General features: G+C 31.4%; 3 protein-coding genes across 7 annotated transcripts; 1 reads left to right on the top strand and 2 right to left on the bottom strand.

The window, feature by feature from the left end:
- Positions 1-25,425: 25,425 nt before the first annotated feature.
- LOC137808747 (protein ALP1-like) lies at positions 25,426-28,329 on the bottom strand. The gene is made up of 5 exons (XM_068610018.1): positions 28,291-28,329; positions 28,046-28,153; positions 27,058-27,178; positions 25,859-25,975; positions 25,426-25,775 (listed from the first exon to the last, which is right to left on the bottom strand). The coding sequence occupies exons 1-5, from the start codon at positions 28,327-28,329 to the stop codon at positions 25,426-25,428; spliced, it is 735 nt and encodes a 244-aa protein (XP_068466119.1).
- Positions 28,330-43,164: 14,835 nt separating this feature from the next.
- Positions 43,165-50,273, bottom strand: LOC137830037 (uncharacterized). Its single transcript, XM_068637133.1, has 7 exons — positions 49,922-50,273; positions 47,435-47,518; positions 45,756-45,896; positions 45,129-45,194; positions 44,746-44,913; positions 43,644-43,976; positions 43,165-43,518 (listed from the first exon to the last, which is right to left on the bottom strand). The coding sequence occupies exons 1-7, from the start codon at positions 50,204-50,206 to the stop codon at positions 43,420-43,422; spliced, it is 1,176 nt and encodes a 391-aa protein (XP_068493234.1). The 5' UTR covers positions 50,207-50,273; the 3' UTR covers positions 43,165-43,419.
- A 4,863-nt stretch (positions 50,274-55,136) lies between these two features.
- On the top strand, positions 55,137-65,754 carry LOC137813513 (protein yippee-like At5g53940). 5 transcript variants are annotated; one of them, XM_068615930.1, is made up of 6 exons: positions 55,137-55,258; positions 55,350-55,489; positions 58,869-58,912; positions 65,041-65,149; positions 65,316-65,371; positions 65,459-65,754. In XM_068615930.1, exons 2-6 carry the CDS (start codon positions 55,394-55,396, stop codon positions 65,544-65,546), a joined length of 393 nt encoding a protein of 130 aa, XP_068472031.1. In that variant the 5' UTR covers positions 55,137-55,258; positions 55,350-55,393; the 3' UTR covers positions 65,547-65,754. The 5 variants fall into 5 exon arrangements, with proteins under 5 accessions (XP_068472031.1, XP_068472249.1, XP_068472176.1 ...); XM_068616148.1 differs by having other exon boundaries at positions 55,139-55,258; positions 65,462-65,754; XM_068616075.1 differs by having other exon boundaries at positions 55,160-55,258; positions 55,333-55,489; positions 65,462-65,754.
- Positions 65,755-72,089: the final 6,335 nt, after the last annotated feature.

Raw genomic sequence — 72,089 nt, 5'->3', positions numbered from 1 at the left:
GTCCTCCTAGGAGGTGTGGTGACCTTTAAGGTGCATGAAGAGTGTGGAAATGGGGAGGTTTGGCCAGCCCCTTTGAAGGTGGTGAAATGAAGATTAAAACCTAGAAGCTAGGCAAAGAGTAATGTATGGCACTAAATTGGCAGCATAACAATACTTTATTCAATCTTGCAAATACATGAGCCAAACCCTATTATTTATAGTGTTTAGACGGCTGGACATTTAAAAGAAAGTGGAGGGAGATTCAAATGAGAAGCATTTGAATTTGTAGCCAATTTCTAGTCACAAGGGAAGTGTGACTTGGTATCTTTTTCTGGCACCTCCTAAATCTACACCTACACCTTCTTTTTATGTCACATGGAAGGTGTGACTTAACTTTATACATTTGCACCTCTTATATCTATATCTACACCTCCCTTTATGTTCTACTAAAAATACTCAAAAGTAATTACAAAAATAGACATCCAATGATGCTTAGTTGGCTCATATCTTCTATTTGTTGGGCTTGAGCTGAAGCTTGAACTTGTATTTGGGCTTGGGCTTGGGCTTTTTCTATCATGGGCTTGGGCCTCTTCCATCATCCCTTCCCTCTTGAAAAGGATTTGTCCTCAAATCCAATGCTTCTTCTTCATCATCATTATGTGGATGTGTGTGGCTGGATGGTTTCCATCAATTTCTCTCCAGCATGTCCCAACCTCATATGTCACAACTTCGTTGCCTCGTCATCCTTCTTAGTGCCAGAAGTTGATGTCGCTACTATCCCCACCACTGTACTACCTTGATAGTAATACAAATTGTTCTTCCTCACGCCTTTCAACATCACCAGTGCTCCTAAAGTTGCTTTAAGAATTCCATCTTGCATCGTCACAACTAGGCCTTAAGATTCTAAAGCCCCCAATGAGATGAGATTCTTCTTCAACTTTGGCACGTACCATACATCCCGCAAAATTCTGGTGAATCCATCATGATTCCGCAGCTTGATTGAACCTATCCCAGTTGTCTTACATGGATTATCATTTCCCATGTAAACAACCCCGCCATCAAGTTCTTGAAATTCAAAGAACCATTCCCGAATGGGACACATATGATAGGTACAACCTGAATCCAATATCCACTCAACTGGATACGATGATGCTGAAAGCGAGACAATTAAAGAGATATCTGGTTCCACATCACTTTTGCATTCTGCAACATTTGCATCTTGCGAAGCCTTCCCTTTCTTCTGCAAGTTTGGACAGTCTTTCTTCTAGTGTCCTTTCTCATGACAAAAAGCACACTCATCTTTGGCAACGACTCGACCTTTAGACTTAGACCTCCCTCTTCTCCTGATGGAGATCAAGCTCAAGAGGACATGGAGGCCAATCAACTAGATCAAGAAGAGGTAGAGGCTCAAATGGAGGACGCCCATGAAGGTCAAAGCCCACCTCAAAGGCTTATAAGAAGCATGTTCAAAGCTTTAGGAGCTAGGGGACGTTTATTCACTCTTTTTGTAATTTCTTTGGTTAAAGGTGCTTAGAGGGAAACATTAGAAACCTCTATTGTTAAAGCATCTTTTAGGTTTTAGTTAGGAGCTTTAGGAGGGGGGGTGCGTTAGTAGATAGGTGTAGGAGTAGAAAAGGAGGTGCCAAAGTGAAGGAAGAGGTCACACCTTCCTCATGCATGGTTTTAGGCGCCGGTTCTAAATAGGTTTAGGAGGGAATTTTGAATTCTCTTAGCTTTGTTTTCAGCACCTTAGGCTATAGATAGAGGTGCTCCCTTTGTATTTTTCAGATTTGGAATTTTGAAGTAAGAAAACTCTACTCAAATTGAGAGAGCATTGGAGAGCTTTTGAGCCTTCTTCTCTAGTCTTATCTTGATGGATCCATGGTTTCCTCAAGTGGCGGCTTGCACACTCATCTAGGAGCAACCATCCTTCTAGTGGCGTGATCATTCAACCTTGCATCCATCTCCATGAGCTTTCTCTACTCCTTCCTTCCTTCTCTTTCAATTGTTCATGTTTAGCTTGTTGTTCTTGAAATTCTGTTCGGCAGTTTTCAATTCCTATGTGTTTTGGTTCGGATCTTGTGTTTCTTGGTTGTTCATTGTTGTTCTTCTTCATTTCTAGCCTTTATATTCGGTTCATTTCAGTTCCTTGCAATTATGTTCGGTGTATTTGCTTTTCTTCCTCTTTAATTGGTTCAATTTGACAATAATTGGAACTTCCATATGAGTTTGGATTTGGTGCTAGTTTTGGGGAGTTCTTGACTTAGAACATTGATCCAATTCTAAGAAAAAGTGCCTAACTATTGTCCAACTCAAGTTGATTCCTAAGAATGTCAAGAATCATTCTCTAGGTGGCTAGTGGAATCACATCATGTGGTATCTAGAGTTTAGGTGTGTTCTTGTTTAATTTTTGAGTTGTGTAGCACTTTAATTTCAAGAGCTCTTTATTTTCTTGCAATTTAAGTTTCTGTTTTAGGCTTAATTGAGTTTTCTTGCTGTTTTATTTCTTTTGCCTATCATATGTTTGAGTATTTTCCTTTTTGAATCCATACAAGTTTTGTCTTAGTCTTGTTTTTCCATAATTGTCATCACTTCTTGTAATACTTTTATTGATTTTGTTGTTTCTTGCTTTAATGTCATATAATTTTTCCTGAGTTTGCTATTGATCCTTTGTGCATTTTCTATTTTAGTTTGAGTTCATGCTTGTATTCTAGACCTATACAAGTTCCTATAGATCATTTTCTATTATATCTTTACTAGTTCATAATTTTGTTTTTCATTCCTATTAGGATTCCTCTGTTTTTCTGAAAAGTGCTTACTGTTTTTCCTTATTGCATTTGATTTACTCACTGGAAAATTCTTAAATTCTGGATTTGTGTTATTCAAAGTGTTATAAAAGCATAGAAAAAAGAAGCACTCAAAAATTTAAAGTACACAAAAAATGATAAATAAAATAAAAAAAAGTGTACAATTCTGCCGAAAAGAATACGATAATCTGACAGCGATTTTGAAAAATTTATCTCAATTAATTGGCTTACTGTTTTTAAGTAATTCCAGTGCCATTATTTAGTTAACATCTTGAAGTTTCTGTGGTTAAAATTTCATAATCCAGTTCGCTCTATATCATTCCAGTTAAATCAGTGAACATCAAGCACAATTTGCATTAAATTTTTTTTTCCAGTAGCTAATTTTTGTTTTCTTCATCTACTCTAGTGCTTTTCTTTAAGTATTCTTTTGTGTGCCTACTTTCTCATTGAGTTCTTTAATTTTCTTGCTTGTCTTTTGTTCATTAATCTTTGAGTTTGTCAAACATCTAGTATTCCTTTTGTTCTAGCCTTTCTTTGCTTATACCTTTTCTTGTTTGTCTTTATTGCTTCATTGGTTTTGTTGTGGTTGCCTTTGAGATTGGTGTGCTTGCTTTGACATCTTTCATTTGAGGATTCCAAGGCCTCAAGATCAGATTGGTGCAAGGACATTATTTTCTTTGAGAGTGACCTATTTTTCTGCCTCAATTCACTTCGGCAGTTTCATTGCCTAGCTCACTGTTTTTGGCTAATTTTGTTTCTTAACCTGTTTGCTGTTTTTGTGTTTGCTGTTTTTAATTTCAAATGGCTGGATTTTCAAGTGATGCATCACACAAGCAGAATTCTCCTTCCAAAGCTTCAATCCTTGGGGAATTACATGAAGCACAAAGAACTATTAGACGCTTGGAAGAGAAAATGCAAAAGATGGAGGTGCAACAAGCTAGACCATCTCCTTCAATCCATGATGAGCATCATTCAAATAGACCTTCAACAAGAGCCTCTTCAAATGAATTTGGTTGTGAAGAAGAGCATAGGAGAAGGAGAACTCCACCCCAATTTCATGGACAAAGACATCATCATCAAGGGGAAAGACATGACTACGGCAATGGCTTCTATCAAGATGCAAAGTCTAGGCTTCCTTCGGTCAAGCTTCCTTGTTTTAATGGTTCTAGTGATTCAAATGTATATTTAGATTGGGAGGCTAAGTGTGAACAAATATTTGAGATCCATGAGATCCAAGATGAGCATAAGCTTAAGCTAGCCACCTTAGAGTTTAGTGATTATGCCATGAAATGGTGGCATGGAATTGTAAAGGACATTATCTATCACAAGGATCCTCCCGTGGACTCTTGGAACTCTTTAAAGAATCATATGCGCGCTAGGTTTGTGCCCCCACATTTTAGGAAAGACCTCATGTTGAGACTTCAACGGTTTCAACAAGGCACGCTAAATGTGGATGAATATTACAAGGAGCTTGAGACGCTTGTGCTTAAAATTGAATTAGAAGAAAGTGAAGAAGCTATGATTTCTAGGTTTGTGAGTGGTCTTAGGAAGGATATACAAGACATTGTTGAGTTACAAGAGTATTCATCATTGGGCTCTTTAGTTCATCTTGCAATGAAGGTGGAAGCCCAACTTGCTAAGAAAAATTCTTTCAAGAAAATTTCCAATGATGGATACTACAACAAGTCTTGGAGCAACAAAAAGTCTTTTTCTAAATTTCCTTCCAAAGATTCTTCTTTCAAACCCAAGGAAACTAAGTCATCTACTTCTAGGCCTAAATCACCCACTAGAACGTCTAATACTAAACGTTTTAAATGTATGGGTTATGGTCATATAGCTGCTAATTGTCCTTCCAAGCGAAGTATGTACATGCATGAAGGCATTGTAGTAAGTGAGCATGATTCAGATTCTCCCAAGCATTCATTGCATTCCAGTGCATCTAGTGAGGAAGAGAGTGAATGTCCACTTGAAGGGGATTTGTTAGTTGTGAGAAGACTTCTTGGCCAAGTTTCACAACCTTTTGATGAAAGTCAAAGGGAAAATATTTTTCACACAAGATGTCTTATTCAAAACAACATTTGCTCTTTGATTGTGGATGGGAGTAGTTGTGCAAATGTGGCTAGTACAAGAGTGGTAGACAAACTTGGATTGCCTACTATCTCTCATACAAAGCCCTACAAATTACAATGGCTTAGTGAGGTAGGAGAAATAGTTGTCAATAAACAAGTCCTCATCCATTTCTCCATTGGAAAATACAAAGATGAGGTCTTATGTGATGTTGTGCCCATGGAAGCTACTCATGTTCTTTTGGGAAGGCCTTGGCAATTTGATAGAAAAGTTTTACATGATGGCTTTACCAACAAACTTTCTTTTGAATTCCATGGACACAAGGTTACTTTAAAATCTCTCTCTCCTAGAGAAGTCCATGAGGACCAAGTAATAATGAAGAAAAAGAGGGAGAGTGAAAAAGATAAGAGTTCTAAGCCTACACTCTTTGTGTCTAGGCATGAAATTGAAAGGGAAATAGTGGCTCATCATCCTCTTTTCTTAGCCATCCCTAGAACTCTTAGAGTAGATTCACTTGTTGATAGTTCTCATTGCTTGGGAAACTTGGTAGAAGAGTTTCAAGATGTGTTTCAAGATCCTCCAAAAGGACTTCCACCTTTGAGAGGGATTGAACACCAAATTGATTTGATACCGGGCTCTTCTTTACCAATCGTCCAGCATATAGAACCAATCCAAGTGAAACAAAGGAAATTTTCCAACAAGTTGAGGCTTTGATTGAGAAAGGGTGGGTGCAAGATAGCATGAGTCCTTGTGCTATGCCTATCATCTTAGTGCCAAAAAAGGATGGCACATGGCGAATGTGTTCGGATTGTAGGGCCATCAATAACATAACAATTAAGTATAGGCATCCCATTCCTAGACTAGACGACTTGTTGGATGAATTACATGGTTCCAAAATCTTTTCAAAGATTGATCTTAAAAGCGGCTACAATCAAATCCGTATAAAACCGGGTGATGAATGGAAGACGGCTTTTAAGATCAACTTTGGTTTGTATGAGTGGTTAGTTATGCCCTTTGGTTTAACTAATGCACCAAGTACCTTCATGCGCCTCATGCATCATGTTCTTAGACCATTCATTGGTAAGTTTGTTGTTGTTTACTTTGATGACATTCTCATTTATAGCTTATCTTTGGATGACCATAGGTTGCATGTTAGGAAAGTTTTAGAAACCCTTAGGAAGGAATCTTTGTATGCTAATATTGATAAATGTATGTTTGCTCTAGATCATATAGAATTCCTAGGGTTTGTTGTAAGTTGCAAAGGGGTCCATGTGGACAAAACAAAGGTGATGGCCATTCAAAATTGGCCTACACCAAAATCTTTGAATGAGGTCCGAAGTTTTCATGGACTTGCTTCTTTCTATAGAAGATTTGTCCCAAAATTTGGTATCATTGCCGCACCACTCAATGACATAGTGAAAAAGGATGTGGTCTTTCAATGGGGAGAAGCACAACAAAAAGCTTTTGACACTTTGAAAGAAAAATTGACTAATGCTCCCATCTTGGCCCTTCCTAATTTCACTAAGACATTTGAGATTGAGTGTGATGCTTCAAGCACAGGTATTGGGGTTGTTCTCCTTCAAGAGGGCCACCCCATAGCCTATTTTAGTGAGAAATTGAAGGGAAGTCATCTCAATTATTCCACTTATGATAAAGAATTATATGCACTTGTTAGGGCTTTGTTTACTTGGCAACACTATCTTTTTCCCAAAGAGTTTGTGATACATAGTAATGATCATGAATCTCTTAAGTATTTGAAAAGCCAAAACAAACTTAACAAGAGGCATGCTAAGTGGGTAGAATTTATTGAGCAATTTCCTTATGTGATCAAATACAAGCAAGGCAAAGTAAACATTGTGGCGGATGCTCTTTCTAGAAGATACACTTTCCTAAATCTTTTAAGCTCTCAATATCTTGGTTTTGATCACATTAAGGAACTTTATCATGATGACCTTGATTTTTCTCTCATCTTTCAAGAGTGTCTTAAGGGAGGACACAGATTTTTTTATACAAGATGGCTTTCTTTTTAAAGGAAAACGTCTTTGTGTCCCTCAAAGCTCTAGTAGATTATCTCTTGTTAGAGAAGCTCATGAGGGGGGTTTAATGGGACATTTTGGGGTTGCTAAAACTTTGGATGTGTTGCATGAACATTTCTTTTGGCCTCATATGCATAAACATGTTCATAGTTTGTGTGATAAATGCATAGCTTGCCGCAAAGCTAAGTCTAAGATGCATCCTCATGGTTTATATACTCCTCTTCCTATCCCTTCAATGCCTTGGGTAGATATATCAATGGATTTCATCTTAGGATTACCCAAGACATCAAAGGGAAAGGACTCCATTTTTGTGGTAGTGGATCGTTTTTCAAAGATGGCTCACTTTATTCCTTTCCACAAAGTGGATGATGCATGCCACATTGCAAACCTCTTTTTCCAAGAAGTGGTTCGTTTGCATGGGATCCCAAGAACTATAGTGTCCGATAGAGATCCCAAGTTCTTGAGTCACTTTTGGAAGACCTTGTGGGGCAAGCTTGGAACTAAGCTTTTATTTTTTACCACTTGCCACCCACAAACTGATGGTCAAACCGAAGTGGTGAATAGAACCTTGGGACAACTATTGAGATGTTTTATTTCGGGGAATCCTAGAGTGTAGGAGAATTTACTACCCCATGTTGAGTTTGCATATAATCGTGTAGTAAATTCCACCACCTCACATTCTCCTTTTGAGGTTGTTTATGGGTTTAACCCCTTAACACCTCTTGATCTTCTTCCTATTCCCCTTCTTGGAGATGTCTTGTGCAAAGATGGGGATGAAAAGGCTTCATTTGTGAAAACTTTGCATAAAGACATCAAGAAGAGAATTGAGAAAAAGGTTGGCAAGTATGCTGAACTTGCCAATAAAAGGAGAAAAGCATTGTTGTTTGATGAGGGAGATTGGGTTTGGCTTCACTTGAGAAATGATCGTTTTCCTACTCAAAGGAAGTCTAAACTTATGCCTCGAGGGGATGGACCTTTCCAAATCCTCAAGAGGATTAATAACAATGCTTATGAGTTAGATATGCCTGATACATTCTTAGGTAGTCATACTTTTAATGTCAGCGATCTAACTCCTTTTTCTGTAGGTCTCCAGAATTCGTGGTCGAATTCTCTCCAACTCGGGGAGTATGATGGAGATCAAGTTCAAGAGGACATGGAGGCCAATCAACGAGATCAAGAAGAGGTAGAGGCTCAAATGGAGGACGCCCATGGAGGTCAAAGCCCACCTCAAAGGCTTACAAGAAGCATGTTCAAAGCTTTAGGAGCTAGGGGACGTTTATTCACTCTTTTTGTAATTTCTTTGGTTGAAGGTGCTTAGAGGGAAACATTAGAAACCTCTATTGTTAAAGCATCTTTTAGGTTTTAGTTAGGAGCTTTAGGAGGGGGGTGCGTTAGTAGATAGGTGTAGGAGTAGAAAAGGAGGTGCCAAAGTGAAGGAAAAGGTCACACCTTCCTCATGCATGGTTTTAGGCGCCGGTTCTAAATAGGTTTAGGAGGGAATTTTGAATTCTCTTAGCTTTGTTTTTCAGCACCTTAGGCTATAAATAGAGGTGCTCCCTTTGTATTTTTCAGATTTGGAATTTGAAGTAAGAAAACTCTACTCAAATTGAGAGAGCATTGGAGAGCTTTTGAGCCTTCTTCTCTAGTCTTATCTTGATGGATCCATGGTTTCCTCAAGTGGCGGCTTGCACACTCATCTAGGAGCAACCATCCTTCTAGTGGCGTGATCATTCAACCTTGCATCCATCTCCATGAGCTTTCTCTACTCCTTCCTTCCTTCTCTTTCAATTGTTCATGTTTAGCTTGTTGTTCTTGAAATTCTGTTCGGCAGTTTTCAATTCCTATGTGTTTTGGTTCGGATCTTGTGTTTCTTGGTTGTTCATTGTTGTTCTTCTTCATTTCTAGCCTTTATATTCGGTTCATTTCAGTTCCTTGCAATTATGTTCGGTGTATTTGCTTTTCTTCCTCTTTAATTGGTTCAATTTGACAATAATTGGAACTTCCATATGAGTTTGGATTTGGTGCTAGTTTTGGGGAGTTCTTGACTTAGAACATTGATCCAATTCTAAGAAAAAGTGCCTAACTATTGTCCAACTCAAGTTGATTCCTAAGAATGTCAAGAATCATTCTCTATGTGGCTAGTGGAATCACATCATCTCCCCTTTGTCTTGCTTTGCTGACGACCTCTGCCACCAATGCTTCTTCTGATGTCGTTGATTTGGTTTTCATCTTATCCTGCTTTCTCAATTCATGACTATATAAAGCATAACAAACAACATCTAACGACACATTCTCCTTCCCGTGAAGGAGCATAGTCTCCAAATGTTCAAATTCATCAGGAAGAGATGATAACAACATCAAAGCCAAATCCTCATCCTCAAACTTCACATCTAAATTCAACAGGTCTGCTACTAATTGATTAAACATAATGATGTGTGCATTCATAGTAGTACCTTGTTGGTAGTCAAATCGGAACAACCTTTTCTTCATCAGGAGTTTATTCTTCAGAAACTTGTCCTCCAATGCCTTCCACAGTTTGTATGCAGAACTCTCATTTTTTACAGCATACTTCTGCTCTCTGGACAGGTAGGATCGAATAGTTCCGCATGCCAACCGGTTGATGATGCTCCAGTCTTTCTCCTCTACCTCTTCTGGTTTCTCTCCTTCAATAGCAATATCAAGACCCTGCTGAAAAAGAGAGTCCAAGACCTCTCCTTGCCATATGCCAAAATGTCCAGTGCCATCAAATATTTCCACCACCAATTTCAAAGTGGACACTGGGAACCTCGACCATGATGGCGAGGAGCTCGATACTTTGGATACATCCTTCGCTTCTTCTTCTTGATTTGCCATTACAAACTCAAAATATAGTATTCAATATTACAAATAATTTCAAACAACCCAAGGGCGAACCTTCGGCTCTTGATACCACTTGTTGGGAAAAACAGATAATTTTCCCACTAAAACAGAACCCTAACAGAGCTACCCGAAAAATAATATTGAATAAACAGAGCGGAATAATAAAAGAGATAAAGAGGAAAAAAACACACCAGAAAATTGTTAACGGAGTTCGGCCAATTTAACCTAATCTCCGAGCACAGCTGAAATAACCCACTTTTATTATTATGGGAGAAGATATTACAAATTGGGATATATAACAGTGAAGGAGGAGAGGTTAATTTGGAACCCTCAAACCTCCTTTCCAAACAATGAACCCACCGATGTGGGACTTGCGATTAAGCCAATATCAACAATGATATGTCCCTTTTTGCGGCTGCAACATAAACATGTGACAAAGGCTTTCTGGGAGGGGAACGAAAGACTAATAAGGCCTAGATGACATTCCATATGGGTTTTCAAACATTCTGAAAGACTTGATGATCGAATCCGAAATTTAATTCAACATGCTGGGTTCAGACAAATATTAACATTGAACAACGTTGACATAAATCATCATCTACTTATAGCATCAGTCGAAAGGTGGAGAACTGAAACACACATCTTTCATATGCCACTTGAAGAGACGATAATCACTTTAAAAGATATCGTCGTTCAACTTTGGCTCCCAATTGATGAGAAACTTGTTATGGGCATTAATAGTGATGATTTAGTATCTCTTTGTGAGAGATTGTTGGGATTCGTGCCACCGGAAAATCAAGGAAACACAATCAAGATATCTTGGTTGAATACTTTGCCACACAATGCAACGAATATTATTATTGTGCAACATGCACAAGCGTACATACTTACATTAATTGGAAGTTTATTGATGCCCGACACATCAGGCAGTCAAGTTCACTTGATGTATCTATTGTTATTGGCTGTCTTGAATAATGTATCAGACTTTAGTTGGGGTCAACTTTGTTGGCGTGTTTGTATTGTACATTGGACCACAGTATTAATTATAATCAAGAAAATATCGGAGGGTGCATGTTTCTATTACAGTGTTGGGTGTGGGACCGAATGACATGTTTTACACCAAACATTGAGCCTAACATGATAGATAAGGTATTCAGAAGAAATGGTTGTTAGAGTTGAATAATTCAGATGTAATTCTGGCTTAGAATAAAATTTTGACACAACAGCTCGAGACATTAACCGCACAAATATCTAAATTGCCACAACAATTACAAGTTGTGCAATCTTTTCAGAGTCAGACTCAACCAATAAGGTTTGATTTTTGTGGAGGTGATCATCCCAAATGTGACTGTCCTTATCAAAATAATTCATCTAAGTAGAAGGAAATTATATGAGTAACCAGGGAAGGCAAGGTGGTTTCTCTAACAATAACAATTATCCTAAGGTTGGAGAACCAATCAAAGTCAAAATTTTGGGTGGAAATAAGATGTTGGTCCATCTAGCAAGCAATGTCCTTTTTAACACCAGCGACAACCACTATATCCTTTAGTTCAAGAAAAACTAAGCAAATTTGAGGACACCTTGGAAAAATTTATGCAAGCATCTCTGACCAATCAAAAGAATAATGAAGCAACAATTAGAAATTTAGAAATGCAAGTAGGACAAATTGCTAAACATTTGGGAGAGAGATAGAGTGGTGAATTTTCAACTAACACACCAACCCCGGAGGAACATTGCAATGTCATTACCACTAAAAAGTGGTATAGTAGTAGAACAAGGGAGTGGTAATAATTTATTTACTGAAGAGGTAAGAAATGAAGAGGTAAGAAAAGATGAGACTAAGAAAAATGAGATGAAGGAAGAGAAGAATAAGATTGAGAAGGAAGAAAATAAAGAAAAAGAGTCAAAACAAAGATCTTCAAGAAAAGATAAAGAAAGACAATTTGCTAGAATTAAGATTTACTATTTTGGGTTCATATTGCAGGGGCATAAGTGTCAAAGACAGCAGAGAGGTTGGAAGGTTGAGCCAAACAGTGGTGAATTGGTGTTATGCAAACTTGGTGCTGGAATGCTGCTGGAACAGATTTGGGAAGGCATTTATCTATTCAGATTTGCATCTATTTCTATAGGGAATCTGTTAAAGAGTATAAGCTGGGTGGATGTTGTTGATGGTCACAATGTGCAAGTTGAGGCTGTCTTTATGCAACTCTGGTTATGCAAGTGTTGTTTTTTAGGAAGGTATAGTTCTGCTGGTTTTTTGTTGCTCAAATTCGGGCAAAAAGAGCCTTGCTGTATGATGCATATTTGGGCCGTTCTATGTGTTCTTTTTTGGTACAGGATATAGTAGTCTATCTCTTATAAGGGTTTGTTGATTAAAAAAAAAAAGCTAAGGATTGCTTACCCATTCACCCGGGAGCAGTATTATTTAGCAAATCTATTGCATTCACCTTTGTTATCCCCTTTGATTCCAAGCATTTGTAATTAAAATCAATAGTATGTAAAAGATTAACGATAAAACTTTTCAAAAACCAGATCAGGAAATCCACCTAAGAAACAATTACTGTCTAGAATGTTTATTGAATACATTGACGTCTAAAATTTATGTATAGATATATACTTAATACATTTTTTAATTCTTCAAAAGTTACTCTTACTTTTTAAATTCTACATTAGCCTAAGCAGAAAGAAAAAAAAAGTTAAAAATATTTCTTTCACAATGAACTATACATTGATTAATTAATTACACTATCACTAATTAAATATGCTTTTTATGATCACCGAGTTCTACTAACTCATCCCAGCAAACACTTTGCTAAAGTAACAACAAGAATTGTAAAAGTCCCAAAAGACACCTCAAATTCTTTATTCTTTATACTTGTAAATATATTAAGACTGGTTTGATTTGTTGTAAATACCTACAACCATCTTCTACTTATACATTACACTACAAGAAAATTATTAAATAAAAATTGTATGGTACCAGACAAACCAGTATCGACATTAAAGAGAACATAAGTAAAGACACAAACAAAACAACACAACAACCTTGAACAAGTCAATCCATATCCCGAAATATATGGAAGATATCTCTAACGCAACAGAGAAAATCGCTTAAAACTAAACTATACATACCCGTATATTCAGGAATCACTAGACATGTCAGTTAACACCCGTATATTCAGGAATCACTAGACATGTCAGTTAACAACTGACCCAGCCCATAAGGATCAGGGTCCAAGATCTAGGTATTATAAATAGAACCCTCTGAGAAGAAGTCAAATACGTTTTTCACATTTCACAATAATACACCGAAATCAGTAGCACAGACTTTAGCGTCGGAGTACAATTGCAGGTATCCCTAACCGTCCGAGCATCAATAATGAAAGAAGGAGTCTTTAAGAAGCTTAGAGGCTACTGACACATCAATTGTGTTACCGGTCACAGTATTATTTGGACATCTCCCTCTCCATACAGGTACAAAAATTAATTTTATAAATTAAAATAAATTAATTATATTATTAACTAAAGTAAGAAATCATTTTATAAACTAAAAAATTATTAATAATAAAAATTTATAAAATAATTTCTAAATAATTAATTATTAATGTTTTAGCTATTAAGTATTTTATATTTTAAATTAATTTTTATTAGTGTTTTAAAGATTAATTTAAAATATAGAATATTAATAACTAAAATCTTAATATTTAATTTATATATCAATTTAAAAATTAATTTATAATTTTTTATTAATAATAAAAATCACCTTAAATATTAATAATTTTTTAATATAAAAATTTAATTATTTTTTATTTTTATATTTAATTGATATTTAATTATTTTCTTACAGTGTTATATAAGTTTTGAAATTTAAAAAAAAAAGTCATTATTAATATTGAAAGAAAGACCAGGACACTGTACGCTATGAGGATTGAAGTGCCACCATTGGGAGATATGACCATCATAGAGAGGAAGTAGCTGCTGAAAGGAGACATGTTGGCAGATTAAGTAGATGCCATCCAACATTCCTAGGCATCAGCAAAATAATTAGAGTAATGGATGTCATAAAGGCACACATATTTGCAATTGAAAACTCCAAAAAGATGTCTTTTGACATCACTGATTTTCCTTCCAAGACTTTGGATGAATTTGATTGTCCGTGACCTTGAATAGTTATTAGTTCCAGCTGAATCAATCAGATGAAATCCACCAGGTGGACTCAGTACTGCTTGATAGGTGGAGGTTGCAATAAGAGTAGCCACTATCAAGTACGCGTTCTGTATCTCATCCTACATTTTCTCCTTCATTCCAGTTTTTAGAATTACCCACTCATTCATTGATACTCTTAACGAACCCACTCTCCTAGATCTCCTAACTCTTGCTTCAGCTCTCACCAAATTATTTATAATTTCTCGGTTGCTTATTATATCAAATGCTCTTTGGTCCATCAAATTTGCAGCATCGAAATCTCTCATCACGTTTATCAACAAGTTCATTGCCTGTACACACATTAATATTGTTCACAATAACTTAATAGCTTCCAATGAATTTTAAGTTGTTATTAACAACACTAAATAAATAGAGAGAGTCAGAGATTTACTACGTCTCTCTGGTTCAGAATGGTTTGCAACTTAACATTATTGGTCTTGAGCCATCTAAGTAAGAACTCAAAAATTTCAAATCTCTCGTATAAATGCAGTGCAGTCTCTTTTCTAGCAGTCAAATCCTTTATCGAATCTGGACAAGCTTTGAGAACCACTCTTAAAAGGTTTATATCTCCTGCTTCACTTGCCAAATGCAGAAGATTGAGACCTCCTCTCTGGCTCGAACAATTCTTTGTCCATATGTATAAGGTGATAGACCATTGTCGTGTGGTTATTTTGTACAGCAAGGTGTATCGGTCTGAGTCCTTGGGGATTGAATTTCCAAGAAAATGAAGGTTTTAATATCATGATCTCATTGACAAATTGAACATGTCCTGCACGTGCAGCAACATGCAAGGGAGTTTCAACAAATGGTTTTCAATCTATCTCTTCTAAAACATGTGGAATCTGCTCAATCAAACTGTATAGACGGTCTATGTCTCCCTCTTGTGCTGCATACTCCATCTTGTGCTGCATACTCCATCGTCTTCTCCCTCTCTACTTGTTTGGAGTGTTTCTTGGGTTTGTCAAGAGTGATTTGTTGTGAGTTTCCAACAACCGTTTGAGTTGTTTGAGTTATGGAAGACTTTGTTGGGATTATTTGAGCTTCAATCTTAATTAATATATATAAATAAGGTAATAAGTTGCAAAAAGGAATTTTTTATCATTGTTATTAGGTGATGAGAAAATAATAAATACCTTTCATTCATTTGACATTTTTGTTTTAAATTCAAACTAATTGTCCATAGGGCTATTTTTTTTTAACATAAATCTAAGAATTAAAAAAATATTTGATTTAGTCTTTTAATTACAAGTACTTTTAAATGTTAACAAAAGGAAGTTGTACTTTAAATGTTAAACAAAAGGATGCCGTAGTTTAGTATAAATGTACATATAGTAGTTATACAAATGCTTTAAATGTTATTTTCAGCTAAGTATTTTAAGTAAAAAAATTATTTCAAACCCTTTGTGTTTAAAAATTATTATTCACCCTTATATCTTTTTGGTCTTATCTATATTTATAAAATAATTTTTAATATTTAAAAATATCAAATTGTTAAAAATAACTTTGCATCATATATAAATTATTATAGTATATTATATAACTATACATAAAAAATATTTATAGTTACAAGTTTAAATATAATACTATTTATATATTTGAATACATTTCTTCAAAATATTACAATTTTATATATAATCATATGCGTGTTCTGATGTTTAAGGACGTACAATTAAAAAACAGCAACTGAAAAATTATGAATATTTATATTTGGGAAGACTGTTTTGTTTTAAATTCAAAATAATTGTCAGCCACTGTTTGTTTAAAACATAAATCTAAGAATTAAAAAAATGTTTGATTTAGTCTTTTAATTACGTGTACTTACTTTAAAAGTTAAACAAACGGATGTTGTACTTTAAATGTTAAACAAAAGGATGTTGTAGTTTAGTCCGTAACATTGTAGAATTATTATGTTTTGTTTATTTCATTTTATTTTTATATTATTTACCTATCAGTTATTTTATTAATTTCGAGTATAAATGCTTTTAAAAGTTATTTTCAATGAAGTATTTTAAGAAAAAAAATTATTTCAACGACCATGCTTAAAAATTATTATGCACCCTTATATCTTTTTGTCTACCTTTTATATATATTTCTAAAATAAATTTTAATATTTAAAAATATCAAATTGTTAAAAATAACTTTGCATCAGAATAAAAATTATTAAAAATATAACTGTACATCTTAATATTTTTTATTACAAGTTTAAATATAATACTATTTATATATTTAAATACATTTACTCAATTAGTACAATTTTATATGACATGTGTGCCAAGTTGGCTGAGAAAAAAAAATGTGTGTCTAGTAGACGTCAGGATGAGAATAAAATGAAAAGAAAAACGTTGACTTTAAATTTATGGGTGTTTTGACGCTCAAGAACCTCGAATTAAGAAACAGCAACTTAGAAATTATGAATAATTATTTAAATTTTGTGAACTGCTTGAGGGTTTTTTTTTTTTTCTCTAATTGGACATAACCGTTATGCTTGCCCCATTTGTTTTTTTCGCAAGACTTGGTATAAGATATAATATATGTAAGTTTAAATTTATCTTTTTTATTAAAAAAATTTAATTAATAAATTATGATATATATTTATAGGTTTAAGTTAATTAAATTGTTGTAAATTATCTCCAATACCGTTTAATAATTATTTTTAAAAATAATGAGTTATGTTGCATAACTACGGTTATAATTGAAAAAATTAAAAACTTATTACATAAAAATAAATAATTGAAATATTCAAAATTTTAAATAAATACGAATCTTAAATATTTGATGTTAATTTTAAATAAAACTATGAAGTATATAAAAAATTTAAAATATTTAAAATCTTAAATAAATATAAAATCCTGAATATTTAATTTTCTATTTAAATAAAAATATGAAATATCTAAAATTTATAAAATATTCAAAATCTTAAATAAATAAAAATCCTAAATATTTAAAGTCCTATTTAAATAAAACTCTGAAATATATAAAAATTTTAAAATATTCAAAATCTTAAATAAATACAAATTTTAAATATTTAATGTCCTATTTAAATAAAAATATAAAATTCTTAAAATACTCAAAATCTTAAATAAATATAAATCTTAAATATTTAATGTCTTATTTAAATAAAACTATGAAATATATATAATTTCTAAAATATTCAAAATTAATTATTAGCATAAACAAAAGAAGAAGAAAATTGATTCTCCCATGGATTCAATAAACTTGAAAATTGATTTTCACCCCCTACAAACAAAGAGAATCGATTCTTGTTTGTGTGACTGCATGAGAATCGATTTTGGCCCACCAACAACACAAAATCGATTTTGTGGAGAATACAACAATACTGAGAATCGATTCTCACTTTCAGCACAAACCAGCTCAAAATCGATTCTCAATGTGTTACATCGTAATAGAAAATTGATTCTTAGTGCATCTATAAACAAAGTACAAAATAAATTCTCACTTCATTTCAATGTGAGTGAAAATCGATTTTGATCAAGAACACAATAGAGAAAATCAATTTTCCTTCTTAAAACACTGCATGTAAAATCCCATTTGAGTCACATTGGCTCAGTGTGTCAGATGAGGTAATTGTGTTGTGAGTGCAGGGAGGGTATGTGAGTAAATCCATTGAAGCTTACGTAGCACTCTCTATAATCTCTCATATTACAATCTCTCATATTACAGAGGACTCAAAAATGAAGCCCCTATGCTCCCCCATTTGCACCAACCCCTCCAAATCATTAGAACCAAACATGCTTCTCACTCACTTGTCAATCCTCCCTCACATGTGATCAGTAGAACCAAACACTACATTAGTGTTTATTCCATCAAGGATTATTTCTACAAGTTGCTAAGATGACCTATAAGTTGTCTATTATTTAATGTTCTTTATTATTTTATTATTATTAGTATTATTATTATTACCATCGGTGATTATCAACAAACACAAATCCTTCCATAACACTCAGTAATAAAAAAATTACCTACGAACTCAAATTCATCACTACATCCATAATTTCTTAGTGTAAGATCCTAGATAGTTTGTTGATATACTAGATGATTTATGATCCACTAGATGGTCGGATGTTTAGAAGAAAATCATGTTTGAAGTTTATGTTTTGATAATAACAAAAAAACGTGTTCAATCAAAGAGATAATATTGAGATATTATTTTTTATTAATTATAATTAATGTTAAAAACAAACTGCAATGTAGGAGAATCAAATAGATAATATTTAGATATTACTTTTGTATTAATTATAATTAATGTTAGAAACAAACTGCAATGTGGGAGGGACTCGAAACCAAATCCTTTGAATAATCAAAAAAAGCTTTATCCACTACGTATATAAGTTTTGTTGTTATATTATGATTATTATTTTACTTATTATTATGATTGTTAATATTATTAATATTATTCATATAATTACTATTATTCATATTACTAATATCCTTCATATTATTAATTTTATTAATATTATTCAAATTAATAAAATTATTAATTATTATAATAATATTATTTATAATACTAATATTATTACTATTATTAATATTATTTATATTATTAATAGTATTATAAATAGTATTAATATTATAAATAATATTAATATTATAAATAATATTAATATTATAAATAATATTAAAATTATAAATAATATTAAAATTATAAATAATATTAAAATTATTAATATTAGTAATATTATTAATATTAGTAATATTATTAATATTAGTAATATTATTAATATTAGTAATATAGTAATATTATAAATATTAGTAATATTATACATATTATTATATCAATATTATTAATTTTATAATGTTAATAGCATGCATACCTATTAACTTTAATTAGTAAATAATATCTATCAATTTTAGGTAATACCACCAACTTCAGTTACCTACTGGGATTCCAAAAGTAATCTTACATATTTTTTCTTTAATTATATTTTATTATTTTTTTTATCTTTTCTTGTTATTTACAATTATTATTATTTATGAATATTAATTATAATTATTATTTATAAATATTTGTATTATAATAATATTATTAATATTACCCATATTATTTTTCTTTTATAATATTATTCATATTATTTATATTATTAAAACTATTAAGATTATTATATTTTAAATATTGTTAATATTATTAATATTTGTAATATTATAATAATATAAATATTAATATTATTAATAATGTTAATAAAATAAGTACATTAATAATGATATTGAATTTTATGGGTATAGATTTTTGGGTAAGATTTGTAGATTATGTAAAGTTTACTTGCAAATAAACATTCGTGAGTCATAATATGCCAATAATACTAAATTTATCTATAAATTTAGATAGCTGAATAATATTTGTAAGTAATATTAAATTTATCTACGAATTTAAATTTATGAATAAAAATTCATAGTAAATCTATTTTTTTTAGTGAAAACTAAAATTTGTTAGATGATTTCATTATGTTCAAAAGAGTAAGACAAATATACCGTTCTAACAACAGTTTGAGTTGTAGCAAACTTTGTTAGAATCGATTTGAGAAAATAAGTTGCAATTCAAAGGATTTTTTTTGCCATTGTTATTTCGTGATAAGAAAATAATAAATACCTTTCATTAATTTCACTTTATTGTTTTAAATTCAAACTAATTGTTCATAGATGTTATTTTTTTTTTAACATAAAGATAAGAATTAAAAAATATTTTATTTACACTTCTAATTACGGGTACTTTTAAGTAGGAGGTTGTAAATATTAAACAAAAGGATGTTGTAGTTTGTATAAACGTTTATTCCAGCCAAAGGTTTTTATTTTTATTTTTATAGAAGTGGTTAGATGATGTATAAGTTGTCTATTATTTTATATATATATATATATATTAATTAATAGAAGTTGGTTAGATGATGTATAAGTTGTCTGTTATTTAATATATATATATATATATATATATATAATTTTATTTTTCAATTCAAAGGAATTTTTTTTATTGTTATTTGGTGATAAGAAAATAATAAATACCTTTCATTAATTTGACTTTATTGTTTTAAATTCAAACTAAATTGTTCATAGATGCTATTTTTATTAACATAAAGCTAAGAATTAAAAAATATTTTATTTACTCTTTAATTACGTGTACTTTTAACTAGGAGGTTGTACTTTAAATTAAATGTTAAACAAAAGGATATTGTAGTTTGTATAAATGTTTATTCCAGCCAAAGGTTTATTTTTTTTATAGAAGTTGGTTAGATGATATATAAGTTGTGTATTATTTAATATATATATATATATTTATATTTTCCAATTCAAAGGATTTTTTTTTATTGTTATTTGGTGATAAGAAAATAATAAATACCTTTCATTAATTTCACTTTATTGTTTTAAATTCAAACTAAATTGTTCATAGATGTTACTTTTTTTTAACATAAAGCTAAGAATTAAAAAATATTTTATTTTCTTTTCTAATTACGTGTATTTTTAAGTTGGAGGTTGTACTTTAAATGTTAAACAAAAGGATGTTGTAGATTGTATAAATGTTTATTCCAGGCAAAAAGATTTTTTTTTTAGAAGTTGGTTAGATGATGTATAAGTTGTCTATTATTTAATATATATATATATATTTTGCAATTCAAAGGTTATTTTTTTATTGTTATTTAGTGATAAGAAAATAATAAATACCTTTCATTAATTTGACTTTATTGTTTTAAATGCAAACTAAATTGTTCATAGATGCTATTTTTTTTAAATTAAAAAATATTTTATTTACTCTTCTAATTACGTGTAATTTTAAATAGGAGGTTGTACTTTAAATGTTTAACAAAAGGATGTTGTATTTTGTATAAATGTTTATTCCAGCCAAAGGTTTTTTTTTTTTTTATAGAAGTTGGTTAGATAATGTATAAGTTGTCTATTATTTAATATATATATATATATGGTTTAAGATTGAGTCGTTCGTAGTGGTAAATTTGAGTTGAGCAATTGAGTCGATATCTTCTATAAAGGATTACCGATTTTTTATAATAATGTCGAGTGAAAGTTCACTTGCATAAAATTCTTTGAATCTCATGTCAATAAAAGTATAATTATATTTGAGTAGTAAGTAAATATAAAGTATAAGATAAGTGAAAAATACCTCTAAGATTGTACTTAGAGGCTTATGGATCTATAACTTGTACAAGTAATCGTGTTTTAATTATCAAGAAAAATGTCAATTTTATGCTCATTGGAGTGGTTGTTAATGTTCATTAACCACAAAATACACAAATAACTATAAGTAATTAATATTCATATTGTTAATAGATATTTATCGCTTGGTATATATACATAATCAAGTAGTACATAAGTCCTTCAAAGTCGGATGAGATTGGACTTGACCGAGTTTTAGGTTGATTTTTTCAGCTGAGAAAAACTTGTTAATTCGAGCGTCATTAATTCAATTGTCTGAGTTCATATAATTAAAATGTAATAAAGACGATAATCATTACTATTAATGATTTGTTTGGATTGGGGAGTGAAAAGTTGAGGGTGTGGAGGAGTGGAAGTGTGAGGATACGAGAAGAAAGTGTGAAGAAAGTTGAGAGTGTTTGGATTACGGTATGTTAAAGTGGATGTGTGAGAAAAATTTATTGAAATATGTGAGTGATTTGATGGTTGTAAGAATATTTTAAATTATTTTTAATGGTATAAATTGTAAGATTACAAATTTACCCTGGTATAAAAAATAATAAAAAATTATTAATGTTGTTCATATTTTAGTTAATTAAAATAATTTAAAGTTTTAATTATAAATAAAATAAAAAATAATGTAAAATTTAAAGAAATAAATAAATAAAAATTTATATTTAAATATAATTTTATTATTTTCCAATTTATTAATTTAAATTATTTTTGTTACTTAAGTTAATTTATTTAAATAATTTTAATATTATTTATGATTCTTTAAATTATGTTATGTTATATATATATAATTATTATTAATAAGGATTTTCATATCATTAATAAAATCAATATATTTTAAAAAGTAAATGGTTATTTAGAATATAGCATGAATATTAAGTAGTTGTCAAAATATATAATATAAAGTCATTACATTTGATTCGGAAAGAGATAAATACATGTTAATTTGTTTGTAATTTTGAAATTATAAAAAATGAAGAACATAATAATGTTAATTAGCAAAAGAAAACACATCCCACTAATAACATTTTAGTCCTTCTTGTGGAGATCTTCAAACGGTTTTCTAGAAGACATATCTTATTCCATTGTATGACAATAATTGCATCTTTTTCATCGACAACGTCTTCAATGCACCATTTGAAAAAATTACAGCCTAGAACCATGTCACTTCTAATCTGTTTTGAAGAAAAGAATAAAATTGAACAATGAATAAGTTTAAAATAACATTTTTAAGTTTGTATCAAACCTAATTGAATAAATTTTACCTTGTAGTTGGGACAACCCCAAAATCGTTTTCCAGCATTTTTTTTATGTTGTTGCTATTCTCAAAACAGTAAACTGTCCACAATCACAAATAGGAGCAACGAAGGCACTTGTGCTCCCAGTAGCATCGGTAAAAGTACCACATTTTTTCACACTACAAGCAGTACAACTAGACAACGATGTGTTGTGATACGCAAACATTGAAGGCCACTTAACCAATGTTGTTGAACTTCCGTATTAGGTAATGGAACCCAAATTTGATTTATGCATAATAGAAATAAAATGTTAAAATAAGTTGCATTCAAAACAATATCATTATGTAAATAAGTACCATGAAAACTACCATAAAACCTTAATATTAAATAAGAACTTGTCAATGTTCAACGTAAAAAATATCAATAACAATAACAATTCATTAATTTTCAACATGAAAATTAGAAATAAAAATAAAAATAACAATGACAATAACATAATGATAAGACAATCAATGACCTTGATGACCTCGAATGTCATTCAGAGTATCCTCAATTCGGTCCATCCTTTGATCAACCTTGTCAATGCGGGTATTCATGTTTTGTATCCCAGACAAAATTTGGGTTAACAATTTTGTTTGACTGGGGATTGCCGGCTCAGGTTGATGACCTTCAACATCTTGGTGTGGCAATTCATCCTCTTCATCATCTTCTTCGTCATCCTGTTGAGGCCTACCAAGTTGCCATACACCATTGACCTGAAATATATTTAATTTCGTCATACTCTTTTTCCCAAAGTAATGATTCCAGCCTAGCATTATTGCTTGCTCCCACGAGGGCACAAGATATACACCCATGTGTAATGTAATAGTCTGTCATTCATTTTCAGACTACCGACATTTCTGACATTTTGACCTTAAACATCTTCATGAATCATGGAAGATAGTGCTAGTACTTGATCAAAATTGACTTCCTCAGGGATCATCCTGGGGGTTAACTTAACACCCTCATACTTGAGATTGGCAATGTTCATCCAATCCAATTGATTAATGTTTATTCGCTTTCCGCAAATCTCAATGGCAAGGTGACCAAGAGGTATGATCTTCAGATTTGTATAAAATACTCTAACCAAGTCCTCATAATACGGAAGTTTGATTCCAAGGAAATGTTGTAAACCTTGGAAATTCAGAAGGTTTAGGAATTCAAACCTTGGAGCAGGAAAAAATGGAGTATGCATAGCTTTTTGTGATAAGACTGTTCTTCCGTGAAACAGATTTTCAAACATCATCATTTGACGTTTTGTACTAAAGTATTTTGAATAATCAAGAACTTCTTCAATCCCCGTTGCTGGGGGAGGAGGAACGACATGATTTTTATGCTGGAGCTTTACCCTTATGGGTCTGTGGCGTTTGTGGGATGATGATGTCATGTATAATGCAAATACTACAATATATAAAAAGAATGAAATGTTGATGACATCAAATATGAAATTGAATTTTAAGTAAACGAAAGTTATGATAATATCATAAAGAGAATAATAGAAGTTATCAAACACAATAGTACAACTTCATAAACAAAATATTGCACTACCCTAGAAAAGACAATACTAGAAGCCCTCGACTAGAATACTAAAAGTTTTGATCATAATTATCCAATAACAAACATACACGGACAAATTACACAACAAGTGAAATGAAATAAAAGGACAACATGTAATTGAAAGACATGAAGGTAACGCGGACGCAGAGATAAGAAATCAACGTCTAGTCATAAATGCAAACAACTTTGTCATACGACGGTCATATGGCATCCCAAATAGTTGATTAACTCTTCCTGGATGCTCACATAAAAACTCGTAAGATTGATCCATGACCTGTTCATCCTGGATGTTAAGCTCCACCAGCATTGCCCAAATATCAGACTCGGAGAATTGGTACGATGCATAGCGACGATGATGGTGTACATGCTCTGCATATAAGTTGTTTCTTCGTCTAATTTTCACAGCTATATCTTGTCCTGCAGTTGCTTGTGCACGAGGAATGTCAACCAACTGAGAGGCATTCTGATTTCCTTCCTTCATTGATGAAACACATTGTTGAAGATTTGTATTCAACAAAGCAAAATGTTCATCAATTTCGTCCATGGTGGGTCCTTTTCTTTTTGATCCTCAAGACAAGGATGTGCCTGCAAAGCCCGCAGAAGGCATAGAAGGAGTGTCACTTGATTGAATATGAGGAGCAGGTGATCGTGGGACGTAGTCATCTGCCTCTTCAAAGTTGGGTTTCTCGGGTATATAATCCATATTATTGTCATCAAGGTTGACACCGAAATTACTTATGTCAGGAGGTGAATTGATGTCACGGGCTGTCCTAACCCGACTTTCGGTGGCTCTGTCATTAGACCACAACTCCTCCATTAGTTTATAATGGCGAATGGGATTCACACGCCATTTCGCTGCAGATAGATTGACCTACATACATGTCATATATTAGTACATTATGCCCAATGTGCAGTCAAATGTATTTGTTGTAAAATATACTTATCATCGTACCTTGATCAAATCATTTCAAACTTCGTCCTCCGCTTCAAAATGTTTGGTGGTCTGGTTCCATGCGAGACAACTCAATCCACCAAACAAATCATGTACTTCCCTCCACCTATCCTTCAGCCTTTTTTACGACTTTTGACATGGTTTTTCGTAATAGCCGATAATCCAGCCTCGTGTAGAGCCATAACAATGTTAGTATATCCCTGAGTGGTCCAGCTACCGTCAATTCTGCAGCCTCGACGTACCTCTTCAATCATTGTATTTAGTAGAATTGGGTCCATCTCTGTCTTCCACTTAGTGAACTCTCGATAACCACCTGATGAATCCGGAGCAACATTCTTGTCGTGATCCATCTAATTTACTTAAATAAATTTAGGATGACAAACATTGGAACAAAAGAGAAAATATATTATTTAATCAAATTAATTGTTTACATAATCTTGCCACATTTCGTTTGCTATAGTGTCCCTAATATGACACCCTAGCCTATAATCATGCTCACGACCATAGGTAGGGGTTGGTTATACATCTTCTTGAAACAATTCATGATCTACTTCTTCAATTAGAGACTCATCATTGTCGACCCCGCGAAGAAAGTTATGCAGAATACAACAAGCTAAAATTTTTTTTGTCATAGTATCGACATCATAATGTGGCTCAGTCTCACTGGCTATAATTGGAAATCGTTTTTTAAACACCCCAAATGTTCTCTTAATTACATTTCTAAGTGATGAATGTCGAAGATTAAACAACTCTTTAGCATTTTGTGACCCTCTTCGCGAATTTTCTTTCAAATGGTATCTAACCCCGCGATAAGGTGTTATTATATTTGGTTTTAACATAAAACCTGCATCACCAAGATAGTATTTTCCTACAAAGATTGTGGAAATTTCGGTTAGTATATACTACTATAACCTATTTATTGTTATGCACACCCAATCCCCTAAAACTAACCTTTTGGAATAACCAAAGGATCATCTTGTACCAAAGCATCTTTCAATATCCTTGAATCGGAGGCAGTTCCTTCCCAACCGGCCAGGACATATGTGAACTTCATGTCAAAGTCACAACCTGCAAATATGTTTTGGGTTGGCCATGTTGAACAAGATGCTTTGATGTCTCCAAATCCAAGAGGAAAGCTTGAAGACCTTGTTGTTGGGTGTGTGTGTGTTGTCTAGTTGTTTGAAACTTGTTAATTCACTCCTTAAGATGATCCAAGTTCATTTGAATCTTTAACCTTTTGAAAAGATGGGTTTTATAAAAAACTGTTGAAATTTCGAAACAACAGGTTGTTTTACCTTAGTACTTTCAACAAGTTGAAATTTTGAAACAACAAGTTGTTTTACCAGCAGTTTTTTAAAAGGTTTTGAAAAACTTGACTTTGCTGTCAAGACAATTAAATCGATTGTTTCGACAAAACAACCGATTGTTTTTCTGAAAACCTTAACAGAATTCTGTTAAGTGGTTTTAATATGTTTTAAAAGATCCTAACTACCTTGGCTCCTTTATTAAATGTTTTTGACCACTTGGTTGGTCTATATAAAGGTGGTTTTATAAGAGAAAGAGTTTACTAAAACAGATTTTCCAAGATTTGAAAGACCTATGGATCATTCTTAAGTGTGTGGAATAAGATTGGGTTGTACTTTCTGAACTTTAAGCTTTGTAATACCTAGGTGTATTCTATTCTCTTCTTCCTTGATTACTGTATTTCTGTATTTGTGTTGCCAAGGAGTGTTGTGTGTTCTTGAGGTGTTCAAGGTCAACATTCTTGGTGTGGTTTGCCAAAGGTAGTGTGTTTCTTGAGGGGATCAAGGTCACTACTTTGGTGTGTGGTGTTTGTAATTTGGTTTTGATTGCATAGTGGTTTACCCAGAGGTTTCTGGGGACTGGATGTAGCTCTTGGTGTAAGAGTGAACCAGTATAAATTGCTTCTGTGCTTATCTCTTACCCTTAACTCTTTAAATTCTGTTTTTAAGATGTTTAATTTCTAACTGGTATAAACAACCAATTGTTTCGAAGAAACAACCAATTGTTTTTCTGATATCATCTTAAAACAGTTCTGGATCTTTGTTTCCTTGATTCTTTTCCTGTAATTCAGCATTGACTTTCATTATACCTTCAAAGTTTGCGAAAATCTCTTATAAACAATTCACCCCCTTCTTGTTTAAGGCCATATATTCTAACAGACCAATCTTTTCTCCCTCGAAAACGAGGTGCATCAGCACGTGCAACCTTAACACGTACATGAGTCCCATCTATGGCCCCTAAACAATCCTAATGAAAACCAAATTTCATAAGTTTAATTAAACACAAAATAAATAAAACATTATACATAATTTAAAGTGATGTTCTCATAAACAAACCTTAAAGTAGGTGTAAAATCGACTGTTGTTAAGGATGTGCAATACAACCGTTCCATTTGGTTGAATTAAGAATTCCCGCTCCAACCTTCAAATTCCACTCAAAATATTATGAAAGTGACGGGACTCTGTTTCTTCAGACCGATGGAAAAAAAAATGACACACTTCGATTCTTCACATTATGCCCAATAATGTGCAAAAATTTTGATGGGAAAAACGCACGCGGAAACAACACACACAATCACGAATCAACTGCAGAAAATAAACAACACATGATTTAACGTGGTTCGGTCGCCAACTGCAACCTACATCCACACGGGCAACTATTAGGTTTTCATTATATCCTGTTGCACACCAATTACAAGTACAATGATATCTTTAAATAGAGATAATAAAGAGACACAATGATTAAGCCCACTCACTAAAACATGGTGTCTACTCAACCCAACCCAATTGGTTCTGGCTTCATACCCAACAATCTCCCACTTGAAGTCACAGAACAATGTTCACATACGCTTTAACTGTGTACATGGTGTCTTGTCAGCCCAACCCAATTGGTTTTGACTTCATACCCAACAATCTCCCACTAGAAGTCACGAAACAATGTTCACCTGCGCTTCAACTGTGTATATGTACTTCTGTAATCTGTCGACGGAACTCAATGTTCCACCTCTAGTTGCCACCAACCTTCTTAATCATTTTGAAGACTTCGTTAAAACTCCCCTGAGTTTCAACATGTCAGTCACTGACCCTTTCTCTGTTCCTACCGACTCCCACTTACAGGAACTGCCGGATCCTGAAACAACCTGAGTTTCAACACGTCAGTCACTGACCCGTTCTCTGTTTCTATTGACTCCCACTTACAGGAACTGCCGGATCCTGGAACAACCTGAGAACAAACACTCTCCATATTCAACAAGAATTTTTCTGGAGAAGTTTCAACCGCTAGAATACTGGTTCTCCCAACCCACTGTCGTCTAGGAACCTTAGCTAAAGCACAACCCGTGCTTCCACTGCTACAAGTACCTCTGACTGGTCTACCTGAACCTTTCCATGCTCGTTCATCCTGAATCTGACCTGTGGCTCTGGGTTTCTCTCTTGTAAAGACAACCCTCTTCTACCCACGAGATTCTGTGAACCGGACTTTGTTTATCTTCTGAACTGGGATGGTCACTCCCTCAGACACGGTAATCCGACCATATACAACGAACCTCTCTTTCTTCTGCAGGCCATGACAAGATTTCCCTTGACGACCTTCCACTGCTAATTTTCGAACTTCACTTCATGTCCTTTTTCGTCCAACTGCCTAACAGAAATCAAACTTTTCCTTAAGCTTGGAACAACTCTGACATCCTTCAAAGTCCAAAAACCAACTGGTGTCTTCAACACTATGTCACCCATGCCCGCGTAACATCAAGAGTTCTATTGTCCTCTAGTCTTACCTTTCCAAAGTCTCCAATAACTAGATTCTACAATGCTTCAGAATCCATGACCCAGGAATCCACACTGCTATCCACGCAACAGACTAAAAGATCCTCGTCTGCGAAGTCTTCTGCAATGTTGACTTATTTATCATTAGGGCATTGATTTCTGAAATGCCCCACCTCCTTCAGTTCCAACATGTTACACTTGAGCAATCTCGAGTCTTTGACTGACTCCTTCTTTTGTTCTTGCTCCCACTATCTCTGATATTTCTCTCCTCTGATGACATATAGCAATTCACTAGATAATTCCCCAGAACTCCTTCTTTGGACATCCTCGCCAAGAATGATATCACGAATCTTCTCAAATGTGAATCAATCAGATCCCGCTAAACTGGTAACTGCTGTAACCGTTCTGGACCAACTGTCAGGCAAAGACAATAGCAATAGTAAAGCTTGAACTTCATCATCGAACTTAATGCCCACTGACGTAAGTCTGGCTAAGATCGAATATTGATGTGCTCAGTAACTGAACTCGCAAATCCTCAATTTGCACTTTCCACCAACTGAAATTTGTACCATTGAATTTTCAATTCGAAACTTCCCTTCTTCTGCCATCTCAAATGACTAGACGAGATACTCGATACAACTAATTTCAGATCTTGACAATCCTTTTTTAAAAAAAAATCAAGATCACAAAAATTGAACCACCTAAAATCACTCACCAACTGACCTGGTCACAGTCCCCACTGCATTAGCGCTCCGCACCACCATCGTCGCTGATCACCGTTTTGTGAAGCAGATATGGGAAACCCTAAGCCTTAGGACGCAGCTGTAGCCCCTGCAAAACCCTAGCTTTGGGTTGTTGTTGCCGCCTTTGCGAAACCCTAACTTTAGGACGCTACTGCAACCGCAATTTTCACATCTCATCGATTAATTTCTGCTGATCGGATCTCTAGTGTGTAAACGAACCAAGGCTCTGATATCACTTGATGGGAAAAACGCACGTGGAAACAACACACACAATCACGAATCAACTGTAGAAAATAAACAACACATGATTTAACGTGGTTCGGTCGCCAACTGCAACCTACATCCACATGGGCAACTATTAAGTTTTCATTATATCTTGTTGCACACCAATTACAAGTACAATGATCTCTTTAAATAGAGATAAATAGAGATAATAAAGGGACACAATGATTAAGCCCACTCACTAAAACATGGTGTCTACTCAGCCCAACCCAATTGGTCTTGGCTTCATACCCAACAAATTTCGCTACTTGTTATTCCACGGTTGATCGATATGCATCTTTAACAAGTCTAGTTTCCCGTATTCGTTGACATAATTGAAGGAAAGCTTTCGGTCCCATGCAAATAATATCACGACATTGTTCAGTGTGAACCAAGTACTCCAACAATTCTTGTCTACGACGTTCCTTTTGTGGTTGGAACTCACTCATAGAGTTGCTTCTAGTACGCACCGTACGTAACAAATTCAATCCAAAAGCAATCATACAAAGGATGATCACTGATGCACCTTCAGTATTTTTTTTAATTTGTTCTTGGATTTGTGAAATTAAATTCATATTCGCCACAACAAGATCGTCATAAATTGCAACCGTTTCCTCAAAATCTATCATCTCTGCCTCGTCATAATGCATTGTCGAATTGATATCCATGTAATCTTTAACTTCATCAAGAACCATGATTATGGGTAAGTGTCACAAGAACATACCGAATGTGGTTACCATTTCGGTATAAAACTACACCAATACAGTGACCCTAAAACCTAATTTTAATATAAAAAAAATATTGTAAACGACTGTATCATTTCATTTTTGTAATATAACTAAAGGATATACATATATACACAAATTAAAATTTTCAATATTATAATTTAATCAAAGAACAAATAAACATAAAAAAAAAATTAACAATTACATCAAATTAAATAACTATATAACAATAATAACTATGTACAAATATTCAAATTTCAAATATTTATGTAAAATCTAAAATAAATAAATAAAAACCTAAACATTAAAAATTTCTATTTCCATTCTGTAAAAATATTTTATTTTAAATAAAAAAATCTATTTTTTATAAAGAATTAAATGTTCACAAAATAAGAACTATCTACATAAATTATTAAAATTCAAATTTCTTCTCTAAACTTTTTTTTAATTACTACAACATTTTTTATAATCTTTTTAAATATAAGATTAATAATTTATGCAAAATCTAAAAGAAAAAAACTCTAAACCTTAAAAATTTCTATTTCCATTCTATAAAAATATTTTATTTTAAATAAATGAATCTATTTTTTTATAAACAATTAATTGTTCAAAATATAAGAACTATCTACATATATTATTAAAAATTCATATTTCTTGTCTAAAGTTTTTCTTCTTTTAATTACTACAACATTTTTTATAAATTTTAATTATAACATTAAAAATTTATGTAAAATCTAAGAAAAAAACCCTAAACCTTAAAAATTTCTATTTCCATTCTGTAAAAATATTTATTTTAAATAAATAAATATATTTTTTATAAACAATTAATTATTCAAAAAATAAAAACTATCTACATATAATATTAAAAATTCAAATATCTTCTCTAAACTTTTTCTGTGTTTTTAATTACTACATCATTTTTTATAATTTTTTAATTATAAGATTAATAATTTATGTAAAATCTAAAAGAAAATACTCTAAACATTTTTCCATTCTGTAAAAGTATTTTATTTTAAATAAATGGATCTATTTTTTTATAAACAATTAATATCTCAAAATATAAGAACTATCTACATATATTATTAAAAATTCATATTTCTTCTCTAAACTTTTTCTGATTTTTTAATTACTATAATATTTTTAATAATTTTTTTAATTTTAACATCAATAATTTATGTAAAATCCAAAAGAAAAAAAACCCTAAACATTAAAAAGTTCTATTTCAATTCTGTAAAACTATTTATTTTAAATAAATAAATCTAATTCTTATAAACAATTAATTCTTCAAAAAATAAGAACTATCTACATATATTATTAAAAATTTAAATTTCTTCTCTAAAAATTTTCTGTTTTTTTTTAATTACTTCAACATTTTTTATAATCTTTTCAATTATAACATTAATAATTTATGTAAAATCTAAAAGTAAAAAACCTTAAACATTATAAATTTCTATTTCCATTCTGTAAAAATATTTTATTTTAAATAAGGGAATCTATTTTTTATAAACAATTAATTGTTCAAAAAATAAGAACTATCTACATATATTATTAAAAATTCATATTTCTTCTCTAAACTTTTTCTGTTTTTTTTTAATTACTATAAAAAAATTATAATCTTTTTAATTATAACATTAATAATTTATGTAAAATCTAAAAGAAAAAAAACCCTAAACATTAAATTTTTTTATTTCCATTCTGTAAAAATATTTATTTTAAATAAATCTATTTTTTATAAACAATTAATTGTTCAAAAAATAAGAAGTATCTACATATATTATTAAAAATTCAAATTTCTTCTCTAAACTTTTTCAGTTTTTTTAATTACTACAACATTTTTTATAATCTTTTTAATTATAAGATTAATAATATATGTAAAATTTAAAAGAAAAGAACCCTAAACATTAAAAATTTCTATTTCTATTCTGTAAAAATATTTTATTTTAAATAAATGAATCTATTTTTTATAAACAATTAATTGTTCAAAAAAATAACCACTATCTGCATATATTATTAATAATTCATATTTCCTGTCTAAGCTTTTTCTGTTCTTTTAATTACTACAACATTTTTTATAATCTTTTTAATTATAACATTAATAATTTATGTAAAATCGAAAGGAAAGAAAAAAAACTTAAACATTAAAAATTTCTATTTCCATTCTGTAAAAATATTTATTTTAAATAAATAAATCTATTTTTTAGAAACAATTAATTGTTTAAAACATAAGAACTATCTACATATATTATTAAAAATTCATATTTCTTCTCTAAAATTTTTCTGTTTTTTTAATTACTACAACATTTTTTATAATCTTTTTAATTATAACATTAATAATTTATGTAAAATTTAAAAGAAAAAAACCCTAAACATTAAAAATTTCTATTTCCATTCTGTAAAAATATTTATTTTAAATAAATAAATATATTTTTTATAAACAATTAATTGTTCAAAACATAAGAACTATCTACATATATTATTAAAAATTCAAATTTCTTCTCTAAACTTTTTCTGTTTTTAATTACTACAACATATTTTATAATCTTTTTAATTATAAGATTAATAATTTATGTATAATCTAAAAGAAAAAACCCTAAACATTAAAAATTTTTATTTCCTTTCTGTAAAAATATTTTATTTTAAATAAAAAAAATCTATTTTTTATAAACAATTAAATGTTCAAAAAATAACAACTATCTACGCATATTATACATAATTGAAATTTCTTCTCTAACTTTTTCTGCCTTTTTTAATTACTACAATTTTTTATAATCTTTTTAATAATAATATTTTTAAAATACATGTTCATATCTATAATTTGAATTCATCTCACAGAAAATAAATATTTATATTTAATAAAAAAAATTCCTTTCAATATACAATTACATAAACAACTTAACACAATAATTAATTTACTAATATAATTAATAAATTTCTCTTAACTATTGACATCTAGAATTATAAACTAATTAACATGAATAACTACTTTAAAATAATTTAAACAAATTCAATTCCAAAAACAATAAACATCCAAACAGAATTTAAACATACATTTAAAAAAAATCACACATAGCTCAAGAGAGCAGAACAAAATCAAAAGACAATGCAAGTGTGAGCAAGATCAAAGTGTGCCTGGAAAAATATTAAAAAAAATAAAAATTCATAAAATTAAAAATCTAGAAAATTGTGAACATAATCAATTATCAATTGCCTTAAAAAAACTACATAATCGATTATCCAAAGATTTAAGAGACATAATAGACTTTTCTTACAGTTCAAAATCTAACATAATCGATTATGCTAGGGAAAAAATCTCAGATAACAGATTATGTGACGACCATAATCCATTATCAGCTGTTTTTAACTACATCATCGATTATGTAGTGCGTTCTTTTTCATCCATAATCAGTTATGCATGAAACTAAAATGAAAGAAACGTAACCTCAGGCCAGAGATGAACTACCAAACTCACTCTCCTACCTCTATGCTTACTGAAGACCCTCTCCAAGCACTCTATATCAATGCAACTCTCTTTGGGAAGATTTGAAAATGTTGTGCTTGCTTAGCTTTGCACAAGGCTCTCTTATATACTCGTGCATGACAATTATGATGCACCTACTCTCTCACCAGCACACTCATGCATTCATTTTCCATTCAAATTGGTCAAACAGATTCTTGAACCAAAGTCAGAAATCTCATGCGCAGAGTGGCCATTGTGGTGCCTGTTGCTGCTACTCCATGCAAAGCTATAATGGGCATTATGTAACTATGTAACGTGAAAAAAGTGAGGGCACGATGGTCTTTGACTAAATCCTACGTGGCTTTTACGTCTTTCCCCTCTCCTTTCTCTTCAATATAGTGAGCATCCTCAATCCCCCAATGTTTCCACTCTCTATCACCCTCACCCTCCCCCTCTCACAAAACCAAACGGGGGTGGCACCTTCTAATCCGTCTACGGCTACAATGCCACCCTCCAATCCAAACACAATATAAATGATAACTAAAAGTAATAAATGTAATGATGAGGGGGGAAATGTATTAATGGAGGATTTTTATTATCATTATGAGCTAGATGTTTTTTAGATGCTACGTCAATTTTTAGGCTGACATTTCGTTCGAAAGCTATGATAAAAAGAAACGTCGTCCTAGAACTATTTTAGGTACCGAGCAATTTTGGGTACTTGGTGAGGTTGACTCTTATGTCTCTGAGTTCACCTTGAAAGATAAGATGGAGGAGTTTTTTCTTCTTTTAACATATGTCCTGCCTTCATGGTTGATTTTGTTGTTGTTAGACATTATCTTAATAGTGATTGAGTTTTCATGAAGCTTTTTCGTGATTATAGAGACTTCACTTTTGTTTACAAATACTTTTTCAAAGAACTCGATACTACTTTTCCTTTGTCACCTTTTGAATATCACATGATAATCGCCATGACTGTGGCGTCGAAGTCAACTGCATCCAAATAGTTGGGTCTTTATGAAGGTCTTTCAAATACTCTGTACTCATCTTCAAATCAAAGCTTCTATTAATACATTTATGTATTTTTATCAACTAAAGCATGATGCAGAGGTCGGTTAGATTTCCCTTAATGAAGTCCAACATGGTCCTCCTTTTACATGGAGCAAAAACAGTGTGAAAACAAGGTGCAAGTTCAGAGTTATAATCAGAGTTAATGCAGCATTTTAATCAGAGAAAATCAGCAGTTAAACAACAACATATAAGCTCCATACAAACCACATACTTCACCCCCTATTTGTCTTCACAAATAGACTATAGGAAGGATAAAAACAACATAAAAGGAAAATAAAATGTTCAGATTATAAACCAGAAAATACAAAGAAAGCTTAAAATTTCTTCAATCTTCTTTGCCATATTGCAGCACAAAAGGTTGATTCTGCACAATCTCAATCTGCTCATCCAGGTTTTGAAACCTTGGCACACATAACTCATGATGAGTTCTTTGATCATGTGCAAAGTTGTCCAACCTATTTACCACAAGCCTTTCAAATGGAGAGATGGATGTGATTCTTTTTTCCATGTTCACATCACTTGGACCAGCTTCATAGGCACCAGCAGGTTCACTAGCAACAACAACAACTTCCCCTTCATTCTCTTTTTCAATGGGAGCCCCATTTGATGAGCCAGCTTGGTCACCTCCTTTGCTTACCCATCTTCCTCCAATTTTGGTAAATCCCATCTTGCTTAAGGATCCATTGTTGATTTCACTTGAGGATTTAAAAATTTCATATTTCTCCTCTTCCAGATCCACTTCAAAATATTGTAGAAATTTAGAAATTAAGACAGCATAAGATAGTGACAATCACTTAACCTTGTTAGCTTTTGCATGTGCTCTTTAATGATATGGAATCAGTTAATCTTCACTTTGTTCATGATACAGTAGATGAGCACAAGGTCCTCTTCAGATAGCATTGAATGGTTGTTGCATCTTGGAGTAAGCATCCATGAGATGATGAAGGCAATGAGCCTTTCATTCAATTCAGTCCTCCACAGAAAAATTTCTCACCCTTGATTGAGGATTCTTTAAGCAGCTCTTGTAAAAATGCATCTTGTTGACTTCTTCAACAACACCTATATTTCCTTTGTTGGTCCTCAAACCAACATATTTTAAACCCGTGATTGCATTCTAGACTTCATGAGTGATCTCCATGTCCACCCCTTTCACATTTGAACAAATGTTGTCACCAATTATTTGAAATTTTTTGTAGAAGACTCTTACCAAATATGGGTAGATGTGTTAGAATGTATGGTTTTAAACTAGAGGGGGGTGAATGATTTAAAGAGGGTTTTCGCAAACTTTTAAGTCTAGAATGAAATTACTTCGAGAAAACTTGATTCAGAAATCAGTTTGCCAAAAACACAAAGCAAATTAGCACAGCACTAGAAAAACAATCGGTTGTTTCGCATAAACAATCGGTTGTTTATACCAGTTCACAAATATAAAACTAAATTTAAAGAGTTCAAGGGATAGAGAGATTGAACACACAGGTTTATACTGGTTCACTCTTAACCAAGAGTTACATCCAGTCTTCCCAGAAACCACTGGAGAATCCACTAAGCAATCAACCCTAGATTAATTACAACACCACCAAAGAAGTGACCTTGATCCCCTCAAGACACACACTTCCTTTGGCTCAGCACAAACACCACTAAGAATGTTGATCTTGACAACCTCAAGAACATACAACACTTCTCAGCTTTACACACAGAGTTTCTTCAAAGTACAAAAGGATTACACTTGTTACAGAAAAGATCTGAAATCAATACAAGATGAAAATCCTATATCACACTCTCTTTGATCAAAGCAATCTCAAAGCAATCTCCAACTCTTCAAAAGTAAAATCAATGAAAAACTCAAATCTGTTTTTCTTTGATTAAAACTAAGTTGTTGTTTGTTACAGAATCTGAACAAACTATTTATTGTATTCAAAGACTGGTCAAAACATTTAAAACAGGAGCGTAATCAGTTATAAAATCATTTAAAGCTCAGTCAAAGCACAAAACAATTTTCTGTTATGGTCCCAAAACAAACAATCGGTTGAATGTTCGAATCAATCAGTTGTTTTGGTTTGATAGCAAGTCAACCATCAAAAACAGTTTTCAACCTTTCAAAAAACACCTAACTATAAAACAATCGGTTGTTTCGACAAAACAACAAGTTGTTTTTCACTTAGTTTGAAAAATACTTTTCAATTAAAAGGTTTGAGAATGCTTAAGCTTTGGATTCAATCAAGAGTGGATTTACACAAATAATCTATCCCAGATCCTATCTAAAGACAACTCAGCAACAACAAGCACATCCAACCTTTCATCATCCTTCAAAGGGTTTGGATTCTTCAAAGCTTGAACACACTTGTTTCAACAAGATGTTCCCAGAGATCTCTAGAAACCTCTTCAGCAGTTGTTCCTTCAGAAGACTCCTCACTTCCATGAGTTTTTGTTCTTTTAGCCAGTTGAAGGTGATGAGTTTTGGATTGTTGATCACTTTTCTGCTTGTTTCATGGAGATATTTTTCTATCTTTTTTTCTTCTCCAGAAAACCAGTTTTCCAATCTTCCACCTCTCTTTACAACCCTAGTCTTCATTCTCTTAGAAGAGGGAGGTGTAGATTCCATGGATTAAGATGAACAACACAGTTGTTACAGATTTCAATTTGAAAAGAGAAGGAAAATAATGGGTTGTTTCTGTGGTGAAAAAACAATGGAATAAACACATGTTTATAGGCAATAAGTATGGTCAACAATGTTGACATTTAGTGGGTTATTTTCTAACAGAAAAAGAATATGTTCAGAGAGAATAAAGTGTTGTGTCAGTTCCCAAACCGAATGCACAGAGATATCACATGCAACTTTGACTATTCAAAGAAAAATATCAAGTTTCCAAGAATTTGTGGAATATATTCCATTAATGATCATATGTGCACATGAAGAATTGTATTCAAAGCTATAATCAATTCACAGTTGACCCACAACAGCTTTGAGAAACACTCAAAAGCAAAGTCAATGCACAGAGATTTAAATCAGCATTTAACACAAAATTGTTAGAGGGGAAACAATCGGTTATTTTTCTGTGACGACAATTAAGTTTTATAAACCAAAAATCTTTTATAGAAACCAACATTCAGAGGTATACACACACATCATTTGCATGAATATAGAAGAGATAATGTATTAAACCAGTCAGGACTCACTTGTAGAACCAAAGAGATGAATGTATAGATTTGAAATAGTTTGTCGAGCTTAAAAGAACCATAGTACATGAAAAAAAAAATGATTCTTTAAGAAACAAAGTACATATAGAAGACTGCACATAACATCAGAACCAAAACTTCATTATGAACAGCTTCCACTCAAGAAAGCTTCTACAGATTCTTGAACCTAAAGCAAAATCCTACAAGAAAAACATATCAAGTGGCAAGATTTGGTCCCTTAAAGAATTTGGGTCCATTGGTGTTAGTTTGATCATAAGAAACTTTAAGATTCTTAGGAATCCACTTTAATATGCCTCTGGGAACAAGAACTTTTCTCACTTTGCAGAATCTAACTGAATGGCCTCTTCTCATACAATAAAAGCAAGAAACAATAAGTTGTTTTGAGCTTTTGATCGATTGTTTTTCTGCAATGGTTGAGAGAGGTTTTGAAATACCACTACTCTTACTCTGTGGATTAAAACCAAGTCCAGATTTTCCAAAAATACAATTTTAAGTTGCAAGTACAATCTCAAAGTTAGATTTCCCTTTGGAAAGCTTATCCATAGTTTTCACAAGATAGTGAATCTTCTTTTGAAGAGATTCACAATTTTCACAAGAAATAGATTCACACTTGCAAGAAGAATTTTCATAAATCATTTCCAAATTTTCAAAATCAGTTTTTGAATTGTTTAACTATTCTTCCAAGGTCTTGACTCTATTTTCCAACCAGTTGTTTTTACTTTTCAATTGATTGTTCAAAAGGGTCAATCTATAGGCTTCTTCGTGAGTCTCTTTAAAAGCTTCAAGAAGTTGATAGTAATTTTCATCATTCATGGAAGAATTTGAACTTACATCACTTGATGTAGATTCTTCCTTTGCCATCAGACACAGATTGACTTTTGTGGCTTCTGAAGATGAGCATGAAGAAGATATGTCATTGTCTTGCCAAGCAATTCCATTTGAGTCTTTATGAGAGCATTCAAGAATATCCCACATATCCTTTGTTGAAACACACTTTGAAACTCTGGAAAATTCATTAGAATCAAGAGCAGATGCAATAATATTTTTGGCAATACAATTAAGTTGAACCTTTTCATTTTCACTCTTAGTCCATCTTAACTAAGGTTTTTTAAAGAAAACTTTATCTTTTTCTGGCATAGAATTAGAAAAACCAATTGTAATAGCATCCCATATTTTTCTATCAATGGATTCAACAAAAAAAAATCATTCTTATCTTCTAGAGTTGATAGTTTTCACCACAAAACAGAGGTGGTCTATTTATAGAAGTACCTTCCCCAAAAGGTAGTTTGTCAGTCATGAAAACAGATTTTAGAATCAAAACTTGAGTAACTTTCAAGAACATGACTCTTGATGCCAATTGTTAGAATTAATGGTTTTAAACAATAGGGGGTGAATTGTTTATTGAAAGATTTTCGCAAATACTAGATAAGAATGAAGGTTAATGATGAAGCACAGAAGAAGCAATTAGATCAGCCAAACAACAAAGCAGTTTTAATTTGATTCCATAAAATCAATTGGTTGTTTATGTGAATCAACCAATTATTTTTTACAACAATTTATAAAATCACAAATTTACCAATTTTAATGAGTGAGGAAAAGAAAGAATCACACAAGCAATTATACTGGTTCACTCCAGTTCTCAGAAAAATACTGAGATTCTACTATGTAACCTACAACAGATTACAAACACACACACCAACAAAGAGGTGATCTTGACCTCTCAATAACACTCACTTTCTTTGATACACCACACACACAAAGTCAGAACACCCTCTGACCTACTGTACCAATAGTTTACAGATATACAAACTTGAAAAACAATTACAAAAGAGAATAGGAAAGATTACACCTGGTACAGGAAATCACAGTTAATCCTATTCCACTCTTTAACCAATGCAAAGCCTAAGCAATCTTGCAATCTTTCACAATCTTTCAAAATGTGTTTTGAATCTCAGTTTCTGTGTCTTTGAAATAGGGAAGTAATCCGAGTTTTATAGCTTTCAAAAAATAGTCGTTTAAGACAGTTAATCATGAGCCAAAACAGATTGAAACAATAGAAAATATATTTAATAGACTTAACTAATTATGCTAAGATTTTTTAAAAACAATCGGTTGAAAGTGCGAATCAACCGATTGAATTGACTCTGATGGCTAGGTCAGTCAATTTCAGCCTTTTCAAAATCCTTTTCAAAACATTTGTTGACTTTTTCTCGACAAGTGTACCGAATCAACTGTAATATAGTACTCTTTAAAGTACGAATGTCGCACCCACAGGGAACAATTCTAATTAAGATATTTTGTTATAAAACTCGTTAAGTATAGAAAATAATGTTGAGACTTGTTCATAACCAAATTAAAGATTTCACAAGAAGTAACTCAAAGGTTTAGGGTTTGATTCAAGACATAACAAAACTCACTTATCAAATATAGAGAAAGATACTTGGGATTGAATTAAGTCTATTTCAATCATCTGTATTTTGGAATAATACAATACATAATACTCAAAACTACTTATTCTTGATGCTTAATTTAAAGTCATTCACCTTGATTCCTCACAGATGAAATTCATAAGATAATTTCTCAAACACTGATTCCTCATATATTTAACAAATCATTCAGCTTTAGGAACATAATTATGATGCAATCAATAACCTGGAATCTATTCCTAGCATTACAAGTTATCAAGTATTTTCGTCTATTTCAGATCCTTAAAAGTACTTTCCAGTTAAATCTAAAGATCAAAATCAAGACTCTATTGATCAGATAGAATCAAGCAATACGCATGAAACGAAAATACCAAGAACAAGTAGAAAAGAAAATATTATATATATATATATATATATATACATATATATACACCAAGAATACATTTGAACATAGTAGGTTACATTCAATTCCAAGTTAGAAAGCACTTAGCCACTCATGACAGCTCCTCCAATCTTCATTCTTGATCTGGATTGCATAAGAAGGGCTGATCTGAGCAAGTTCTTCTCCTAAGAACAAAGTTCTTCTTCTCCTTCTGTCACTAATCTCTCTCTATAAAAATCCAATCTTTTTCCCCACTACCTCTATTTTCACTTTGTTCCAAAATTTATATATTGAACTTTAGCTCAAGCGAGCCAATTTAGCTTAAGCTAGATCTTTCGGTGCATTTTTAGCTTGAGCTAGCAATTCTAGCCTGAGCTAGATTAGTACTGCACCTTTAATCAAATCTGGACAGTTTTAGTTTGAGCTAAATCCTCTAGTTTGAGCTAAATCTTCTAGCTTGAGCTAAATCTTCTTGTGATCCAATTAAGTTTTTGTTTTCTTTCTTTCAATGCTTCATATTCATCTGCAATATACACAAAAATTGAGATTAAATTTCTTCATTTGTTTCTTGGTTCAAAATATATAATCGGATTCAATAATTCTCATATTAGGGTAATTTTCTTACATTAAGCAACAATTAAGTTCCAAAGTGTTCAATTTTCTCAATCATAAAAACTACACATTGGCACTTATCAACAGCTAAGTGTAAAACAACTGATTGAAACGATAAAACAACAAGTTGTTTTTCACTACTTTGAAAAACACTTTTTCTTTGAAAGATCTTGATTGATTCAGTTTTGCATCAAGTTAAGAGTGGATTGACAAATTCTAATCTACCTAGAATCCATGCCCACAAGCAGCAATTCAGCCTTCAAGCAATCTTTATGAATTTGGAGACATCAAAGCTTCAAGTTCAATATCTCATATTTCAAGTCCATTACGACCTAGAAAAAGGGTGTTATTAAGGAAATAAGACACTTTAACATTGAAGATATATATCAATGCAAACTATATAGGTTTTGTTACTAACCAAAAAAAAACCACATATGAATATTATACTTTTCTTAAAAAAAGTATAGCAATTTTAGATAAGAAAACAATTGATAAAGGATCTTTTGTCTCCATGAAAATCATACCAGATAATATTAAAATAAAGATTAACATTCTTGTACTCGATAACAAGTCAATTATTTACATTGTTCATAATTTAGTATAACATGGTATGATTAAACATATTAAAATTGAGAGACTCTATTAAAAAAAATAGTCTTACTAAGGTTTTATGGTTAAAACTCATGTCCTTACACCACTTCAAATAAATAATTAACTTATTTATTACAAGGTAGATTTCAAAATCTTGAAGGCAAAGTGAAGTGTTTAATGTTCATTTACCAACTTTAAAATATCTTCAATATCTCAATAGTAATTTGGAAAACATAATTTTTATATTCATTTCAATAAACTTTTATTTTCTTATTTTAAAGAATTAGATTATAATAAATAGAAATGATGACAATGTAATTAGTATAATTCCTATCAATAAAATAAATCTTTATTTCCTTAAGAGTTTAAGTATAATTTTAGAAGTAATATCATGGATTAAAAATTAAGTATAAAAGTAAAAAAAAAATTACTCTTAACCCTAAAAAAATTTCATAGTGTACATGATACCTCTTCGTTTTTCAACTTTCACAACAAACTAGGTAAACGGTATATTATTTTCAAACAATTAAGGAGAGTTATTATTAGGCAAAATCTTCCTACACCACTAATTTGATAAAAATGTTCTTACGAAATGATAAAGATATCTTAAATGAAAGGAAGATGTAAATATAAAAAAAAAAAAATACTTCTAGAACTCCTTTATCAGAATACATTTCCAGATTTGGATTTTCAGAAACATTTTTTAATTTTGAAAATTCTTTACCGGAATGCATTTCTTGATTTTGAGTTTCGGATTTTCTTTTCCATGTATTTTTTGCATTTCAGATTTCCTTTCCAAAAATGAAATTTTAATTTTTGAATTCCGAATTTTCAAATCTATTTTAGAGGGTAATTTTGAAAATTTTGAAAGATAATAGGATGCATATTCAAACTGATATGGTGCAAAAAGAATTTGCCTATTATTATCAACAAATGTGAGTGTAATGTTTTTCAAACAATTACAGCAATTAGTGTAGGAAGAGAGAAAAAAGAGAGTATCATGTACAATCTCAAACAATTATAAAAATTATACGCTCAAGAAAATCATGAATTTATAACCTCAAGAAGAGGGTATCATGAATTATGGCAGGGAATCATGCTTTGGAGTGCCCTTCACTTTAATTTTCTGCTTGGCAACTGAATTACAACAACCAAGATCACTCCAAATTTACAGGGTGACATTAAACTGCACAAGGGATTGCCTGATGAACTACCAAACCTCCTAATTGATCACTTAATGAGTCATCTCACATTCAATTTATTTTTTTTTCCTACCACTCACGCAGGCCCAGTCATCCATTTTGGACACTTCTATGTCTTCTAAGAATGGTGAATATCTTTCTATGATGTACTTGACCTGTATAACACAAGGGCAATGACCTCAGGTGCATAATGGAATTAAGAAGCAGTATCCCCAAATAGTAACAACAAACACAATGAAGCATTTCGAATAAGAAATTAGATATGCTTTAATTAAATTACCTGCTCATATAAAACACCAGAGAGACCAACAACGGCTCCAGGCTTTGTATAAGAGATAATTTGATCGGCAAGATCCATTAAAGGATTTAAGAGTATATTTGCAATAACCACATCAAACTTAGCACAATCAGTAGTGACTGTTTGTATCTCACAAGTGTTTTCGCTCTCCATAACTGCAAATGTCGAGTCATCTTTGGAGGATGAAGAGGTTTTGCTGGTAATCAGGTGCAGTTGCATTTTGTCTGGTCTGATGTTGTTCAGAGAAGCGTTTTGAGATGCTGATGCAATTGCTTCCGAATCTATATCAACTCCAACAGCAAAGGCAGCTCCAAACTGGTAATAGGATGTCAAAATTGGAATTGGAGAGTCAACTATAAAATATAAAATGTAAACAATATAAAAAGCTGCTACACAGATTTTGGCAGTATTTTGTAAATCTGAGAAAGAAAATACTAACATGAAGTTGTGGGATAAACGATGCACAAGGCAACTATATATCAAATAAGTTCTTGAAAAAGATGTAGTGGTATTTTTATTAAAAAGGAATGGGAAACCTATCAAAGCATTATTTACTTGTTCAAAATACCTTGATAAATGGATGCACATAACTTAGCAGTGAAGATGCTACCTATGTCTAGCAGTTTCCACAGTATAAAACAATATTATTCGTGAGGGAATATGGAAGATCATTCACTAGCCAAATCAATTTTATATATTTATGTTCTTAATGTCTCTGTATTCATATCTGATCTTAACATATATCCTACATGGATTTAAAGTTAAATATCTTCCAGCCATTTGCCATACAGCAGTTTCTAATCAAATTTAAAGCCTAAACATTTTATTATGATGAAAATCAAAGAAAACAACCAATAATGCTGAAAACTGGCAATTTGTCAAGACTGGTCTGTATAGTGTAAGGTTTCGCAGAGAAGCAGCAGTCGAAAACTTAAGCCCAAGTAAAGGTAGAAGAAAAAATAAAATTGGGAGAAAAGTATAGTTGCAATGGACAAATGATAGTGGTGTGATCCTGAGCATGTTTTTCCATAATAGTTCTTTTCCTTTTAGTTCGATTCTTAAGTATAGACTAACAATTGACTACCTTAAGAGCTGCAATAGCAAGAATTCCAGTTCCCGTGCCATAGTCCAGAATGTGCTCCCCTCCTTTAATACAACCGTGTAAAAGTAATAGACAGAGGTTGGTAGTGGCGTGATCCCCTGTTCCAAAGGCTAGTCCAGGATTGACAATTATATTTGTTGCTTGAACATCCTGTGTAAAATTCAGGATTGATTATTGGAAAAATCCTTTACAGTTTTCAGCTTCACGATCACTCAAAACATTTAATTTAAAGAGGGAAAAAATATAACAAGGATATTGACAGAAGTTACCAAAACAAACAAATCAACAGAGTTCGAACACAAATATCCGCAATCATAGTAAGTTAGCAATTAGTCATGGATAGAGAAAGTTTAAGATAGTCATACTGGTGGAGTACACCACTGAGGCACCACCCATAGCCCTTCAGTAACTAGAACTGGACGAAGTGATTCCTGCATGTAAACATAGATAGATAAATTTAAGTCATTTTCAATAACAAATCTAGTTTTGACAAGAATGTTGTGTACATACCGTACATAAGAATGTTAAGGATAGAAAACAGTATAGTGCTGATGTGAGAAAAATCAAATAATTAGTATTAAGTAGTCAGCAAAAGGTCTTTTATATCAATAATTCCTTTCCTTCTCACAGATTACAACTTTGCAAGGAAAACCAGTTTCTGGTTCACGCAGGATACTGCTAGGATTTTTCCCTCAGTAAGCCATGGCTAGAAATATTTGTTTGAGAAAACACAAAAAGATGGAGACAAATTTCTTCCACCCCTTTCAGAGTGAAAAAAAAATGAAAAAAAAAGACATCCTTTTATGAAGAAGGCGTCTTATCTCATCCTATAGGAAAAGAACTACTAGGAAGGTGACAACAGAGATATGGAATTAACTGTAATAAATATATATTTCATCTTTAGAGGAATTTGCACATGCGTTAAATTTTATCAGTAACATGACAATAGAAACAACTATGAAAAAACAAAAGAGTGAGAAGAAAAGATTGACCTGAGATCTCTTCATCCAGTCATCCTCCTCATAAATTTTAACTTCATATCTAGGTATCTCCTTCAAACCAATAGAATCAGCTGCATGGAAAATGCTCACATTTATATCCTCAACTTCAGGAAATATTGAACTAATGCAAATCTGCAGGAAATATTTCATCAATATGAGCAAGTGAGCAACAGCCTAGTGTCAAAATTGAATTATAACTTTTAGAATGATTACTATTAGAGATTTAATTGCTTAGCAAGTGAGAAACAGCCTAGTGTACAACAAGGATATTTTTTTCCCTGTGGTGAATTGTTGGAGACCCACATCGACTAGAGATGAGGACAATTCATTGTATATAAGTGGGTGCAAACCTCACCTCATGAGCCGGTTTTATGAGGTTGAGTTAGGCTTAAAGTCCACTTCGTAATAGCTTAAAGTCCACTTTGTAATATGGTATCAGAGCCATTTCGAGTCTATCCTAACGAGTGTTTGTTGGCCTTATCAGGCCACCCGCTATCGGGCCATTATTGCATAGTGATGTCAACCTTTATTTTAAGGCCATCAAGTATGATCTTGTTCCAGACTCCTTCACACACACCTTCTTGAGCAAGGTTTCGAAATTCAACTTATGCACTAAAAGTTGATACTCTCTTGTTTTTTCTTCTCCAGATCATTAGACTTTTTCCAAGAAACATACAATACCTAAATATAGATTTTCTATAAATAATAGAACCTGCATGGTTTTCATTAGTGTATATCTCCTGAGTCAAAGTGTCTCATTTCTTGAAGAATAGCCCCCTTCTTGGGTTTGATTTCAATTACTAAAGAATTTTGTCAACTGCTTGCATGCATCTTTCTCTTAGATCATGCATAAATTGACTTATCACACTAATTACAAAAGCAATGTCTAGTCTAATGTGTGATAAATATACAAGTTTTCATACCAATCTCTAATATTGGATTTTTATTCTACCAGAGTTCTTTTCACTTCCAATTTCATTATTCTGTTCAACAGGAACTCCTAAGGTTCTACATGCCAGCTTACCTATACTATTACCTTTCATGGGTAGGTTATATGACCCAGAGGAAACAAAACCTTTAATATTACCTACATTCTCATCATTTCTAAAAAAAGGAAACAAAAATATGTTGAAACGAATGTAGAGGTCCAAGTTTGGTTCTTCTTCATTAGTGGTAATCTAATTTTCCAAAACAGCAAGAAAATGGAAATAAAATCATGAGCATAAGAAGAATATCGAGCAATGGCTTCAACCACTTGTAATTGATATTCTTCATCTCAAAATTTTGTTACACGTGATATTCTTTTGTAATTAGACAATCAGAAGATATTTTCTAGAGTGATAAAACATTTGAGTGCATTACTATACATTCCTCATTGCATTACTGGCAATTATTCTTTCCTACAAATTCAATTAATCTTCTAATAGGAAAAATAAAGCTTTCTCACAATCTATTAGGACTTAAGCACAAGAAGAAAGTTCAACCTCAAAGACTAATTCACTAAGTGGAGAAGTTCAAGGCTTACAACACAATCATAAACATAACTACCATTAAGTTGGAACTGAAACAAATAAAACAAACAAATTCGATACCACAAAAGCACACCAAAAATTGTGACGAAAGAAAATTAAAAATAAGAAATTAACTGTAACAAAAATCAACAAGTTTACCTCATCTGTAATTTGAGAGACATCATCTTGATCCAAGCTAACCGAACTTGCACCAAAGCTTAAAAGGGCTTCAGCAAGCACATCCTTGTCAACACAAAGTGGAAGCGTGGTCAACCATATTGGCAACATAAGAGAAATTTTAAGCAAAAGTATGTTTAAAATTAACCTAAATATGTTATTGTAGTCTAGTAGACACTTCCTTCCACATAGATCGCAAATACACTGTAGCTTTTTAGTCGTATCTGAATTAGCCATTCATATATCAATTATTGGGACTTTGTAAAAATAAATAAATCTTGTGTTCTTAAAAGCCTAAAGAATTGTCGGGAAATCCTATGTCGTTTACCTCAATTCTTAGAGTGTGACTTGTATATTTGTTGGGTATCTTCACTTAATGTCAATTAGTTTTAAGATGAAACCTAACATAGTATCAAAGCCTATAAGTCATCTTGGTAATTACCTATTCGAATAGGCTCACTTGGTTTGGCAGATGCTTGTGGAAGAAGGGTGTTGGAAGTCCCACATCACCTACCTCTATTATTGGAGTGTGGCTTATATATCTATTGGACAACTTCGCTAAACATCAATTGGTTTTAAGATAAAATCAAACATGGCATCAGAGCCTATATAGCCTTTGTCAGTCGGTGGTGGTTTAACTGATGGCAAACCATCATTAACACCTTATAAGTTGGCTAACTTCTTTGTTAAATAATCATAACAACACACACCCAAATAACACTAATATCATAAATACTGGTCTAAACCCACAAACTAAACTTACATTGGTGAGTTAAAGTTCCCAATTTTTATATTTTTATACTTTCAACATATTTGTGGTAATTATAGAAATAATGCACAAATCCTTTGTAATTACAAATATGTAGATTATATATCCATTATTAGGAATGTTTTTATATATTCCCATATCATATCTTGAATATTAAAGGACATTAAATATCTTCTATTATTTTATTTATTTTATTTATTTTATTGATTTCTGTTGGAAATTTCACATTAACTAGAGATAATACCAATTTACACTATATAAGTGGGCAATCCTCACCTTACAAGCCGGTTGTGTAAGGATGAATTAGGCTTAAACCCATTTCTTGATATGGTATCAGAATTTATCCTAACAAGATTTGATGGACTTATAGTGTCATCCGCTATTAAACCGTTATTGGATCACCCACGAATATCCAGTCGCATGCTCAGGATGTACATGTCTCGGCATAAGAGGGGTGTGTTGCACATCGCACATCAACGTGAGATAATGTCAATTTATAGTATATAAGTGGATGGAGACAATCTTCACCTTACAAGTAGTAAGTTTTGTGAGGACAAGTTAGGCTTAAACTCACTTCTTCGTGATTCCATTTTCTCAATATAAATAAATCACTCATTCTATCTTTGAGAAATTCGGTTTTAACTCAATGTCTCTTTTTTCGTACATGGTTTCTAGAGTCTTGCTCAAAATCGTGTTAGCCTGTAGACCTACTATCTATAGCGGAATTTTTCTTTACGAACATTTTCCTCATGATCACGTGCACAGTCTAGGCATTGTCTCTACCGAGTTTTCCGACGACTTCCATTTGTTTGGTGATCACAGGGTTGGGATTACACTGAGCCTGTCTATTTAACCATATAAATGTCGTGATGAACCACCCATCCACACACCCTCACGTGCGTCATCTCTCCCGCAACTACATAACTCCCACTAGCATGCGGTGGCGCTTGATAACCGACAAATCTACACCTAGGTCACCTCCTCCATGCAACCCTACCCTTGTGATGAAAGCTCCATTAGAGTTCATCTGGTGGTTCAATCTAATTTTGCTCTCCTCGAATTATTTTCATATTTTTCAATATTTCAAGAAAAAAATTGTCTTCTAACACCCAATCAACTTCCAAAACAAATTCTCCCATCTTTTCTAACCATATCCTAACTACAGAGAAGATAAAATGGATAATTAAAATAAATCACAATCATAAAGTACTCGATGGTCATTATGTCCTTTAAGTGTAAATCAGTGATAATTGAATCTTAATAAAACCAATATTCTCATTTAGATGTGTAACATGTGTAAATAGTGGGATCATTGGTCATTAAATTGCAATGTTCAAGAACCAATTTGACACAAATCATATATTTGAAGGACCAATCTGACATAAGTTGCATAGTTTACTAATCAATTCATAATTTCTACACGTTAAAAGACTAATACTCAGATTTTTCGTTCACAGACTAAATAGTTACAGGTTTACATGTTTAAAGACTAAATTGGTCCTTCAAAGCTAAACTAAAATTAGTTTAGACATAAATTAAAAAACAACTTTAAAGAAACTAATACAGCAGAGTTTCTAAAATTAAACTATAATTTTAACTAAAAAAAAAACTTATTTTATTTTTCCTCTGATTTTGTTCAAACATTAACTTACAATGTAGAAAGAGAAAAGGAACAAAGTAAAGCTGAAAAAGAAGCTTACTGCAGTGTCTTTGGGACAGTGAATCACAACGGAAGTGTAAGGAGCGGGTGGAGTCAAGGACGTGTCCGATAGAGTTGGAGAAGAAGAAGCTGCGGAAAACTTTGCATTTGTAACTGCGGCACGAAGATTGACACGGAAATGGGGAAGCCATTGGTACCTAACAATTCTGTGATGGATGGAGAGAAACGGAACGACGGAAGAGTAGTGTATGAGGCGGCGGGAAAGGGTGGGAGAATGAGCGCCGACCATGCATGTTAACTGTTTGACGAAATGCCACGCTGCCATTTCCTTGGCCTAAGTGAAACCTTTCACTTTGATTCAAAAAGTGCATCAAATCTCTAATGTCATAGAGTCTCTGCGTTATAAACGACGAGTGTAGATATATGTGGCTATTACTTGGAGCAATTAATTTTGCTTTTATTTCAAATATGTATTATTGTCTAAATTCAATTTCAAATTAAATTAAATATTTACAATTACTTTTTTATAAGCAAGTGCTTTCTGTATTATTATAAAAAAAAGGACAAATATAACTAATATAATGAATGAAGATGCTAATAATATATAATAAAATTTCAAATGTTAGAAAAAAATATTTGAATAATGATCCAATAGTATCATAATAGTCAAAACAATATTTACTGGATATTTTTATAAGAATATATTTATAGTTTATAATAAAAAAAAGTGCAAATACTATAAAGAAAAATATTAATAATATAATAAAACATTCAAATGTTAAAATAAAAAATTTCAATAATATCATCCATCATATCATAATAATTAAAATAATACGGGTTAAATATATTTTTCGTACATGTACTATAATATGAAATTGATTTTTTTGTTTATGATCCAAATTTTATACCATTTTGATGTTTGTAATATGAAAATGATTGAAATGGATCATTTTGTAAGTGAAACTAATAATCATTTCACGTACAAAAGGACTCATTCTAATTATTTTCGTACTCCAAATACATAAATGATCTCAAGTTTAGATTAGAGAAGAAAACTAATTTTGTGTTATAGTATAGGAAAAAAAAAATATTTCACCTAAATAATATATATATAATGATTTTATAAAAAAAATTATCCTACTAGATATAAAATTACAATTTCAAAATGTCAATTAATTTATCTTTTTGTGGGTGGTATGATGAGAATTGACATATTTTTAGAATACATAAGTTGTGTTCTTTAAATTAAGTAAAAGAAAATAGAAAGAAAAGAAAAATAAATGAAAAATTTATATGATAATATTTTTTATTTGAAGAAAAAGAAAAGAAAAATATTAAAGTGTGGTTATAATACTAATTTATAATATATATATATATATATATATATTGTTAAGAAAAAATCCAACATTGTATGATTTTGATTAAGTGTTGAAAACATCCAAGTTCAACCATGATCATGCATCGTCTAAAAGATAATTAATGGTGAACAAAACATATCTGGTAAGATACAAGTATTCTGACTGGAAAATGAAACAACATTATGCAGTCTTTCCTTACATTTGATATAACACTTATATGATCAGAATATTTGTTTATAGGATCAGACAATGTGCACAAATATCATTGTACCTTTTGAATATACATATGTGTGTGCGTGTATTATTTGGATATTGGAAATGTCCACTGAATTCGTCTGCCAAATAAATATGTTAAAGATGTCAGATAAAGTCAACATCAAACTATCTCTTAGGAAAAGACCTAAAATTGTCTTTGTCACCAACCTCCTAGAACAAGAACATTTTAACCCTGACCTAGTTTTCTACCATGTATAATATACGCTTTAACCATGAATTGATGCAAAAGGTTATGTTAAGAGGTTAGACGGTCTATCACCCATCAGATGGTCTTGTGATATGAGAGTCTATATGTTTTGATTATAACAAACATTATAAGGTGTGTTAAGATGTCTAACGAAGCTATTGAGTGTGCAGATTTAGTTCAATACCCATTAAACGATTATAAGTTGCTTAAGCTTTTCAGACGATCAAGCTTTGTAACAAGTGTTGGACATTACTATTAAATGAGATACATCAGATGATCTGTCAAGACTCGTCAAACACATCAACAACGAAAGCCTCAATCAAATTATCTTAATAGAAGATAGCAAGAGTCCCATTAGTCGAACAATGACACAAGCTCACTGAAGAAGATCTCATTAAACGATCGTAGTGCTCATGGATATTGAACAATATTTCATTGTCAAGTTTTTGAAAAACAAAACATGAACACTTTGTATATAAAAGAGTTTTTCGATATATGCTTAATGAAAACATGTCCAGGTTAAATGTGACTAGGCATAATGTTTAGATTTTATATTGGCTTGAATGTATTTGAAAGTGAATTTCTAGAGAAATATTTGGGAATTGAAAATATTGACAATTCAAAGATATTGCAAGATATCTTTTCAGTGATACCCATGATTTATTTTGTTAATTATAATGTTCATTGATATTGATTTTGTTTCCAGAAATTGACAGAGGAGCGTAAAGACACGTATAGAGATGAAAGTCAAATTTTTATATTCAACAACGTATGATAGGAAAGAGATGAAGCTGACAAGCGAGATTTGTGCAGATCAAGAGTAAAACAATAACAAGGATATACAAATGAAGATATTCAGAAAGGAAGATTATTCGAAGTGAAAATAAGTGGAAAAACACATTGAATGATTATATTAGAACATTCCTATTTGAGCATTGATGACTTTTTTACGACAAGTGTACTGTGTCAGAAGTAATAATTTCTCCCTAAGGACGGATATCGAACTCACAAGGAATAGTTAAATTATTAAGTATAAGATTAACTAAATAGAAGACAATAAGTAAAAGTTTGTATGATGTTTGTTGTATATGATTGCAAAAGTGTAAATAAAGCAAAATAAAGAGTTGTTGATTCAATTGAGAAAATTGAGATTGAGATTCATCTTTCTCACTCTTTTGTATTTTGAAAAAACATAATAATATTATATCATTTGATTGATATTGATGCTCATATAAAATTCATTCATATTGATTTATCAAATATAAAATTATTAAGACAGTCTCCTAAATATCGATTCTTCGCATATTTATAAAAATTCTTTATCCTTACGAGTAGATGTTGATAGCAATTAACATTTCAAATTTATTCCTAGAATTCAAATATGTTAAGCATTATCATTTAGGTCAGAAACTTAGAAGTACTTTTAAGTCAAATCTAAGGATCAAAATCATGGTAAACAAGCCTTACAAATAAAATGACAATACCAATCATCAATAAAAAAACAAAATATTATATTTAAATATCACCTCAATACATAAAAGTTTGAGCAAACTACTCTCAATCCCAAAGGGCAGAATTAGTCACCCATGTTGGTCATTACAAGCAGGGAAAGTAAGAAAAGAAAATTCAGGATGTTTCTCCTTGACGGTTGCCTCCTCTAGAATATTGGGTGACCTGAAGAGGTGTAAGAATACTTGTGTACCTGAAGAGGTGGAGAATACTTAGTGAAAGGATCTTGAGCGAGTTGCTTGAGGGAACTGGATGTAGCCCTTGTTGTTGGATGAACCAATATAAATCTTTGTCTATTGCTCTCTCTATTCTTATTTAGACGCTATTTTTAATTGGTTGATACTCCACAATTTGAGTTTAGGGTCATTTAACCCCTCTTCTGAAGCCAATTAAACCTTCAACCTAGAGAGATAAACATTGTCTATTAAGACGTTACATAGTCTATCACCCATCAAACGAAAAATTGAGTTTAGGGTCAGTCAATTTTCCCTCTTCTTGAGTCAATTAAACCTTCAATCCAGAGAGAAGCATTGTTGGTTAAGACGCTAAATAGTCTATCACCCATTCGGCAGTCAGAGTTTATATGTTTTGATGATAACAAATACTATAAAGTGTGTTATAATTTCTAACGAAGTTACTAAGTGTGCAAATTTAGTTAAAGACTCACTAGATGTTCCAAGTTGCTTAAACTTATCATATGGTCTATCAAGACATTTCCAAAGAGTCAACATGTTACAAGGTCTACAGTATCATATGATTTTTAAAGAGTTAACTACAAAGTATCTTTTTAAAAATGCTACAAGCCAAACACTCCTACGTATAAGACATTGAAAAATATAAGCAAGACTCACCAAACAATACAACAATAAAAAGCCTCAATCAAAATATACCATTGAAGATAATTTGTTATCACTAAAATCATAAGTCGTATTAGACAAAATATATCAATAAAAAACTAGATCTATACTATTAGTTCTCTATCTTTGTATTAGGTTGTTTATGCCTTAAAAAATAATAAAATAAGATTACAATAATTAAAATAAAATAAAATAAAATAAAGATAAACAATATAACATATTAGTTAATTATAAATTATTATTAGTTTAACTTTTAAGATAATTATTATAAAAGAGCTAAATTTATTATATATAATAATTGCCTAATTATATTAACTTATAAAACTTTATTTTATCTTAAGACAAAACGACTTATTTATCCTTTATGTGTTTCTCTGTTTTCAATATAATGGATTATTGCTTTTTAATTTTTTTTATTTCTTTTAATATTTGTCTTTAAAACAATAAAGATTAATTTATGTGATGACCAAATTGGCGTTTTTTAATTTATTGGACTAATTAGACTTATTTTCAGTGTTTATAAGTTTTCCTGAGAAACATGTTACTTTAAGACTTTGACACCAAACTCTTAATCAGATAAACAAAAAAAAATACATATAATATATAAATGGATTAGAAACGTGCTTAATAATAATAATAAAAAAGTTCTAAAAGTAATCTAACTTGAAATATTTTCGCCACTAGTCAAACTTTATCATATTTATAAATACATTTTTTTTTTCATGGTTTAATCTATCTTTAAATTCTACCATTTTTTCACTGACACCTTAAAATTTAATTGTATTCTAATCGATTAAAATATTGTCAATTATGTTAGAGTTAAATTATTTATCTTAACATATAATAAAATTACGATGTTTTTTAAATAGTAGAGTTTAAAAGATTAATTAAAATAAAATTAAGTTTATAAACACAATGAAGTTTGAAGATTAAATAAAAAAAATAAAGTTTAAGGTACATGTTTGAAAAAAAAATCATGAGTACCAGCAAAATCGTCAATTATTTTAAGAAGATTTATTTATGTGCCAATTGAATTAACCGCTAATTAGTTTTGTTGTATATAAAATTACTGTGTAAAGCAAAACCAGTGAAAAGAGAAAAGAAAAAAATCTTCGTTGAATTTTTCATCCTACCAGTAACTCAGTACCACGTGACCGTTTTCCTCTCTCTTCTGCTAGAATCCTTCACAGGTCTCTTTCTCTCTCTGTCTTCATAGTTCATACGAATCTTCACTTGTATAATTGTTTTTTTTTACCTTGGTAAGCGAATGTTGAAAAATAGTGAGTGGTGGTGACATCAAAGGGTGTCTTTCAAAACCGAAGAAAATGGGAAGAATCTTCACGGTGGAGCTGGAGGGCAGGTCCTACGGTTGCAAGTCCTGCAAAACCCACCTAGCCCTTGCTGATGATCTCATCTCTCGGGTACAATTTTCGCTCTTTCTAACTCTACTCAATGATAAATCATGTTTTATCTAACACTGTTGTTTGTGAGATTATCTGAAACGAGCATAAAAGAGCAATTTTTTTCCTGATTAAAAGAACAATATGTCATTTCATTTTTCTTATGTTGGTGTGTGGAAATATTGAGGCTTTTTCTATTGGGTCTGTGGGATTTGATAGCTATGATTATATGCTAGAAGAACATGCTTGATTGCTAGAAATCAAGCTTTGATACATCGATTATTTATGCTTAGTTGGGTGTGAAGCCTTTACAATTGTAGGGTTTGGTTTACTACAGTTGCAAAGAACAAAGTTTGACCCTTGCAATCAGTTTGGTGTACCCAAGATTGTAAAATTGTGGTCATGCAGTGATGGATTGTTGGGATCCTTGACATTGTGTGAAATTGTGAAGAAGTAATGTTGATGGGACTACAATTATGGATGCAGCGATCCCAAAAAGCCAAACTGCAGCTGAAATTGTGATCGCAAACTTATTTTTCTTAAAAACCTTGGATTCACCATTGAGAATGTGAATGAGCAAAAAATTTACCTTTTCTGGGGTGTACCAAATTGGTGATTAACCTAGAGCCACTGAAGGTTGGACCTTGACCGCTGCCTTGAACATTTCTAATCTGAAGATTGCATCATTCCCAGCGAAATCTAGATGACAGGGTTATTGATTTCTAAACCCAGTGATAAGATACACCTTGGACATAATGTCTAAATCTGTATCAAAGGATTCAATTAAGTAAGATTGCTGTTAATCCAACAGTTCTCTGTGATTTCTTGGAAAATTGTTTGATCTGGTTCTGCTAAATAAGTTGGAGAACCTTAAGCATTTTGGGGTCTTGTCAATGGCAACAAGAGCTTCTTGAATCTGATTGAGTGGTCATTGGGATTTTTTGTGCAAAGACAGCTGCAATTAACAGTTACATATAGGGCAGTTGATGGTTATATTTCTCATTCAGCTGGCAAAGTTTACTCTTATCTGTAGAACTCAGAACATCATCAGTGGCAGTATCATATTTTCATCTCTTAAGTTATCTTTTACAAACTTCCTGTGTAAGTATGATGTTCTTAAAATTTCTATTGCAGCTTCTACCACTATTGAAAAACAAGAACTCTGGCTAATTTCGTCAAAAGAAAGGCTTTTAACCTGCCAATTTTCTCGTTGCAGAGTGGGGATTTCTTACAATTTAGTAACTCATGGGGTCATCTGTTCTTACAATGAAAGATAACTATATTGGCAACAAATCATATTGGGAAATACTGGTTTGTTGCATGAATTGTTAATATCCTTCATTTTAGTCCTTTTGCTGTTCATTCTTGTTCATGGATAAATTGAAGGTATGCTGACAAGATTTCAAGTTGCGGTCAAGAGAATTTAGTCCACTCTATAACTTCAATATTGAGGATAAATATCAAATGCGGAAATAATTGTATAAGACTCTGCAGTTTTGATGAAGCAATTACTGAAAAAGCTTAAGTTATCTATTGAAGACATACAATTGACTTTATATAAAATCTTACATGCTCCTCACACAAGATCCATTTTGGCTTCAAGCATGAACTATTCTCAAGTCCACCTACTTTGTGGCGAAATTCAACTTTTTTTACAAGAGTGAAGGTGGTAAAGATTGAACAGTACATTAATTAACCACAGAACATTTGATACCATGGTGAGCCAACTATCACAAAAGTTTTAATCGATTAGGTGAAGACACATGAAAAGCTTTATATTACATCTCTAACAGCAGGTTGATATGCTAATAGAGGAGTTCACTTAGTATCTATTCCCATTATGGGTAGAAATGAATTATCTACAAGCCAGTATGTTGTATAAAAATGATATGATGAAGGGAAAAGAGGTTCCTTTATTATATGACTAGAAAAAGGCTTCAGTAAGAACTTACAATTGTCCTTATGACTGTTGACTAAATGACTGTTGCATTGCTTCTTTTAGTGAAAAGTACACTAACTGATGGAAACCATCTAGACTCGAAACTTTTGGCTAAGAAGATAGACAGAGGTCGAGTTTTATTGGAGAGGAACACTCATAAAATTGAGAAGTCTTTTTCTTTTTCTTAACCTTGTAAAAATTGTATAGAGTACTTAGAAATTGCTTTTGGGCCTTGTATTTTGGGCCTATTGGTGTAAATAGAAAAGAGAGTAGGTTGTAAAATAGAAAAAGAGGGGTAAATAGAAATATAGGCAAGGATGGTATGAAGTTCCACATGTCCTCTCCTCAATGGAGAGGATTTTACTCCAATGAAGGCATGTCACTTGTCACTCTCCCAGTGGAGAGGATTTGCACCAATAAGGAGGTGACACTTGTCACACTCTCATTTGAGAGGTTTTGAGAGACTTTATCCTATAAATAGGAGTCTCTTGTACATGTATTTTTAACTTTGATTTGAGTAAAAAAATGTTGTCTAATTTTTGAGACACTTCTACTTGTTCAAAGTTCTCTCTAGAGTTGTCTTCTTGTTAAACAAATTTCTGGACTCCTCCTAGTAGTGTTTGCCCAACCTCACTCTAGAAACTAAGTGTTGGCCTAACCTTACTTAGATTCACCATCATAATTTTCATCTCCTCCAAAATTTCTACAATTCTGCATGCTTCTACAATATCATTCATTATTTGTAGAAGATATTCAAATCAAAACAATGAAGAAGATCTACATTTGAAGATGCAAGGCCGGATTGCATCACTAACACCTACTGTGGTTTCTTGAGAATTGGCATGATACCCCTGGCTTTTTAATGCCTGGAGGTAATCCCCTTAGGGTTACACAATGTTGTTTTTTTTTTGGAGAACTGGGATATACGGTGTGATGTGTTTCAAACCAGTAAGGGTTACTGTAGGTGTTAGGTACGGGTGAAATTTAAAAGAAGTCAAAGGCACTACTGTAGTTTGTCCTTTCTTATTGTTAAACTATAGGAGAAATGGAATCAATACATCAGACAAAGGAGATTTGATGTCCTCTAGTAATAAATATATGGGAAAAAATAAAACTTACATATATAATTTAGATACTTTTTTAATATATTAGATCTGCTCCTTATTTTTATAATTATAACACCTACAATATCTGTTTCTTTGTCCATCTTATTATTGTGTTTTTTTCTTCTTCATGATTATCATATACTATATGAGTAGATATTTTAATTAAAATACAAGTATATAGATGACATGTATACTTTTTGAGGGGGAAAATGGCAAATTTAACTTTTTGCTTCTAATTGAATGTGTTATCTCTGTCTTCTACATTTTTTGCTTAGTTTCTACCAGTACCTTACTGTAATTGTTGTGCTGTATTAAATTGCTTCACATCTTAATATCTGGTACCTATTCTTCTCAGGCATTTTATTGCCAGCGGGGAAAAGCATATCTCTTCAATAATGTGTGAGTATTTTTTCAGTTGTAATCCATTAGTGTTTAAAAGTAATGATTGTAGTATATAGTACATAACAGCCTTGTGAGTTGTTATTTAGTGTTTTCATATTGCTAGTTAAAAGTTTCATTAAGCATAGTTTGATAGTGCTGGAAGTCTGAAACTTATGATGGTCATATTTTGCTAAGTTAAACTTCTTGACGAAATTACATATTTTACATTTATTTGGAAATGCTTTTTGTTGGAGTACTAGACTCAGGCATTTGAACCTTTTGTACTAGATATAAGGATTTATTGCTAGCGAATGTAAAATGGGAATTGTTGTACTTTCTCTTTGCATTCTACTTGAGAAAAATACAAAAGAATAGAGAATGAAATTTAGAGTTTGATTCCACTCTCTTAGATTCTCATATTTATAATGACTTTGGAAATTCATATATAATGAATGAGAGGAAAGAGAAGAATAAGAAATGTCACATCTAGAAATTAGGTACAGCTCAAAGCACGTAGCAACCTTTCAATAAATCAATAGGCCAACACACTCAAAATACAACAAAATACAATGAGTACTACATACCACAACCATACAAGCTCACAATCTTAGTTGAGGTGATTTACTCATACAAGCTCACAAGTAAGAGATGTCATTGCCCTTTATTAAGCTTCGGTAGTTGATAAGGAAACTAAATATTATTTCTTGCTTTTCCAAGAAATAATATTTCCTTCAATGAGAAGTACAATAAGTATTGGAGATTTACAAGATCCTTGGTCTGAAAATGATTGTGTAAGTATTTCTTTAGTTAAGAGATTCTAGTAGCATCATTCCCTATAGTGACTATATCATTAGTACTTTCTTTAGTTAGGTACATACATTTTCTAGGAGAGATTTGACAATATAAATCAAATGATCTGCCTCATCGCATTTCATCCCAAAGATTTGAACAATGTGACTAAATTTTCCAAACCAAGCAAGTGGAGATTGCTTGAGACCATGGAAAGAGCAACACAATTTACAAACCAAGGAGGTTGCTCCATGTAGACTTCCTTCTCTAGATCACGATTAAGAAAAACTTTTTTAAGATCCAATTGGTGAAGAGGCCAATGACGAATAACTCCATGGGAAGAAAAGGACAGACAATAGTCAGTTTTGCCACTAGAGAGAAAGTATCACTATAGTCGAGGCCATCAAGTGTATTCTTTGGCCACCAATTGAGCTTTGAGGCAATCAATGTTACCATTGGGTTCAACTTTAATAGCATATACCCAATGACAACCAATCATCTTCATCCAGGATAGAAGAGGAACTAACTCTCCTCTACTATTTTATTCTAAAGTTTTCATTTCAAAAATCATGGTTTGTCATCATCCAAAATGACTAAGTGCTTTTATCACATTCATATGAATAGTAATAGAAGACAAAGAGAATAACAAAAAATAGGAAGGGGAAAACTTGTGATAGCTAAGAGAAATGTAAATGAGATGTAAATTATGAGTAAAAGGAATACCTTTCCAAACTAGTCATTTGGTTCCTTCATTGATAGGTAGTAAGAGGTGGTGATGATGGTTTAGGTGGATTCAAATTGGAATTTAGGTTGTTTGTAGTAGGAAGAACAAAATGCTCAACTAAAGGCACAGGTTGGACATGTTGGGCAACAAATATCCTGTACAAAAGGAGGGAAGAAAGGATTTTGTTCAAAGAAGGTGACACAAGTAGACATATACAACCTTAGTTTCAGGAGAATAACATTGATACCCTTTTTTGTGGCAAGAAAATCCCAAGAAGACACATTTGATGGCTTCAACGGAGTATTTATCTAAACATGGAGACATGTCATGAGCAAAGCATACATAATCAAAAACACAGGGAGCAATATGAAAGAGGGTTTCCTTTTGAAATAGAATGGAGTAAAGAACTTAATTCTCAAGTGAAGAAGGCATTTTGTTAATAAGGAAACAAGCAATTAGGATAGCATCGCCCAAATCATTGATATGTATATTTGCACCAAGTGTCTGTTTTTCTCTTTGTTATACCATTTTGCTAAGGTGTGTGAAAGCAACTAGATTGATGAAAATGCTATGTGAGCTTGAAAGAGTACATAAATTAGAGCAAAAGTATTTATTTGGTATTATCACTTTGTAAAATTTTAATTACTAAGCCAAATTGGTTTTTCTTTTCCATTAAGGAAAGATGTAAAGATAGAAAAAATTTTCAGAACAATTTTTCATTAGATAAACCCAAGTACATCTAGAATACTCATCAATCAAACTAACAAAATATCTAAAACCAAAAAATAATACACAACTTGACCCCCAAATATCAAAATAGATGATAGAAAAGGAAAAATTACATCTAGATTTGAAATGTTTAAGAAAAGAAGACTGAACATGTTTTCCTAGTTGACATGATTCACATTCTAAAGCTTCAAGTCTACTAAGTTCATGAACCATTTTCTTTAATTTTGACAAGTGATGATGATCTGAGCATTCATATAAAAGTTAAGGAGATGGAGATGCAAAACAAGACAAGACAAAAATGAGCTAGTTCCAATGTACAATAGGCCCTTGGAATCATGCCCTTTGCCAATCCATTGACATGTACCACAGTCCTGTATAACAAAAGAAACGACATCAAAGGTTACTAAACAATTTAATGATTTGGTTAATGAATTTAAGGAAATGTGATTGATGGGACAGGCGGGAACAAGGGAGACAAATTTTAAGTTTAAAGGAGGAAGGGAAACTTGACCAGTTTCTTAAGAAGAAACTTTAGATCCATTGGCTAGGATTATGAGACGAGTTTTAGGAAAGGTGTTGGAATCCCACATCGATTAGTGCTGCTGAGGCCAAATTATAGTATAGAAGTGACTACAAACTTCACCTTACAAGTCGGTTTTGTAAAATTGAGTTAGGTTTAAAGTCCATTTTCCAAGAGAAGGAAAGAGAAGAGAGCAAAGAGGTATTACCATAAATATGATAAAAACACATAAGTCAATTATCCACAGACTGACTTCCCACATATTGCGCAATGCAAGTTATTGACAAACCGAGAGTTGTAATTGATTGTACTAGACTGCTAAATTTCAATCTCAAAATATTTTTATATTCTTCATCAAAAAACTTCATTACAACAACCTAGATTTGGAGACATAGGCTGTTTTGTCAAGGAGAGAGCAACAATTTTTAGGTATGACCCATTCTCTTACAATGCATTAAGGATGTCCTTTACCACCATGTCGTCCTCTAATTCGACAACCATCTTTCCTACATGGAGATACCATGGCTGAAGATTTAGTGGATTCTTGAAGATTTGTACCTTTAAGAGCTAGAAAAAGAAGAATTCAAGCTGTTAAACTTTCCATGGTTGAAATTTCTTGACCATCCTCTAAATCGGCAACCATCTTTTCTACATGGGGATACCATGGCTGAAGATTTAGTGGATTCTTGAAGATTTGTACCTTTAAGAGATAGAACAAGAAGAATTCAAGTTGTTAAACTTTCCATGGTTGGAATTTCTTGACCAGTTAAGATTTGATCCCTAATATGATTAAAATTTGAGTTTATTGCACGAAGGATCATAGCCATATAAAATTTGTCTTACTTCTTGCTTTCTTCTATTGAATTGGCTTCTAAAAACATCTTCAATTCTTCAATAGCAGTTGATCATCAACTATAAAAAAAACATTGTGAAATATTGTGTAGGCAGTACAATAAATATGGAATTACTTTTCTTGATATTAAAAACAAATAATGCATAGGTATTTAAGGAAAAACGAAATAAATCTCCAGAAATAAAGATTATAAATCAAGAGCAAATCTACCAAATAAATTCCTAACCCCAATCTCTTAATTTTGGGGTTTTCTTACAAACAAATCTATATTTATTATTTAATAAACCTATATTCATTGTAAAATAAATGTGCTATATATGCGCCCATATTTCAATAGACATCATATAACATGATTTGCTTGTTTAAGAGATGCTAGCTTGTGGGTAGAAGAATCATAGAGATGTTGAATGTCATTTGCAAAGATACTTTGAGCCTTCTTCCAAAAAGTTGTGCAAGTTTTGAAAGTTCTAAGGGTTCCCAACATATTGGTTTCCCAGATTGCCATAGTAGAACACAAAGTTGAAACTCTAGCTTTTGCTTTTGTACAAAGTTTTCTGATGAGATCTCATCACATCTTTTTCCAAGTGATGATGAAACCCTTGGCCAAGAAACTAAAGTTCCATAGAAGCTGGCCAAGATATATAATGTTTTCCATTAAGCTTTTTTGATGTAATAGAAGGAGAGCTTGAAAGATAGTGTACTAGTCCTGAAGCCATTTCCAAGGATCACAAAACAGAGAGTCGTGTCCAACAACGAATGAGAAATAGAACCCAAGAGATAGGAAGAAATTTTCTCTTGAACCAAGGCTGGAGAGTGAGCTCTAAGGGTCACAAAGGACAGGAAGTCCAACGAGCCCCTCAGAAGAGACGGAAAGCTAGTATGGTAGCAAGAAGGCGGCATATGGCTTTCAGATGCCTAGGTCGTAGCAAGAGGAAAGGTGGCTTGTGAGGATGACCTTGACTACGGTACTGAGCTGTCACGCAGGGAGAAAATCCAGATCTAGTGTTGGTTGGATAAAACAGGACAGATAACAGCAATAGACGGTGGTCTCACAATACAAGGATAAGCAGAGCAAGAGCAAGATCAACCCCCTCTAATACCAACTTGTGAAGAACAAAAAAGGGAGAAAAATATATTTTAGAGAGCTTGAAAAATCTGCCTTAGATTCTCATATTTATATGGAAATTGATGTGATACAACAATGAAAAGGAAAGAGTAAAAAAAAGGTAAAGGCAAATCTAGGACCCTTGGTACATATAGGTACTATTCGAAACAACTTTTTAATAAAGCTTACTTAGCCTATTCTGAACCCATTCTCACAGACATAGCTATTGAATTCAATTTTTTTGCAAAATTCTTTTATAGTTGGTAATTTTTCTAGTCCATGTAAAATGGGTTTAAAATCGTTGAATTCAGATGCATGGCACTTATTGATCAGTGAAGACTGGGAGTGATGTTATGGTTTGAATATTGAAATTCTCGTTTTATGCATTTTTTGGATAAGCATATGCTTGTATCCTCCTTACCTTGGACTAACTTCAACATCCATGACATAATGACACTAGATTGTATTGATTGCAATTTCATTGAACTCCTGATTCCTTTGCATACTGGACTTGCTCCCGAAAGAGAATTATGCATTTTCTATAAGACTAGTTCATTATTGTATTACTAATCTTGTGAATATATGGAAGCAATGTATGAAGTGTCAGGAGCACGAGCCTAGAAAGAAAATAAAGCTAATTTGAAATGCTTCCATTTTATGTATTAGCAGCTAATAATACCTAATATCCAAAGGTAATGACTTAGGCACAGGAAAGAAAGAAAGCTAATCATGAATTAGTTAGCCCAACTTCATATTAGCCGTTTTCTAACACAAGTCATTTGACTTTATGCTTGCTAATGCACTTCTTTTTTGGCTCATTATTGTTAATGAACAAGAAATAGATTAAGGGCATGCTTAGGTAATCAACACCAGGGTTTATTACTAGCTAGTGCTTATGTTATAAGCACTTTGATTGGTTATAAGCTAATCATGAATTAGTTAGCCCAACTTCATATTAGCCGTTTTCTAACACAAGTCATTTGACTTTATGCTTGCTAATGCACTTCTTTTTTGGCTCATTATTGTTAATGAACAAGAAATAGATTAAGGGCATGCTTAGGTAATCAACACCAGGGTTTATTACTAGCTAGTGCTTATGTTATAAGCACTTTGATTGGTTATACTTGTGACCTTCCTAGATAAACTCCTTTTAACTTATTTCAATAAGATTCACCACAAACTCCTTGAAAAGAGCTAAAAGGAAAACCATAAGCTTAATCCAACACCTTCCGTTTTTAGCTTAAGCTCTTGTATCAGAAAATAAGCTTCGTTTGTAGAAGTTCTTTCAAACACTTGCTAAGCTCTCTTTCCAAACTAAGCTATTTTAGGAATTGTTTGGATCTAGTTTTTCTCAGATGAAAATATAACTACGTTTGAAGTTTCCAATTCTTATGGCTATGCTTTTGTCTTCAACCCCATGATCCAGTGTGAACTTCACGATTGGAGTGCTAGAGGAAAGGATGATGCTTTCTGGACTTCATACTGTGGCAGATATCTTTTGTTGTTGCTGTGGTCAAATAGTTGGCTGGAAATATGTAAGTCTCCTCCTGCCCTGTCTCTTTTTGGTATAGAAAATATCAAAATTTGTGAAGTCTATTTGCATGGGTGACCAGAAAGTTTTTCATGCATTAGTTCACTCTTTTTGTTTCAGCTTTCTGTTATATTACTTTTGAACCCTTTAAATTGCATTTTTTCTATCAGGAGTCTGCACATGAGAGAAGCCAAAAGTATAAAGAGGGGAAGTTTGTTCTTGAAAGGTACAGTGTTGTCACAATTTGAGTTATACTTCTTTGTCCTCTATAATATGTTTATACTGATTGTGCATGTTGTTCACTTCCATGTAGCAGAGGAAGGATTGTTGATGAAATTGATTTCTCCGCTGAATTCCATATTGAGAGCTGCGTCAGCATGAGTGATGCTGAAGATGCTTAATCATATTAAAATATTCGGCACTTGTCAGATCATGTGAAGAAGAATGGACAGTTTTTTTATATATGAAAATAATGTAGAACCATGAAATGTTCAGAATCAAACTTTGTCATGCTATTTCTTAGTAATAGTTGGTAAAAAAGAAGTACAATTCTCAATGGTATTTAATCTGTGTAGACAGAAAGAGATGAATCAACTGTTTCAGATTTTACCTTCTTTTTTGCAAAGATCTTCATTATAACCTACCTAAAGTCAGATATGAGCTCCCTTTATATTTTCTTCAATATAAATAGTCATATTCAAATGTGATATGGGGGCAACAGATTCAAGATCCATTGTAATTATGCCAGACTGTTAGATGTAGTATATTATTATTAGGTACCTATGAAGCACTGATGCTACTGGGATTTTTTTTTTCCAAAGTAGTGTAATTTTATTCCAAATTTTCACAAATGAGTAAATTGATGTTTTATTTCAAAATTTACATACAGGGTACGATTCAATTTCAAAGCAATCGTCAATTTTGTTCACGATTTTGCCTATACGAGTTCTATGTAAATTGCACGTGTCAGATATTTGGAAAGAAATCATAGTTGCAAATATGATTTTAATTAGTAGATAATTAAACTCGTAAAGTTAATATGATTTTAATTAGTAGATAATTAGATTCGTACATGTAAAAAATGATTTTTGAAAAACTGTTGTATAATTGAAATCGTATATGACATGTACAACTTTAATTATATCACATTATATTGAAATTATATTTAGTATTGAAATTATATTTAGTATGTAAAAGTTTAGTTTTGTGATTTTTTTTGGAAGAAAACTTATTATTTATTTTTAATGATGAAATAATTTAAGAAAGATTTAGTTTTGTTATTTTTATTAAAAATATGTATGAATTAATAATGATGACAAAACCTTAAATATGAGACACTAAAACTAATCAAAATATTTAATTACCTTAATTAGAAACTTTAACCGAAAACTTTAAAAATCATATATTCGAAAAGATATACCAAGAAATCGTAAAAGCATAAGGCTTAAAGCTAAATCCTATAATTATTTAAATATTTCAGTGTTTACTGCTCAACATTCTTAGTTTTAGATTTCGGGTTAAGGTTTTTAATTTTTTTTAGCATCCAGGGTTTTATCACTATTATTCATTTTCATACATCTTTTTTAATTAAAATAGCACAATTAAATCTTTCTTAAATTATTCCATCGTTTAGAAATAAATAACAAGTTTTCTTTAAAAAAAATCATTGAATTGAAGTTGTGCATGTTAAATACAATTTCAGTAGATATGGAGTTTAATTGTATGCTAATTAAAATCGTATTTTGCAAATACAATTTCTTTACAAATGCCTGAACATGCCTAGTTTACATAGAATTCATATTTAGTAGATACGATTACTTTGATAATTAGACAAATTCTCATATTTAGCAGATACAATTTCTTTGAAAATTAGAAAAATAATAGAATTGGCAATTTTTTTGAAATTGAATCGTACCCTCCATGCACGATTTATCCAATTCTGGAATAAAAAATCAATTTGCCAATTTGCAAAAATTTAGAATAAAATTACACTAATTTAAAATGAAAATAACCCTGAGACATGATATTGAAATACATAAGATATGATTAATTCAACTCACCATGAACCCCAAATAAAAACTCAAATTGCACAATTAAAAAATTATCACAAATTTAGACGATATTTCTTGACCAGAAAATGTATTCTAGATTACATATATTGGAATAAATTTTTGAATTGTGTAATAAAAAAGAAATTTTGAGTTGTACAATTTAGAATATGCTTTCAGATTGCATAATCCAAGTATATTTTGAAATATACAATCTAAAATACAACTCCATATTACAGAATTTGAAAAAGCATTTGAGGTTATCTAATCTAGAATATATTTTGGGATTGCAAAATCTAGAAATGCATTATGAATTACATAATTCATAAATAAATTTCAGATTACACAATTCAGAAATATATTATGTACATAACGCGGAGTACTTTTCCAAATTACATAATCTAAAAATCTGTATTTTTTCTAAATTACACAATTTAGAATATATTTTCAAATTATGCAATTTAGAATGTATTTCTAGATCCAAAAATACATTCTAGACCGTGTAATTTAGAACATGTTTCCAAATTCTATAATCTAAAAGTTTAAAGCATAAGCATATTTTAGACCTTTCCAACACCTTATGGTGGTGTCAAAAAAAAAACCATAGGAGTGCAAAAAGTAATTACCTTCTTGTAATCTTTCCACCATTCATATTGCTTATTCCACTATTGTATCCTGCAACCCAGGTTTTAAACATCCACCCCATAGAATTGTAAATTCCAATTTTACTCTTGTGAAAATAAATGATCAGGTGTGGCATTATCAAGTGGTTGTGTTTGTTTTTTGTGAGCATTTAATAGTAGCTGAACGATGGTGTTTGGTGGTGTTGTGTGGTGGTTGTTGGTGGTGTTTGTGATGGTTGGTGGTAAGGGTTTCATTTGGTTTTTAAGTTTTAGTTCTGAAATATATAATCTGATGATATTTTAATTGTAGAATCCAAAACGATAAAAGTTAAATTTATGTATTACTGAATATACAAATCTAGAATAAAAAAATATGTATTTCAGAATGTATAATCTAAAATACATATTTTGTATTTCAGATTGCACATTCCATAGTACATGTTGCTATTATTCCATAGTACATGTTGCTATTATGGATTGTATTCCTGAATATACAATCTAAAATATAAATATGTATTCTAGTTTGTATGTTTCGAAATACATATTTTGTATTTCAAATTGTAAGTTATTGAATACATATTTGTATTCCAAATGGTACATTATTGAATACATATTAGTATTCCAAATTGTATGTTCTGAAAGACATATTTTATATTTTAGATTTTGCATTCTAGAATTCAAAAATTATGAATTCTTTAACATTTATTTAATATTTTTTGTAATTTTTTCAATATAAAATTTAATGTATTTAGCAACTATTATTAAATATAAACATAAAACCTTAACTATGGATAAAAATGTTCGATAAAGTAGATAAATGAGTATAATGAAGTTTGTGATATCCAAAGATAAATTGATTGGATAGACTTCATAATGTGTAAAATCGATTTATATTAGTAACAATTTAGCTTAATCTCTAAAATGGCATATAAATTGAATAGTATTTTACAATAATAATTTTTTAACAATAAAAACAACGTATAAATTATATTGGCCAGACCTATGGTAGGCAAACATACTGAATGAGTAACCATCCCTAATTTTTTACCCTTATTTTCAACCACAATTTAATAAGAAGAATGATGTGTGAGGAGGCCAAAGAAAAATAAAATGAAAGGGAGATTCAGAAAATAAAATAAAAATGTGGGGTTTGAAAAGAAGATGTTGGCCCACACCTACTTCTATTTATGGACACAACACAATTTCCTCACTTCACTACAACCTCCACACTCTTTTCTGTGTCGGTGCCGTCCCTCACATCATTTTCAACTTTTACAAATTTTTTTTAATTTTAATTAATAAATCAAATAACTAAAGTGAGAAAAAAAAGGAAAGAAATCTGAAAATGGAAATGCTTCGTAATGTCACGAGTTTGCCAAACATTTATTCAATGTTTATTTTTCTTTACCTGTATTCTTACTTTTCGTGTTTCTTTTATTACATTTTATTAAATAATTTTCTATACTTCAATATTATGTTATGTTATATTATATCATATTAACTAATTCAATATACTAATATTTTATTTTAAAATATTAAAAAATTTGCATAATAAAATATTTTTTAATTAATGACAAAAACAATAAAGAAAAATAAAAAACTATTAAACATACATAATTATAAAACACAAGTCACAAAATATAGACAAAATCGTTAGATAATAAAAAATATGAATATTATCGTATTTTCAAAAAGTAAAGTTAAATGACGTATATATTTATTTGATGACATAAGTTTGGCATGCATTCCATTTTTTAAGCATAAATTTAAAATACTAACACGATATACTAGTGAAATAAAAAATAAGTATAATGTAAAATGTTCCTCGTACCTATATTTATATTATTTAACCTATATCTGTTTTTAATTTTCAAATTTCGTTCTCATAATGTTGTGAAGTTGTAATCACAATTTTCTAAAAGGCGTTATAGTTTATTATTAGAATTATTTAATCGTCTACACTGATAGAAGGAATATTATTTTATATATATCAATCTCGAATATAAGATAAAGAGTGATGTTATTTATTTTGCGTTACAAATTGTTACGAAAGCTACTCATTGTTATCATGACACGAAGAGGATGTAGCCAGTGTTCAGCAACTCATGCAGATGATGGATGAATTTAGCAGAGTTAATGAATAGTTACAAGTCTGTGTAAGAAATTATGTAAATTAATTTCTATAAAGTGACTCACATGACTTAGAGTTTGGATTTTGGGCCCAAATATAATTTAATAATAATAATAGAATTAAAAGTCCATTGGTTAATGTGAGAAATATATATCTGATGATATACCTAATGAAAACCTACGTATGGAGATTGGGTACTAAAGGCTATAGGGTTCTGTCTCTGCAAATAATAGTTGATAGTTGTCTCACTGTTAACCATCACGAAAGTGTGTAACAAGAACGGAATTGCAAGACATAGATTGGGATAAAGGAGATAAAGTAACTGCTCAATTAGGACCACTCATGGATCAAGGTAAGTGTTTATTCCTTCTTGTATGTTTTGTGTGAGAATCATAATATGATAAGATCTATTTGTGAACATAAATTGTATATGTTCAATTTACGTTTATTCATGTTTTGACTTACATGTGGTATCAGAGCCTCGTTGCTCATTTTTGTGATTCTCCATTAATGTTTTTTCCAAAATTCAAAGAACCCTAATTTTAAAATATTCCCAATTTAAGAACACTAATTTTAAAATTAAGATTTATAAATTAAGGTTTTCATTCCTATATGATAGTTCCCTAATTGTCCTAAACCATCAAAATTAAAGAACCCTAATTTTTAAAATTAGGGTTTATGAATCAACGCCATTAACGGCGTAAAACCTTTTGAACCCAAATGCAAGAAAGTGGCTGCTGCTGCGGCACGGTGACTCATTATGAGAGGGGTGGTTAACGGCATCCCTGCAGCTTAAGCAATTTTGCTTCATAAAAAAGAAGCAAATTTGATTTACTGTAATTTAGGTTATCAATTTTATTAATATTATATTATAATATAATATAATAAAATGCATGAAAAGAATCCAATTAGTGAATCTATGTATGAATTATTCTCTGCCATCATGAAATGCATGAATTCTTTGCTACACCCATATTAAAGTTTAATCAATTGTTACTTTTCTGTAATTTAGGTTATGTTATAATGTAATTAAATTTACATTTAAATTAAACTTTAATTAATTAATTAAAAGTGAGTAACGAAAAATTATTTTTTGTTTTATGTATCATGTTTTAATGTAATTTTATTTGCATTAAATTAAAGTTTAATTAAAGTTTTAATGAAATTGTATCATGTTTTAATGTAATTTTATTTGCATTAAATTAAAGTTTAAATAAAATTTTATTATGTTTTAATGTAATTTTATTTGCATTAAATTAAAGTTTAATTAAAGTTTTAATGAAATTTTATTATGTTTTAATGTAATTTTATTTGCATTAAATTAAAGTTTAATTAAAGTTTTAGTGAAATTTTATTATGTTCATTAAATTAAAGTTTAATTAATTGATTGTAAGTGAGGAATGGAAAATTATTTTTCCGCTTTATGTATTTAATTTTAAATTGAAATTTTGGAATTACTTGTATGATAGATTTGTAATCACCAAAGTGATCAAATCTTTATGTTTTATTTAATTCCAAATTATGGATGAAATTTTATTTCAATTAATGATATTATTTATGGAATTATTTGTATGATAGATTTGTAATCACCAGAGTGATCAAATCTTTATGTTTTATTTAATTCCAAATTACTGATAAATTTTATTCCAATTACCTATAGAATGGATGCTAAATTATTTATATATATGGGTAAATGGAAATTCATTATTATAGAGCATTATGGATCACCCAAAGGTTGATTAGTTGTCCTTATAATTAATGGATATGATTGTTGGTAGTGAGTATGTGTTATTAGTTTTGCTTGTATATCCAAAGATAACAAGTGTTTCTAGTTAATGCATACATCTTGCCAAATAAAGTTAATACTATTAGCATCATTATGTTTTGTGTATTAATGAATCTCCCAAAGGAGAACATTAGTATACATAGAATGTTTTCTGAATCTGTATAGTATGTTTACTTTATGACTCAAAGTTATTAGAGAGAAACTTCTTAGTCTCACTTAATAGACCAAGATCATTAGTTGCAAGCAAGATATCATCAACATACAAAATCAAGAATATAAACTAAACATGTGTGATCAAGTATAAATGTTAAGCATGTGTGATCAAGTATTGTTCCTATATCTTTATGCAAATGAGC

The sequence above is a fragment of the Phaseolus vulgaris genome, chromosome 11 (genome assembly GCF_000499845.2).
Source record: "Phaseolus vulgaris cultivar G19833 chromosome 11, P. vulgaris v2.0, whole genome shotgun sequence".
NCBI lineage: Eukaryota > Viridiplantae > Streptophyta > Magnoliopsida > Fabales > Fabaceae > Phaseolus > Phaseolus vulgaris.
The sequence above is the reverse complement of the archived record's forward strand: the minus strand, read 5'-3'. Positions and strand labels throughout refer to the sequence as shown.

What these genes read in the sequence shown, in the direction of transcription:
- LOC137808747 (XM_068610018.1), bottom strand. Translation starts at nt 28,329, where the DNA reads ATGAACGAGCATGGAAAGGTTCAGGTAGACCAGTCAGAG. An exon ending in TGGCCTTAAACAAGAAGGGG is followed by an intron (nt 25,976 to 27,057) that starts GTGAATTGTTTA and finishes ACATATTTGCAG; the next exon opens with GTTGTGACTTTGACATGAAG. An exon ending in TCCTTTGGTTATTCCAAAAG is followed by an intron (nt 25,776 to 25,858) that starts GTTAGTTTTAGG and finishes CAATCTTTGTAG; the next exon opens with GAAAATACTATCTTGGTGAT.
- LOC137830037 (XM_068637133.1), bottom strand. Translation starts at nt 50,206, where the DNA reads ATGGCAGCGTGGCATTTCGTCAAACAGTTAACATGCATGGTCGGCGCT. An exon ending in ACTGGATGAAGAGATCTCAG is followed by an intron (nt 45,195 to 45,755) that starts GTCAATCTTTTC and finishes GTTTACATGCAG; the next exon opens with GAATCACTTCGTCCAGTTCT. An exon ending in CTCAGTGGTGTACTCCACCA is followed by an intron (nt 44,914 to 45,128) that starts GTATGACTATCT and finishes AATTTTACACAG; the next exon opens with GATGTTCAAGCAACAAATAT.
- LOC137813513 (XM_068615930.1), top strand. Translation starts at nt 55,394, where the DNA reads ATGGGAAGAATCTTCACGGTGGAGCTGGAGGGCAGGTCCTACGGTTGC. An exon ending in CTGATGATCTCATCTCTCGG is followed by an intron (nt 55,490 to 58,868) that starts GTACAATTTTCG and finishes TATTCTTCTCAG; the next exon opens with GCATTTTATTGCCAGCGGGG. An exon ending in GGGAAGTTTGTTCTTGAAAG is followed by an intron (nt 65,372 to 65,458) that starts GTACAGTGTTGT and finishes ACTTCCATGTAG; the next exon opens with CAGAGGAAGGATTGTTGATG.